Raw genomic sequence first — 70,132 nt, 5'->3', positions numbered from 1 at the left:
TCATTTGTTTCAACGTGCTCATCACCTGAGTAAGCTATAAAAAGCCACTTGAAAGACAGGCCATATAATGGCCTGACTCTTGGATCCCAGAGCAGTTTCATGCCTCGGGGGCAGATGGCGAATCTGGTGCCCTGGACCCAGGAGCGAGGCAGGCAGGCCTGTGGGAAGGAGGGTGGAGGGGCTGAGTGCTGCAGTCCCTATCTTCCCTTGGTCGTTCTTGGATTTTTCCTTCTGACTTGGACATCTCCCAGAGCTGCTTGTATCCAAATCTGAATGGAGGAGGCATGAGCTGTGGGCTGGAAAGAAGCTCTGGAAAACTCATCTTCTTCCAGTGGGAGTTTCGGGTTCAGTGCTGTATTATTCTGGGTTATTGGTGGTCCAGGAATTTCCCAGTGAAGAGACCCTCTGACCTGCCCTCCTGTGCCCAAGAATTCCTCCTTTCCCTTGTGTGGGTCAATCATTATCAGCCTGGGCTGCCAGCTCCTCTCTTCCCTCCTCGACTCCAGGTCTTAGAGACCCCATCAACTCTTTATTTGATCCTTTGGCCTTTTTCAATTCAATCCAACCAGTACCTGTTGAATAGCTAGTCTGTGCAGACACTGGGTGGTGGATTGGGGAGAGACACATGAAGAAAGACGCAGTTCCTGACCGCAACTTATTTATAATTTTTTAAAAGGGATAAAACTAGTCCCCGAGTAGTGCTATTGTAAGGCCCAGTTCCCTGGCACTGTGAACAGCTGGTGGGTGCTACAAGGAACTCTGAGTACTGAAAGGGACAATGCTGGCGCCCGATGGCATCAGTGTATATCAAGAAAGGGCATCTTTCTTTGACTCTCATGAAGACCCATGAAAGTGCTTAACTATAGACTTCCTGAAACCTCAGAGGGCCATTATGATCTGAAGGGATCAGAGGTCTCTGACTTTTCCCAGCATACCAGGCTTTCCCAGCAGGAATCAGACTCCACTTGGGTGAAACATAGTCCTGTGTCCTAAAATGATCAAGTGAATTGAAATTGTATATATATTTGATAAAGCAATGATTCTCTCCACCATAATTTCTTCCTTGATTCTTCTTTTTAAAACTCAAGTTCCAGGATGGATTTAGATTTGTGCTTTGCTGCGTGGCTTGTGAGAAGTCTCTGACCTGGAATTCTGTCTCTACTATGATTCACCCTGTGTCTGTGATTTCCTCCAAACCCAAGGTCAAGCTCAGTCCAGACGGTCTCTCTCATGTTGCTTGTTTCCTTTTTCCACATCCTGCTTAAGTATATTATTTTACAATAATACAAAAGTACTGCTAATAGCTCCTGTGGTAGACAGAATAATTGTCCCCTCCATCTCTCACCAAAATGTTCATGTTCTAATTCCTGGAACCTGGGAATATGTTAGATTACCTATAAAAGGAAATCGAAGTTGCAGGGGGAATTAAAAGTTGCTAATCAACTGACTTTATGATAGGGAGATTATCTCGGATTATCAGGTGGACTCAGGGCTCTTAAAAGTGGAAGAGGGAGGCAGAAGAGAGTGAGAGGGAGAGGAAACTATGGACATAGGTCAGAGTGACGCGATGTGAGAAGAACTTGCCTTGTCCTTGCAATTTGAAGATGGAGGAAGTGCGTCATGAGCCAAAGAACGTAGGTCGTCTCTAGACCCTGGAAAGAGCAAGGATTCTCCTCGGGATCCTTTAGAGAGGAACACAACCCTGCCAGCCCTCTGATTTTTTCTTATTATGGTAAAATATGCACAACATAAAATTTACCATTTTAGCAATTTTTAAGGTACAATTCAGGGGCATTGAGTACATCCACATTGTTGTACCCTATGCACAGATTCCCACTAATTTTTGGCAAGTCTCTTCAGGAACTGCCTTTAGATTCAATTATGTGTCACAATCCTATGAAGGTGGTTTTAAAAATGATCCAACTTGATTGTCTACGTCACTCACAAGGTTTCTCTTTGGACAGCTTTAAAAAAGTCAAACCTATCCTCAAAGACCAAAGGTTTGCTATCAGCAAACTGGATATTAAAAGGATACGGACATTAACAAAACAGAAATTTCTAAACATGCTTTGACTAGAGACGGCATCCTGGAATAAAGGAAAATTCTGGCTGGAGGCAACATTTACAGGATCTGTAAATTCTGCCATGTTTTTTAAACCATAAAAATCTCAATTGTTGTAGCTATACCTCCCCTTAAACATTTCCAGGTGGCTTTCAAATTATTTCCAGGTGCTCTGTCATCATCATCAGACACACGGCAGGACGGTGGTTCTCAGCCTTGGCTGTGTTTGAAGTCACCCAGGGAACTTAAAAAATTTTTGAGGCTTGAGTCTGCCCTCAGGGAGTCTGATTTAATTGGTCTGGCATTCAACCCTGCCACTGGGAGTTTTAGAAGCTCTACAGGTGATGAGCCTCCAAAAGCCAGGTTGAGACTCACTTACCAAAACCCGGATTCTAGTTCTGACATTGACACCCTTAATAGCTCTGTGTCTTCGGATAAGACATGTGGCTTCTCCTAGCTGTAGTTTCCCCAAAGGCAAAGTGGAGGTAACCATGTCTTCTCTACTTACTTTATAAACTTGCCAAAGGAAGCATGGAAAACTGTCTATGGAAACACTTTGTAGACCACATATTTTTATTAGGATTATTGACAATTTTTATTATTGCTGGTATAGCTAAACTTCTTAAGAGTAAAAAAAGTATCATCGTTTTCTTTTTCTTTTTGGCTTTAGGTTCAACAGCAGGATTTGCTTATTGTCCTATTGTCTTTCACACCATAAATTCTTTCTTCTTTAAACCCAGCTCTGCACCAGGAGTGTATGGTCAGCTCAGCATTATTTGATTCCTTTTGGCCCTAGGCCCTTCTTGTGATGAGTGGGAGGGCAGCTCCTTTTTCAGTTGTCTGGGCTATTTGGCATGTCTGATGCTCTTTGGTGACCTGTTTTATTGCCTCCTGAACTATCTTGGTCTAAACTCTTAGCTGGCAGGATATACCACTCTCCGACCTTTGACTTTTCCCTATGCTTATCACCTGGATATTTTTGCTGTTTCTTTTCCTTTCTGTTTGCCTGCAAATTTTATGTTTACTTTGGGATAGAGCTGAGGCACTTTTTTTTTTCATCCTTACATCTGGAGTTAAAGCCAACATATGAGTTTTTTGAGGCCTAAGGCTGCTGTTAGCATCTGCAGGCAGAACAGCAGGCTATCCAGGAGTGCTCAGCATTTTCCTCTATATAAGCACATCCCATTACTTCCAGCAGCCAAGCCATGCCATGATAAGTTTGTGGGATTTATTACTTTTTTTTTTTTTTTTTTTTTTGAGATGGAGTCACACTCTGTCACCAGGTTGGAGTGCAATGGTGCAATCTCGGCTCACTACAACCTCTGCCTCCCAGTTTCAAGCAATTCTCTTGCCTCAGCCTCCTGAATAGCTGGGACTACAGGCGCCTGCCGCTACACCCAGCTAATTTTTTGTATTTTAGTAGAGATGGGGTTTCACCATGTTGGCCAGGATGATCTCCATCTCTTGACCTCGTGATCTGCCTGCCTCGACCTCCCAAAGTGATGGGATTACAGGCGTGAGCCACTGTGTCCAGATGGGATTTGTTACTTTTTAAACTCCCAGTTTGCTGAGGAGTAAAGCGATGAGTAGGAAGCCTGGGTGTGTCTTGTCTGTGTGCTCATAGCTGGTATTGGAATCCATGATCTCTCTTCTGCATTTTCTCCCAGCTGTTATGTTTTGTCACAGCCTGGCCTAGGTCAGTGTCTCATGTCTGTAACTCACAATAAATGTGACGGGTCAGGCCGACTGGAGCCTGCTTACTTGTGTCATTTTGAATGAGTTAAATTTCCTCCCAACATTTCAGATTCTTCATCTCTGCTACATGGTGACAAAAATGGAATCTGAACACTCAGGTTCTGGGGTGAGGATGAAATACTATATGCAAAGGTACCTAGTAGACTATCTGACTAGAAAGTGATAGATTGATATTCATTTCCTTACTACCTTATTGTCTGGGCACTAGTTTTCTCCTCCATAAATTCAGGTCCTTCTAGCTTTAGAATTATTTGATTCTAGGAAACTGAATTTACTTCTGAGATGAACTTTTACAGGGTTAAAAGCTCATGGTTAGAAGGGTAGTCTTTCTTCCAAGTTCTAAATCACTTAGGTCATGTGATTGTGCATTTTCATTTGCTTAGATGTTCAGAAAAGACAATCTAGTTTCCAGATTGGATCAATTATGCAAAAGGATGATTATTTCCCTGTGGAGAAAAGTAAATGAGTAAGACTTGGCCTTAGTTCAGGGAGGTACCATAGAGATTAGCTGGGTGTCCAAAGGCTTGGGCAGAGAGGCCTTTGGAGGAATGATGGAGTATGAAGGAGTGGGGAACAGGGCCCTAGAGGGGACCAGAAAGAAAAACTACAAAGTAAGGGGCGATGGGAAGAAATGAATATTTCCCTCACAAACCAGAGAAACCTCTGTGCCAAATATAAAGGTTTTGTATTATGTTTAGGTGTTCATGATCAGGAGTCATAGACCTGAATTGTTCAAATCTCTGCTCCACCATTTATTGCCTGTATCTAGGGAAAATTTGGAGCCTTTCCCCATTTGTTTCTTTATCTGTAACATGGGAATAATAGGCCAACCTTATACAGTTGTTGGGAGAATCAAATGAGACATGTGCCAAAGTGCTTAGTGCCTTGTTTGGAGTCTAATAAGCCTTGATGAAATGGCAGAATCATCATCAACAACAACGCTGCCATTATTATCCTTATTACAAATGCTTGCACAGAGCTATAAGGCTGGAAGATTCCAAGAGGATAACTAGAGCCCATTTCAATTCCAGTACCAGAAAAGAGGCTTCGGTGATATTACAGTTTCGTGTGGAGAACTTATCCGCCTCAAGAACTACCCCAAATAAGATAACCAATCCCACAAGATCAGGAACTTAGTAGAGAAGATAGAGGTAATGGTTATCTGCCAAATTCCTATTTCAGCCACTAAGTTAAGGTTAACATTTGCATTTTGATGGTTAATTTATGAATAGAGTTCTGTGCCCCTAGTACTTACAAGGTAAGTGGGTGAAGTTTGAGCACCACCGGGTTGTGATGGGCAATGGGCAATTTGTCTGTTTAACAAAGTAGAATTTTCACAAAATTCTTTATCTGAGCCACTTAGGTCAACAATAGGAACAATAAAGTTTATGGAAATAAACATCATCACTCCCTCCCCCAAACATATTCACACACAATACCTTACCTTTTGAAAAACAAAACAAAACAATAACTATGAGGTAGGCAGCATTATTATTATTTCAATTCAAGAGATGAGATAAACAAGACTCAGAAAAGGGAACGAACTTTTCTGAGCTCATATCATATGTAAGGATGTAAATCCCGGTCATTTAATTTCAAATTTGTGTTTTTTGGAGAGTGACATCAGCAAGATGAGGGAATAAGCAGCCCTGGACCCTCCTCACCATCATGGACACACTGATTCAACAATAATACTCAGATAAATTTTATCTGTGAGAAATTTAGTAAGAATTTGAGAGGCTTTTGCATCCTGGATGAGTGTAAAACCAGTCAAATCAAAGTTGGTAGAAAGATGTTAAGATACTCTATCACAAGAATCCCTGCTTTCTTAGCATAGTGTCATATGGTTAGGAAGAAAGCCTCAGCTCCCAACTTCTTTGCAGGGAGAGAAGGAAATAACTGGACCATACATCGAGCATTCAGATTTTTCTGAGGGCTGCCAATGCACTAGCTTCTGTTTTGTCTTAGAATGCAGATGGAATCCAGCACACTCCAGACATCTAGGAGCCATTGAGAACAAAGAGGGCAATTTGAACTAGCACATGAATATTCATCACAGCCCTCTCCCCTGGCCAAGTTCAGAGCGAGCCAGTGAAAAACCCTGGATCCCAGGCTCTCCCTGGAGAGAGAAAGAGTTAGACCTTGTGTCCAATATTCTTACTTTTCTGTGGACAGTATCAGGGATGGGCTTCTGTCTCACCTGTGCTAGAGTGCTGATGGAAACTAGCCATACTCAACATACTTGGAGGCTGCAAAGATGGTGGTTTGGACTAGCACAAAAATTTGAGAGGTCCCCAGAATATCTGGCTGGGCTGATTGGTGAAGGTCTTCTCCAGTACAAGGCCAGCCCATGAAGATTGGGAGCAGTGGCTGTTTTATCTAATGAACAGACACCAGCACAAAGATCCAAGGATAATGAAGAAACAGGGAAACATGTCCTAAACAAAGGTACAAGATAGATCTCCTGAAGTTGACCCCAACGAAAGAGATACACAATTCACCTGAAAGAGAATTTGAAATAAACATATATTCAAAATAGAGAATTCAAAATAACCATATAATCATAGGCTGGGCATAGTGGCTTAAGCTTGTAATCCCAGCACTTTGGGAGGCCAAGGTGGGTAGATCACTTGAGGTCAGGAGTTTAAGACCAGCCTGGCCAACATGGCAAAACCCCATCTCTTCTAAAAATACAAAAGTTAGCTGGGTGCGGTGGTGCGCAACTGTAATCCCGGCTTCTCAGGAGGCTGAGGCGTGAGAAATGCTTGAACCCAGGAGGTGGAGGTTGCAGTGAGCCAAAATCATGCCACTGCACTCCAGCCTGGGAAACACAGCCAGACTCTGTCTCAACAAAACAAAACAAAACAAAAACAAAATAACCATAATAAAGATGCTCTGCAAGGCAGGGGGAACAATACACAAAGTGGGAATTTTCAACAAAAAGGCAGAAAATACAAAAAGCACCAAACAGAAATCATGCTGCTGAAAAATACAATAACTGAATTGAAAAATTCAATAGAGGAATTCAATAACACACTAAATCAAGCAAGAGATAGGAGCAGTGAACTCAAAGACAGGCCATTGGAAATTATCCAGAGGAGCAAAAAGAAAAAAGAATAAAAAAGAATGAAGACGAGATGTATGGGACATCATCAAGCAGACCAACATTCACATTAGGAAGATCCAGAAGGAGAAGAGAGAGAGAAAGTTTAGAAAACTTATTAAAAGAAATGATGGCTCAAAACTCCTGAAACCAGAGAAAGAACATTGTCAGCCAAATCCAGGAAGCCCAGGGTATCCCAAATAAGATGCCCAAAGAAATCCAAGTGATACACATTATAATTGAATTGTCAGAAGTCAAAGACAAAGAGGGAATTTTGAAAACAGCAAGAGAAAAGTGACATCATGTACAAGGGAACCTCTATAAGGCAATTGTAAATTTCTTAGCAGAAACTTTGCAGGCCAGAAGGACATGGGATAATATATTTAAAATGCTGAAAACCAACCAACCAACCAACCAACCAACCAACCAACCAACCAACAAACTGCCAACCAAGAATATCATTCCCAGCGCAATTATCCTTCAAAACTGAAGGAGAGATAAAGACTTTTATAGATAAACAAAAGCTGAGGTCGTTCATCATCAGTGAACCTGCCTTACAAAAAATGTTAAAGGAAGTTGTTTAATTTTTACACAAAAGGATGTTAAACAGTAACATAAATGCATGTAAAAGTATAAAACTTGCTGGTAAACGTAAATATATTGATAAATATAGAATACTATAATACTATAATGGTGGTAGGTAAATCACTCTTTTAATTCTACTATAAAATTTATTTATTTATTTATTTATTTATTTATTGAGACAGAGTTTCACTCTTGTCACCCAGGCTGGTATGCAGTGGTGTGATCTCGGCTCACTGCAACCTCTGCCTCCCAGGTTCAAGCCATTCTCCCGTTTCAGCCTCCTGAGTAGCTGGGATTATAGGCACCTGCCACCACGCCCAGCTAATATTTGTATTTTTAGTACAGACGGGGTTTCTCCATGTTGGCCAGGCTGGTCTCAAACTCCTGATCTCAGGTGATCTGCCCTCCTCGGCCTTCCAAAGTGCTGGGATTACAGGCATGAGCCACCACACTTGGCCCTCTACTATAAAATTTAGAAGATAAAAGTATTAAAAATAACTATAACTATAAAAATAGGTTAATGGATACACAATATAACAAGATGTAAATCATGACACCAATACATAAAATATGTGTGTGGGAGAAGCAAAAGAGTAGTTTTCGTATGCAGTGAAAGTTATCAGCTAAAAATAGACAGTTATAACTGTAAGTTGTTTCATATAAGCCCTATGATGACCACAAAAAAATACCTACAGAAGATACACAAAAGAAAAAAAAGAATAAAAACATATAATACAAAAATCCATGAAACACAAAGGAAGTCAGCAAGAGAGGAAAAGGAGACAAAAGAACTCTGAGAAAGACAAAAGAATTAACAAAACGGCAATGTTAGGTCTTTCCCTATCAATACTTTATTGAAATGTAATGAATAAAGCTCTCCAATCCAAAGACATGGAGTAGCTGAATGGATTTTCAAAAAACCGACAAGCTCTATCTACATGCTATCTAGAAGAGACTGACTTTAGATTTAAAGACAATGTATAGGCAGAAAAGTGAAGGAATGGGAAAAAAAATATTCCGTACAAATGGTGACCAAAAGGCAGCAGGATGGCTGTACCTCTATATCAGACAAAATAGTCCTTAAGGCAAAAACTGTCACAAAAGGCAAAGAAGAACATTACATAATAATGAAAAAATTCACCAGGAAGACATAACAATATATGAACCCAACATCAGAGCACCTAACATATATAAAGCAAACACTGACAGAACCAAAGGGAGAAATAGACAATGCAATAATAGAAGAATTCAATAACTCACTTTTGATAATGAATGGAACATTCAGATAGAAAATCAACAAGGAAACAACAGACTTGAACAATACTATAGAACAAATGGACCTAACAAACAAAATGTTCTATCCAGTGGTAGCAGAATACATATTCTCCAGTGCACACAGAACATTCTCCAGGATAGAGAATGTTCTCACATGTTGGGTCACAAAACAAGTCTTAACGAATTTAAGAGGATTGAAATCATACTAAGTGTCTTTTCCTACAACAATGGAATGAAACTAGAAAACTAGAATGGAAATAAGAAAAAACTGAAAAATACACAAATATGTAGAAATTAAAAAACACATTTAAATAATCAATGAGTCAAAGAAAAAATCAAAAAAGAAATTAGAAAATATCTTGAGACAGTTGAAAATGAGAACACAGCACATCAAAATTTATGGGATGCAGCAAAAGCAGTACTAAGAGGAAAGTTTTTATATAATACATATGTATATAAACTTATATGTAAACATACACACACGCCTACTATGTACCTACAAAACTTAAAATTTAAAAAATTAAAAAAGATAAAGAAAAAACTAAGCTCAAAGTTAGCAGCAGGAAGGATATAATAACACTTTTTGCTCTAAGTGTTATTAAGATACTTATGATAAAACTTAGAGCAGAAATAAATAAAAATAGAGACTAGAAAAACAATAGCAAAAAATCAATGAAACTAAGAGATTTTTTGAAAGATAAAGAAAATTTACAAACCTCTAGATAGACTAAAAGAGGAAACAAATACATAAAATCAAAGATGTACTTTTCTGCTCCTCTCATGCTGCCTTTGAAATTCAGATGCATTCTTCTTTAAATGATTTGTATTGTGTTCCACAAATAATCTTTTGGGACTTCTTTCTGAAACATGACTTTGTTTCCATGCAGAACGAAGGAAAGGTAGAGTGACAGGGAAAAGAAGTGAGGTAGGGAAGGCTATTCTGTTAAGAGTGATTACTGGGCAATAGAGAGGCTCCCTAGGTTATGGAAGAGTCAAAGGGTAACTGGATCCCAGAGGTGATAGAGAGAAGCACACTTATCAGAGACAGTGTCTACTTGTAGGGACAACAGAGTAAAGCTGCATTCTCATGGGCACTGTGGTTTGTCCTGGAAGCATCTTAGGCTGGCAGAGTCATACCTCTAGGAGAGTTAATACTCTAGAAGGAGGAGCAAGTCTAGAAATAAGATGATAGAAATTTCCAGAGAACTTGAGAAAAAGCCACCATGGATACAAATATATCTCTGAGCACCTTGTTACAATTTTCATTTCTTGGTGAGTCTGTGGTATTATGCTTCATATTCATGCTTCAGTGCTGCCATCTGAACTCTCACTGTTCCAGACTGTTTCCAGCATATTTTTTCTTCTAGATATTTCTACTCTTGCTCATCTTTAGAGAGGCTGTTGCTTCAGTACAAGTTGGCAAACTTTTTAATTTTAGGGCTTTGTGGACCCTATAGTCTGTCACAACTACACAACTCTGCCACTGTAGCACAAAAGCAGCCACATACAATAGCTAAACAAATGGGCATGGCTGTGTTCCATTAAAACTGTATTTACTGCTGGGCGGGGTGGCTCACGCCTGTAATCCCAGCACTTTGGGAGGCTGAGGTGGGTGGATCATGAAGTCAGGAGTTCAAGACCAGCCTGGCCAACATGGTGAAATCCCATTTCTACTAAAAATAGAAAAATTAGCCAGGCGTGGTGGTGGGCGCCTGTAATCCCAGCTACTCAGGGAGCTGAGGCAGATAATTGCTTGAACCCAGGAGGTGGAGGTTGCAGTGAGCTGAGATCGTGCCACTGCACTCTAGCCTGGGTGACAGAGTGAGACTCTGTCTCAAAAAAACAGAAAACAAACAAACAAAAACTTTATTTACAAAAGTGCAGCAGGGTAAACTTGACCTGTGGGCTGCCGTTTGCAGATGCCCCCTTTTAGGTATATTCCCATCCATTCAGTTGGTTTCCATTTTACTTTCTCATGTCTCAACCATGAACATGCCGTTGTTTTCAGTCTCTCCATGTGCTGGCAAGTTCCCTAAACCCCAACCAATAGTAAGGCTCAGGATCCTTTCAGCGAACACAGGTTGAGTTTCTGCTATAAAAACAAATTGAATGCTGAAACATGATGAATGTGGGAGGAAAGAGTTACCTGGAAGAGTAACTCTCAAAGCTCTCTCTCAGAGCTCTCTCTCTGGGGAGAAAGAACAGTGGCGGAACCTCCTGGGTGAGGAATCCCTGATTCCCAAACAACTCCACCCCATGTCCCTGGATGTCCTCCCCTCTGAGTAATGCGGACAGCCTTTTGGGGCTGTGATGATTCTATCTCCTATGAAGCCATCTGATGAAACTCTGATTTCACCAACCACTAGCACCCAGGAAGAGCCTGGTGTGACATAAGCTGAATGGAATAATTTTATGGGTTGAGGGGGGACTCTTTAGAAGCATCTAACTAGCATATTTTGGAGAAAAATTAACTGAAGCATTAGGAAAGGAAACTATGCCGTATGCCAAGCCCCCACCCACCGTTAATAGTATAAAAGGACCGCAGATGAAGGAGAGACTCAAACCTGCCCACATCCACCTCCAGCAGCTTACCTGCTTTTCCATTACCTGTCCCAGCACCATGTCTTACAGTTGTTGCCTGCCCAGCCTGGGCTGCCGCACCAGCTGCTCCTCCCGGCCCTGTGTGCCCCCCAGCTGCCACAGCCACACGCTGCCTGGGGCCTGCAACATCCCTGCCAATGTGGGCAACTGCAACTGGTTCTGTGAGGGCTCCTTCAATGGCAGTGAGAAGGAGACCATGCAGTTCCTGAATGACCGCCTGGCCAGCTACCTGGAGAAGGTGCGTCAGCTGGAGCGGGATAATGCGGAGCTGGAGGGCCTCATCCGGGAGCGATCCCAGCAGCAGGAGCCCTTGCTGTGCCCCAGCTACCAGTCCTACTTCAAGACCATCGAGGAGCTTCAGCAGAAGGTGAGGGGGTCGGCCCCATGGGGGGCCAGCAGCAGCTGGCTCTCTTTGAACAGTAAGACATTCTCAAGTTCAAGTGTACCTCATGAGATAAATTTCTTTTCAGATTCTGTGTGCCAAGGCTGAGAATGCCAGGCTGGTGGTGAACATTGACAATGCCAAGCTGGCCTCTGATGACTTCAGAAGCAAGTATGTTGAACTTCAAGGTCCCTATGGTTCTTTCATGGCCCTAGGGACCTACTATTGCCTGAAAGAGAGGAGAAAGCCATTTCTCCTCCTAGGGCTGGTTATGTAAAATCAGTTTCAAACAGAGACCTAGACTCATGTGCTGCCTGCTCTTTGGTCTATACTGGTCTTTTTGGAAGTGTTTCTTAAACCACAAAATTCGGAGATTGAAATGAATTGTTCTTTGGGAATTGATTTGATGGTATATTAGCTAACAAAACTGAAAGCACAGTGAGACACTTCATCTCATGCGTGCCTGGGGGCTCCTCGTGGTGTTAGGGTGAGTCAGGGAACCTCTCCAGCCTCTCCATGGACAGCTTGACTGAAACATATGGAAGAGAAGAGGCAGAAAGCTGTGTAAGTTCAAGAAGATTCAGGCCAATTCTACCCAAACAACACATGAGAGGGGAAGGTGGTTTTCTTTTCTGACTTATCCTCCCACTCTGATGCATGCAGGTACCAGACAGAGCAGTCCCTGAGGCGGCTGGTGGAGTCGGACATCAACAGCATACGCAGGATCCTGGATGAGCTGACCCTCTGCAAGTCCGACCTGGAGTCCCAGGTGGAGTCCCTGAGGGAGGAGCTGATCTGCCTGAAGAAGAACCATGAGGAGGTATGAAACAAATTCACAAAAGCAGGCCTCAGAGCTAAGCTACCAGCACTGGGAATCAGGAGATGATTACTGTCTGGATCCCTGTTCTGGGACCCTTCTCTGAGGAACTCAAGGTATTCTCAGAGAGTGATGGTGCTACATCCATATCAAGGAGTGGAGTGAGCTGCTCATTCTCAAGTGGCTGGGTGAGGGTTAGGCAAGTGTTGGAATTACTGAGGAGGGGCATCATTCATTGAGCCCTGCTCTCTGCTCATCACTGCTAGGTCCTGAATTTGGTGGTGGAGATGGAGGGACAAAAAAGAAATAAGACATGGCCCTTTTCTTCAAAGAGCTCACAGTCTAGTATAGAAAGACAGTCATATAAACACAGTGATGTAAACAAGACAGAGTGAAACAAGTACCATTTGAGATGTACAAGCAGTATCCTCTAGAAATAATCCAGGCTGCCCAAGAGGAGATAGGGAACTCTTCTCAGATGCAAAGAGGAGGATTTCAGTACTTGGGTGTTTCAGTCTGAGGGAAGAGGTTGAACAAAGACACAGAAGTGGCAGGGCAGGGTGTATCTGGGTGTGGCTGGGCATGCAGTACCTCCAAGGGTGTGGTGAAAGTGAAGATGTGATGGGAAGCGAGGAAGGACTTGCATATGCCAAGGAGTTTAGACTTAGTCTTGTAGAAGGTGTAAGGTTTCAGTTTCTATGGGACAACAATTGATGTGATCACTGTTGGTGTTTATTGCTATAAAATGTGTGTGTCACTCTTTGGAAATGATCAGAATATTCCTTTCAGTGCTTTTTGGGCAGTATTGTGCTCAGTTTCCTGGAGCAGGAAAATGGCAGATCCATTGCCGTAGGTTCATTGTTTCCCTTTTCTCCATCAGGAGGTCAACACCCTGCGCTCCCAGCTTGGAGACCGCCTCAACGTGGAGGTGGACGCTGCCCCTGCTGTGGACCTGAACCAGGTCCTGAACGAGACCAGGAGTCAGTATGAGGCCCTGGTGGAAACCAACCGCAGGGAAGTGGAGCAATGGTTCGCCACGCAGGTGGGCATCTAAGCACATGGCCACTCAGGACCCGAGGTGCCCTAAGGCCCTGGAGGCAGGGTCTGATCCTTTCCCCACTTGGGTGTTTCAGACCGAGGAGCTGAGCAAGCAGGTGGTATCCAGCGCAGAGCAGCTGCAGTCCTACCAGGCGGAGATCATCGAGCTGAGACGCACGGTCAATGCCCTGGAGATCGAGCTGCAGGCCCAGCACAACCTGGTGTGTATTGTTCAGCCCTGCTGGTGAGCGATGAGAAGTTGGGAGACAGAGTCCCAGGGATGTGTTTGGGACCACACACTCTCCTTAGCTCTTGGAGCTTGTGACTTCCTTGGAATCCTATGAAGAAACCCTTTGAAGGAGCAGCTCTCTGACATTCCTGATCTTCCCCACCACAGCGAAACTCTCTTGAAAACACGCTGACGGAGAGCGAGGCCCGCTACAGCTCCCAGCTGTCCCAGTTACAGAGCCTGATCACCAACGTGGAGTCGCAGCTGGCGGAGATCCGCTGTGACCTGGAGCGGCAGAACCAGGAGTACCAGGTGCTGCTGGACGTGCGTGCCCGGCTAGAGTGTGAGATCAACACGTACCGGAGCCTCCTGGAGAGCGAGGACTGCAAGTCAGTATGGGGCAAAGAATGTCTGGGAAGAATGTGTACAGTGGGATATGGTAGGCACACAAATGGTGGCCATATTTTCAACTAGTCAGACAACACACATTAACTGTGTAGTGTGTGTCCAGTGATCTGTGATAGCTAAGCAAAGGGAGGCCAAAGGGAAGGGAAGAGCCCCTGCCTCAGGGGGCTAACAATGGAGGAGTGGTGGTAGGAGCTGGCCAGTCTTAGGAATAACATTTGTGGAAGGCACATTAAGTTCCAGGAGACCTCAAGTGTATGAGATAATATATTTGAAAAGGACAGTTTTTCCACCTCTGCACATGGCATTCTGGGAGAGAGAGAAGCATTTGGTAGTAATCAGAACTTGATTCTGGCTGGGTGCAATGGCTCATGCCTATAATCCCAGCACTTTGGGAGGTTGAGGCGGGTGGATCGCTTGAGGTCAGGAGTTCAAGACCATCCTGGCCAACATGGTGAAACCCCATCTCTATCAAAAATACAAAACATTAGCCAGGCATGGTGACGCATGCCTGTGATCCTAACTGCTTGGGAGGCTGAGGCAAGAGAATCACTTGACACTGGGAGGTGAAGTGAGCCTTGGCTCCCACTTGCAGTGAGCCAAGATCGTGCCACTGCACTCCAGCTGTCTCAGAGCAAGACCCTGTCTCAAAAACAAAACAAAACAAAAAGAACTTGATTCCAACTAACTCCAACCACTGAAAATTCATAGGTTGTGTCATTAAGCCCAAGGTAGTATGTACATTAAAACTTCCTCCTAAAGCCATTCTAAACCTCCTTGTCCTTCTAGGCTCCCCTGCAACCCATGCGCCACCACCAATGCTAGTGGCAACTCCTGTGGACCCTGTGGCACCTCTCAAAAGTGTTGCTGTAATTGAAAAGCTTGGATCCTCTTTGAAGGCATCTACAGAGCCATTTAGATCAACCACAGGAAAGATCTTCAAGTCCTGACTTTTCTGGAGCTCAGCTGACATCAAGAAACCTCATCTTGCCTACTATGTTATTTCTAGAATGCTGAAAAGCTTTCCCCACCCAAGCAAAGACACACATCATCAACTTCCAATGTCTGGACAACTCCTTCCTGTTGAGGGTCGAGCCTCTTTGTTTCTAAAGACGTTCAACTCCCTGTAATCTGAGCTCCAGTTACTACTGTAGGGTGTTTCCTGAACGTACTGCATTTCCTGTTTTCCTTTCTTCTTTGGCATTCTCTGGAATGCAAGGAGAAGACTTCATTTACTTCCCAATAAACTTCATTTCTGTGGCATAGTAAATGTTTCTCATTCATATTCATGCATTGTAAATTACTCATCATGGCTGTTTCATAAAAATACCCCTTCATTAGGAGAATAGAATGAATTAAATGACTGAGCCAAGCCTTTATGCTTCACCAGAAACACTGATGTAGACAGGGAAGGACATCCTTTTGGGAGACTCCCACCCAGGGTAGGCCATGCAGGAAACCTGGCCTTCAATACCCATGCTTGCCTTGCCTTGACTACAGGGCCCTTGGCAATTTTGCAAATCCTCCCCAAACTTCACTGCTATCTCTGGCTCTCACCCTCATCAGAACAGAATGTTCTGCTTCTCTTTCTCCTAAATTGCCTGAAGAACCTACAGAAACTGCTTCTACAGAAACTGTTCAAAGAGCAGTGATTCTCTCCTCTCAACCTCTCTGCTACTCCTGCCTTTCTAATATAGATACCTGTTCCTCCCTTGAAATGCACCTTCATTGATTTCCACAACCCTGCACACTCTGGGTCTTCTTGAAATATCGCTAATTACCTGTTCTCTGTTGTCTTGTTAGCTGTCTTCCCCTTTTTGTCCCAAATGAAGGAAACACCTATATTCTCAGCCCTCCATCTTGCTCTTTCTACGTCCCTGTTCATGTAGAACTAGCCCCTCTATGCTGATGACTCCCACATCTCTCTCTCTTCTCAGCTTGGTTTCCAGTTTTTCTGTTGCACATATGACAGTTTCACTTGGTATCAGGTCATTACATCATGTTTAATTGGACTAAAACGTATTTTTCCCAAACTGGTTCATCTTGCCGCCCACTTGTTATACCTGACATATTGTCCTCCAAATAGGCCCTTTAAATGCAGTCCTTACCTTTCCCCTCTTCAAGTTTATTCTTTCCCCTAGATCTTTGCTCTTATCCATAATGTTCTTCCACAGCCTCTTCATCATTTCATTTTCTGTAATTCCAAGAAAGGCCAATGTTCATTAAGCATCTCCCCCAAAACATTAATCTTACTCCACACCCCACTTGCCTCATCTCTGAATTTTTAAAGCTTTCAATTTTATAGGCCACCATCTCAATTATCCATTTAATTTAATGCAACTACAATCAATCATCTACTGTTTGTCCCGGATACTGTGGGCGGTACTGAGAAACACAAATAAGTGAATCCCAGTGAAGCCCACAGCATGTCTTACAGTTTAGAGTGCATGAGTCTATTTGTCATCATAGACAAATATCAGTGTGGCTCAAGAAACGAATAGATAAAGAATTATGAATTTCAGAGGTGTGAGAGAATGTCTCGTTGACTGCAGGCCCTTCAGAAGAGGCAATATCGTCACCTAATTAAAGCCTATGTAAACCATGGAATACTGTAAGTGGAATAAATAAGGAAGAGTAAAACTAATGAAAATTCATGAGGTTATTAAAACTTTATATACTTCCCATAGTTTCAACTTCAATCAACGATTACTGTATGATATTAGCATAATTCTGAAATAAAGTTTGCTGGGAAATGCCTGGTCAGATGGGTGTGTGTAGGCCATAGAAGAGGGAAAGTTTTGGCCAGGCACAGTGGCTCACACCTGTAATCCCAGCACTTTGGGAGGCTGAGGCGGGTGGATCACGAGGTCAGGAGATCAAGACCATCCTGGCTAACACGGTGAAACCCCATCTCTAGTAAAAATACAAAAAAAAGGAAAAAAAATATTAGCCAGGCGTGGTGGCATGCACCTGTAGTCCCAGCTACTCAGGAGGTTGAGGCAGGGGAATTGCTTGAACCCAGGAGGCAGAGGTTGCAGTGAGCCAAGATCGTGCCACTACACTCCAGCCTGGGTGATAGAGTGAGACTCCGTCTTAAGAAACAACAACAACAACAACAAAACGGAGAAGAGGAAACTTCCTGAGCATGAACTTTGCCTGGAGGAGTTATAAAGTCTGTTTAGAAACTGACAACCCAATTCCCAGCCTAGAACAGAGGGTAAGTGTGGTAATAGGAGATGAAACTGCAAGGTAATCAGGTAGGAGCATGTTTGGCAGTGCTCTGAATGATTATGAATGAGATTTTCTTGTAAGGGAGTTTGTCATATGATGTGTCTGGCTGCTGTGTACAGGTTGGGTTGTGAGGAGTCCTAGAAGCTGGATGAAATAGAAGGAAGATCAATTAGTAGGTGGGAGACAATAAAGACTGAGATAAGTGGAGGTGAGTGAGGCAGAAGAGGGGTAGATTTTAGAGGCATGGCTTAAATATGGAAGCTGAGTAGAGGTAGAGGAACAAGGGAAAGAGAAGGAAGGAAACTAGTACTGATCACACACTGTATTAGTCAGGGTTGTCCAGAGAAATAGAAACAGTAGGCTATATATAGATACACAGAAAAAGATTTATTATGAGGAATTAGCTCATGTGATTATGGAGGCTGAGAAGTCCCACAATCTGCTGTCTTCAAGGTGGAGGCCCAGGAAAGCCAGCTGTATAGTTCCAATCCAAACCCAAAGGACTGAGAATCAGGAAGGCTGATGGTGTGAGTCCTGGTTTGAGACTGAAGCCTCAAGAACTGGGAGCATTGATGTTAGAGGGCAGGAGAAGATGGATGTCCCAGCTCAGCTCCATTCTCATTGGGAGTGCAGGACTGAGTGTAAGAGAAACAATGACGGCTCTGGAGAGGGTCTGTGGAACTAGCCCCTGAGTTCCATTTTGAGGTGTCTGTATCTGTTTTTTCTCAGCATAGTTTACTACTGACCTGGCCTATTCTCCAGACCCTCTCCTGCTTCTCCCTTAAGGGTCAGTAAGAGATAAATAATTTGCCTTTCTTTTGCCTTTTAGTTCTATTTGACTACCCACATTAGAGGACACCTGCCCACATTGGTGAGGGTGATCTTTACTCACTCTTCTGATTCAAATGCTGATCTCTTTTAGAAACACCTTCACAGACATAACCAGAAATAATGTTTTACCAGCTATCTGGGCATCCCTTGGCCCAGTCAAGTTGATACATTAAATTAACCATCACAAACACCTACTATGGGTCTGAAGATTTTCAGCCTGAGAAAATGAAACAACAATGAGTCTCCATTGGAGAGACCTGGAGAAGAATGACTAGATATGAGGGAGATGTCAGAGAGCTGGGTAAATAAAGATGATAATTAGAGCTATATCAATTGTTAAGACTGTCCAATGGAGGCTAGCAGGGCATAGAAGAACCTTGAGGACCAGTGATAGAAACCATAGAGTTGACCTGGGGCTCTCCAAAGTCCTTGATGTGAGGTTCAGCCTTGCTTTTGCCAGATCTTGAGGACAGAGATGACATCTGTTTATAAGCAGTTTGAGAGAGAAGTGGAGAAGCACCTTAAATGACACAGAAGTCAAAAGAATTTGGAGCTTTAATGAAAGAGTTATCAGTAGCATCCAGGACAAGGATGGTGAGAATCAGACAAACCTACTGTTAAAGCAGCGGGGAGACTCCTGGTGACTAAAAGGAGAACAGGGTCTATGGGATGCTGAGAGAAGAAGCTATATTTCCATGTTTTTTCATGTCTGTCTCAAATCACCAACGTGGTAGTGAGCGTAATGCAAAAGTTCAACACAACATATTTGTACTCAGCTGACTTTGCTTTATCTTCTGTGTACTGTCAAAAGGTCTTAGCATCTGCCCTCTCCCCTGATCTTCAGAGCAGGATACATATATAGGTTTTCATTCCATCTCTGAGTGGGCCCTGGATCTAACTTTCTCAGGAAGACTAGCACCATTAAATTACATCGTCCTGGATTGTGTCATGCTCTTGTCAATTCTAGACTGAGTTGATAGTCTAGAGTAGTCAAAACCATAGCACAGATCTTGTGGGAGCTGAGTTATGAGAACACATGGACACAGAGAGGGGAACAACACACACTGGGGCCTTTTGAAGGGCAGAAGGTGGGAGGAGGGAGAGGATAAGGAAAAATAACTAATGGATACTAGGCTTAATACCTGGGTGATGAAGTAATCTGTAGAACAAACTCTCATGACACAAGTTTATCTATGTAACAAACCTGCACTTGTATCCCTGAACTTAAAATAAAAGTTAAAAAAACACATAGCATCGATGAACTTTACATTTTTCTGACTTGGCTTGGTCCCTGAAGACTCCAAGATTCCATTCCCATTGGGAGTCCAGGACTGAGTGTAAGAGAAACAACAGTGGCTCTGGAGAGGGTTTGTAGAACTAGCTCCTGAGTTCCATTTTGAGGTGTTTGTATCTGTTTTTGATCAGCCTAAGTTACTGCTGACCTGGCTCATTCTTCAGCCCCTCTCCTGCTTGTCCCTTATTAGAAGCCCCGTTGAACAGGGCCAAACCTGTTGGCTTAGCTCCTGAATTACCCCTTCAATTTCTCCTCTCAATGTCCTGAGGCTGGAGGATTGATAAATTGGCAACAGTTGCCTTTATGGAACAGGTTGTGGAAGCCCTATCTTCTGCTCTTCTAGGAAACTCTAACGGACTGGCCCAAAACTATGGGCTGGGGTTGGTATTGAATAGTTTCTGTTTTTCTAATTCCCCTCTGGGATCCCTCTTTGGCAAGAAGTCCGTCTTCTTGCTCTGTGTGCATGCAGTGATACAGCTCCTGGCCTCTCCTTCTCATTTGTACACATTAAAACATAATTAATTTTCAAGTAGCCCAGCGTTACTTTGTATTTCTAAAATAATGCATTTTACATTTCTCATGGTGAGAATTTCAAGCACCAGAGCCTGGACATTGGAGAAGATAGCTTTGGGAAGAAGGAGTGAGGCCTCCTAATGCCTTTGAAGTTCCACAACAAGGAAGGTGGCCTCAGCAGAAGACCTGTCCTATGTCCACTCCATGGTTAAGCATCGCTGGTAGGTTTACATGTACTCTCTTCTATGGAAATAGCCTGGGCTTCCATAATAAATAGCATCCTTAAACCTCAACTGCAATTTGCTCACATCTTAAGACCAGAAGCCTCAACCACATCATCTGCCGCAATTACATGGGCATAAAACCTTTCGGTTTGTTAGGATTTGATTTGCTCATCATGTTTAATGAAGGGCCATTGAACAGAGACAATAGCATCACCCACGTAAAGGTAAGAATTCGCAGTACACAGCAAGTGGAGTAAGTAAAAAGCAATTGCCTTCCAGACTTTGTGAGAAGCTAATTGAAACTTGGCTGTTTTCTCAAAAGACCCAAGTTCTTCCAACTATTAGTATACAATGGCCAAGTAGCTGTGCAGAAATCATAGTTACTTTTACTTAAGATGTGGGAATAGTTGTGTTTTCCAAACTCTAACCTCCACTTTTAAAGACACAAGGATACTTATCTCTGGATTATTCCACTGTGACTGAGGTAGAAGCTATAGCAATGGTTATAGGGACCCCCATGGACACATTTACTAGTCTGTGACACACTATTCCTTTCCTTTTCTTTAAAAAGTGCCGTTGTCAGATTTTTCTCTTTTGAAGCTTGGGGCATAGAAGAAGGAGAGAAGAACACAAGGTAATTAGAGAAAAGCTAATGAATTCAGCTGTTTGCTTTATGTTATTTGATCTCATCCAATAGGACTTTAATCGGCTTGGTACTGATTTTAAACGAATATGCCCATGCCACATCTCACTGATGGTGGAATCATTTTAAAGGTAGAGATTCAGACAAGGCACGGTGGCTCAATCCTGTAATCCCAACACTTTGGGAGGCCGAGGCGGATGGATCACCTGAGATCAGGAGATTGAGACCAGCCTGGGCAACATTGGGAAACCTGTCTCTACTAAAAATACAAAAATTAGCCAGGCACATTACAGGTGGTGCGCGCCTGTAATCCCAGCTACTAGGGAGGGTGAGACAGGAGAATCGCTTGAACCTGGGAGGTGGAGATTGCAGTGAGCCGAGATTGCACAACTGCACTGTAGCCTGGGCAATAGAGCAGCAGAGTGAGACTCTGTCTCAAAAAAAAAAAAAAGAAATAAAATAAAAATAAAAATAAAAATAAAAAAGTAGAGATTCGGACAGGAGGGGCAGAAAGTTGTGGATTGTGATTGTAGAGGAAGATATCAGTACCTTCAATGCATTCACCCTGGAAGACCACATGTTTGCCCCAAAGCTGCTGTCCTTTATAAAAGCATATTTGAAGCTTCTCCTTGGAAATGACTTCCAGAGTCACCCAAGAAAATGCACATTATTATTTTGCAGTCACAACGTGTTTCTGACCCATTAAAGATGCTGTGCAGCTTGGTTATTCACCCTACGCACTAGGTGTGGTTTCAAATGACATCTGGCTGGTTCCAAAAATAAACACACCCTTAGAAGATGAAGACTGGCCTTCAATGAGGATAACCAAAAGAATGTGTCCCAGGCTGTGAGGGCAAGTTTGAAGGAAGGGTGATCTGAGAAATGGCAGATCTCCTGTAGGAAAAGAATTCTTGTATGGCAAGACTTAATATGTAGCTTCCAAAAGGAACAACTTGGAGTAGTATCTTCCAGAATTTGAGCACTGATAGATTAAACATAAAATCCTCATATTTCCTACCTCCATCTGGAACGCATGAGAGCAGAGCATCTGCTTGCCAAAATGTGCCAATGGTCATAAAATGCCACTTCACACACATGACATAGTGGTGGCTTTGCAGGGCCATATACTTTGGAGAACTAGGCTTGGATATTGCTCCATCAGATCAACCAAGGGTTTCCTTTTTTTTTTTTCCAAGCTTCTAGTGGGTACAATGCATTTTCACTTAGTAAACTTCCTTCTATCAGCATAGAAGTGACTTTTGGTTCTTTAATAAGTAAAAAACAGGCTTGTCATTTTGTGGCCCATTCTAATTTAGGATATTGTCAGCACTGATTGAATTCAGTGGAGCTCAATCTGTATTTCTGCATTATTGCATCTCAGTACTGAAAAGATTGGAAGAGAGAGACACGTAATATGAAAGAGTGTGGACATTAGAATTACAGAGATCTGTTTTGAATCCGGGCTCCATCACGTAGGAGCTCTGTGACCTTGGGAGACCTCTCAGAGGCTTGATGTCCTTATCTACAAACCCTTGCAGCATTTTGAGAGGACTGAAGGAGCTGGTGCATATGAGGTGTCTGGCACAGTGCCTGGTGCACAGTGGAGACTCAGCAAGCAGGACCAATCACCAGTGACAGAGTCACACTGTGCACGGGCATGCAGCACAGTGCTTCATGCAGAGTAGGTGCTCCCAAAATTTTAGTTTTCTTAATGTTCTTGTGAACACTGAATACTAGTAGAAACAGAGGTGGGTGGCTTCCTGCAGCCCCATAGGAAGAGGGTAGAGTTGCCTCCATCTGCCTGGATGGAACTGCAAAGGGATCCTGAGCCAATGGCCTTATAAGTCCTTTCTGAGGTCGGCTTCCAGGATTCCCTATCACATAGTCTAGTTTCTAGATGGGTTTCCTCACATGGCGTTTCTCACAGAGTCTTAATTGAGTACGAACTGGATGAGACACAAGCCTTTCCTCATTTAGGAGAAAGAGGCACTGACGTGCCCCCTACTCTGGGGACAGGGCCCAGCTGTCACTCTAGCTCAATGTCCCCATGGATGAGTGCTGCTGTGGGCAAGGTTGGTCACTTTGAAGCCAAACCATGAAGCTCTTACTTAACCAATCAGCATGTTTTGTGAGGAGTCCTGACTTAGCAAGAAGCCAGAGTAAAACATTTTATGAGGTATAGGACTCAGGTGAATTGGCTAAATAACAAATGGAAAAATCAGCAAAGGAGGTAAAAAGGGGGAATGCTTGACACGGTTGCCACACCCACTGCTGACAGAATATAAAGCCCTGGAGAGGACCAGGGCTTATCCCAGGGAAAAGGAATCAGGTTTTGAAACTGACTTTCAGAGCTCCACTGCCTCCCTGCACCATGCCCTACAACTTCTGCCTGCCCAGCCTGAGCTGCCGCACCAGCTGCTCCTCCCGGCCCTGCGTGCCCCCCAGCTGCCACGGACGCACCCTACCCGGGGCCTGCAACATCCCTGCCAATGTGAGCAACTGCAACTGGTTCTGCGAGGGCTCCTTCAATGGCAGCGAGAAGGAGACCATGCAGTTCCTGAACGACCGTCTGGCCAGCTACCTGGAGAAGGTGCGTCAGCTGGAGCGGGACAACGCGGAGCTGGAGAACCTCATCCGGGAGCGGTCCCAGCAGCAGGAGCCCTTGCTGTGCCCCAGCTACCAGTCCTACTTCAAGACCATTGAGGAGCTTCAGCAGAAGGTGAGGAGGTGGGCCCCACACTACCAGCTTAATGAACTACTTATCTATATTTAACATAATAACCTGTGAATGGATGTAAGTCTGTTCACAGTAATGCTGAGAATGGTAAAGACATGGATTCACTGGCTTAGGTATGACATCAAGTAGTCTTAGAAAATCTGTTGTAGAACCACAAGGGAAGGATGCAGGCTGGTGTTAGAGTGAAGCATTACACCAAAATCAGTCATAACAATCTTATATGACTTCTTACTCCAAACTGGAATATCTGATTTTTTGGTTTGATTATGATATCCTGGTTTTGTTTTCAGAGCATTATAGCATTTTAAAAAAGTATGCACCTGATTTATTTTCTATGCTAAGAATTTCCTAAGTAAATCTCCAAATATTTAAAGCCTTTCAAAGCTGCAGCAAAAGGTAGCATTTATGGCAACACAAGAGAGTCGTTGACTGCAGCAATATCTACAGACATATGGACCATCCTCTAGAGCAGCCATGTATACAGATGACAATATGGGGCCATCCATTCTGGAGGAGAAGTGGATTTAAGTAAAGAGTCCACAGAGAATTGGGACTGAATACCTGGTGTAGGTTAGGGAGGGATCCCAGAAGAGGCAATATCTGAGTAGGGTTTGAAGGATGAGTGGGAGTTTATATCCAATTGTACAAGCCCTTGATTCTTGGAGGGAATTGACTGTCCACTGTTCTGTAGATCTGGAAAAGCAGATGCCAGGAAAGGGTTGTGCTATTTGAATATCATTCATTTATTTACCCAGAGTTGGAGAGTATTAGGCACAGTGCTGGGATGGGGGATAATATACTGAGTAAGATGGTCTCTTTCCTTCAGGAGCTCACAGTCTAACAGGGCAGATAGATGTGGAAACAAAATGATCACACAAAGGTCATAAGAAGTGTTATCGATTAAGTATGTGGGTTACACAAGGGGTCCTGCTAGTGGGTGAGGGCATTCTGGGTAGAGCAAGAAGCTTTTTGCAAAGGCATGAACAAGGGCAATATGAGGGGAGAGTGGAGAGAAGTCAGCAGGTGGAACAAAGTTGGTATGTGTGTGGGATAACCAACTTGTTCTGGCTTGCCTGGGACTTTTCCCATTTTAGCATCCCAGGAACCCCTCAGTCCTGAGTAAACTGGGATGATTGGTCACCCAACCCTTGGGTGACCCTTGGATGCCCAGTAACCTCAATTATTGCAGGAAGTCAGAAGCAGATAAGAATAGAATTCATGATGAATTCACATTGGTTGTCCTGGTTTTGAAATGGTCAGTTTTATGATCAAATCCTCCTTTTATCCCAGAGCTGAAAATCTGGAAGGACTCAAAGCTATTTGGGAGGAATGTGGCTGAAAGAAAATAGCATTTCACTTTAAGGCACAAGGCATTTCTTGGTATAACCCATTTCATGATTAATCCTATCCCCAGATCCTGTGTAGCAAGTCTGAGAATGCCAGGCTGGTGGTGCAGATCGACAATGCCAAGCTGGCTGCAGATGACTTCAGAACCAAGTAAGATTTTCCTAACCATCACAGCAGTCTCATAATGGACAGGCTGAATTGCAAAGTGATGAGCTCCCTATCCTGGAAGGGTGGAAGCAGAAATTTCTGGATGATATTGGGAGGATTCTTGTATTGGGTTAGGATTAGGTTAAATGTCAAAGCCTCTTCAATAGGTGCTCAGATTCTGTGTTTTAAGGTTTTTTTTTTTTTTTTTTTTTTGAGATGGAGTCTTCCTCTCTCATCCAGGCTGGAGTGCAGTGATGTGATCTTGGCTCACTGCAACCTCTGCATCCCGGGTTCAAGCGATTCTCCTGCCTCAGCCTTCCTAGTAGCTGGGATTACAGGCATGTGCCACCAGGCCCAGCCAATTTTTGTATTTTTAGTGGAGATGGGGTTTTACCATGTTAGCCAGGCTGGTCTTGAACTCCTGACCTCAAGTGATCCACCCACCTCAGCATCCCAAAGTGCTGGGATTACAGGCATGAGCCACTGTGCGCAGCCCTGTGCTTTAAGTTTGATTGTAAGACAACATCCGTTCTTACTCCTTTTCAACCCAATGTCTGGACTAAGTTTAAAAGTGATTTTCACATTGATCTCTTTGTGTACGTTAGTCACTGTCAACCCACCAAAAAGAAGTTATTAAACCACAAAAACAGGAGGCAAAATCCATTTCCTTTCAGAGAATCAATCAATACTTTTAGGTATGACCATTATTACAATCATGAGAATCCTTTGCATTTTCCTGGAATCTTACAGTTTACAATATAATTTTACCTATATCATCTTCAGTTCAACCCTGTGAGGTGTTAGTTTTGTCTTCATTTTACAGTTGAGGAAATCAAGGCTCAGAGAGATTAAAGTATCTATCTACAGTCATTCAATGACAAGACTGGCTCTAACTGACTCTGAATTCAGTGTTTCTTCCACAACACTAAATTGCTTCTTGGCAAGGCTGGAAAGGATGGCAGGACAACCTGGAGTAGGCTTACGAAGGGCGCTGATTCACTTGAGATGGCAAAAACAGCAGGGCTTAGTTGACAGCAACTTGTAAATGAGATTTTTAGAACAAATGCAGTTCATGTTAGACTAAACTATCCACAGGCATCCCACCAATACCTTTTATGTGTGTCTCAGTGACAAAATAGGCCTTCTCACTCAGTACAGGAGTATTTTCTCTCTTAATATTTTTAAAATTCAAAATATTTCAAAATATAATAAAATTGACTAAGTCAGCCAAGTAAAGCCTAGGAAACAAAGACTTTTTTTTTTTTTTTTTTTGACCTCTTTTGACCTCTGGCTGTGTGTGCAGGTACCAGACGGAGCTGTCCCTGAGGCAGCTGGTGGAGTCTGACATCAACAGTCTGCGCAGGATTCTGGATGAGCTGACCCTGTGCAGGTCTGACCTGGAGGCCCAGGTGGAGTCCCTGAAGGAGGAACTGCTGTCCCTCAAGCAGAACCATGAGCAGGTAAGAGTCCTAGCCCCCAATATCCCAATACTGAGAGCTCTGTGATCCCTCTGAATAGGATAAGGTAGGTCTTGATTTGCTAAGCACCCTAGACCTAACAACATTTTGCTGGTTGCTCAAAACGTACTTTGGGACTTGTTGGGGAATGAGTGACAGCTTCCCTTTTTTATATAAAGGAGTGTGGTAAGCTGACCTATTTCCCCTTGGGACCCAGACATGTATGGCTGAAAGATCACACAAATATCTTTAAACTACTGTCTACTGTTTGATGCTATCTATTAGCTTCTGAAGAAGTGCTGTGTTAAAGACCGAGACTGGAAGGATATAGAAAATATTCTTATACTCTGTTTCATCTAGATAACTAGAACTCAAGCTGAATGAATGGATGGATGGATGAACTGAGCAATGGGAAAAACAGAAGAAATGAAATAACTCAAATAATGATTGATTCAGATCTCATGGCTGAATGCAATACAGGAAATCAGATGCATGTCTCAAACATTAGATGTTTTCATGATGAAAACATGTGTCATACTCTAGTAGTATCCCATGAAATAAATAGGAGGAACGAAACCTGGTTTTTCTATATTTAAGTAGCAACAATTGTAAGCCAATTGTCATGCCAGGCTTATCACTGAGCAAAGGGGAAATAAGAAAGAAATGATAGAATCTTGGATTGGGTAGAAATATTAGCAATCATTTAATGAAGCAGCCTCATCATACAGATGAGGGAAGGGATTCAGAGAAGAGGCCAGAATCTCCAGAGGTGGCAGCTGGGCTTCAACTCATGTTTCCTAAGTTGCAATGCAATCCTCTTCCCGTTATATTGAACTGCCTCAAAGAGGTTATTGATAGACTTCTTTCTGTGGGTTTATTTCTTCCCTTTTCTCCATTAGGAGGTCAACACCTTGCGCTGCCAGCTTGGAGACCGCCTCAACGTGGAGGTGGACGCTGCCCCTGCTGTGGACCTGAACCAGGTCCTGAACGAGACCAGGAGTCAGTATGAGGCCCTGGTGGAAACCAACCGCAGGGAGGTGGAGCAATGGTTCGCCACGCAGGTGGGCATCTAAGCACATGGCCACTCAGGACCCGAGGTGCCCCAAGGCCCTGGAGGCAGGGTCTGATCCTTTCCCCACTTGGGTGTTTCAGACCGAAGAGCTGAGCAAGCAGGTGGTATCCAGCGCAGAGCAGCTGCAGTCCTACCAGGCGGAGATCATCGAGCTGAGACGCACGGTCAACGCCCTGGAGATCGAGCTGCAGGCCCAGCACAACCTGGTATTTTGTATTGTTCTGACCTGCTGGTGAACGAGGGGAAGTTGGGAGGCAGAGTCCTGGGGATGCCCTTGGGGCCACACACTCTCCTTAGCTCCTTGGAACTTGTGAGTTTTTTGGAACTCCATGGAGGAACCCTACAAGGAGCAGCTCTCTGACATTCCTGATCTTCCCCACCACAGCGAAACTCTCTGGAAAACACGCTGACAGAGAGCGAGGCCCGCTACAGCTCCCAGCTGTCCCAGGTGCAGAGCCTGATCACCAACGTGGAGTCCCAGCTGGCGGAGATCCGCTGTGACCTGGAGCGGCAGAACCAGGAGTACCAGGTGCTGCTGGACGTGCGTGCCCGGCTAGAGTGTGAGATCAACACGTACCGGAGCCTCCTGGAGAGCGAGGACTGCAAGTGAGTACCTGGTGGGCGGCACCCCTGCAAGGCACAGTCACTATTCTACTGTAGGATAAAACAGGGACTTTGAAGATCAAGTTTCAGATGCCAACCTGTCTGTAGAGGCCAGAGTTTTATATTACAGCTGTGGGAAGTATTGGATATTTATTGCTAACATTACCCGGGCTAAATATATTTTCTTTTACAAAAGATAGACATGGGACTTGACTGCTTCCTCCAGCAGAGATTTTTTGGATGCTGATGGGCAAATAAATCTTTCTATCTTCAAGACTGTCTTGTCACCACAAAAAGGAAAACAAAACTGTAACAATGATCACTTTTTCTGATTTAAATGGAACTTTCAAATCCTCCATTTCATTAATTCTTGTTAGAATCATCTGAGGCAGGCAGAGTGGGACTCATTATCACCATCTTATAGATGAGCATTTGAGTGTCAATAGGGATGATGATCAATCACTAACAATACGGCAATTGCCAGCGAACATAATATTTTTACGAACACAATCTTGTGGAATTTTCATAATCCTGTGTGGTTGGTACTACCAGTCCTACCTTACAGGTGGGAAAGCTGAGGCTCAGAAGGAGGAAGTGACTTTCTTGTGTGTCCAGGGTCATAGAGGGAAGGCTGGCATTCCACCCTACATGTTCTTTGCTCATTTCTGCCATTGTATCAGAACTCTGTAGACGAAGTGATCCAAACAAGGCATGACTTCCTAGGACATCAGAGAACGATTTCTGCTTGTTTCTATGTCTCTTTGGGTTGAGCCTCCCTTGTTTGAATCACCCTTCTCATGCTGACAGTATAATGCTTCTGCATCCCAGGCTGCCCTCCAACCCCTGCGCCACCACCAATGCATATGAAAAGTCCATTGGATCCTGCGTCACCAATGCTTGTGGTCCTCGTTCCCGCTGTGGGCCCTGCAACACCTTCGGGTGCTAGATACTCTGGGGCCAGCAGGAGTATAGCATGAAGACAGAACTACCATCGATGGGCCAGTTCCACATCTCTGACAACCATCAGCCAGCAGACCCCACCCCAAGGCATCACCACAAATTATGGTCTGGAAGGAGAACAAATGCTCAGCGTTTGGGTCTGATTCTGAACCTAGGCCCACTTGATCCTCCTCACCCCAAGCCCTTCTCCTGTACTCAGTTTGGGTTCTGATGGTCAGAGGTTGGAGCTGTGACAGTGGCATACGAGGTGTTTTGTTCTCTCTGCTGCTTCTACCTTTATTGCAGTTCCCCAAATCGCCTAATAAACTTTCCTCTTGCAAAGCAGACATGATTCTCATTTGTATTCATTATTTTCAAAGTGTTGACTCTCTGTGTGCTTCTTATAAAGCCACTTGAAAGCAGAAGGTGGACTTTATAGGTTAATCATCTCCTAAAAGGTCTTCATCACCTTCATTAACATTCATTAAGCACAGTGAGTCCCAGCATCCACTTAGGCCAGCATAAAACAAGTGGGATCACTAGGACAAGAGGCCTCATCTGAATATGATAAACATATTTCTCATGGGACCTTACTCAGTAAAATGCAACGGATAGCATCTCTAGACAGTTCCACTCTTTCTTTTAAGTCCCTACCAGAGGATGACAGAAGTTAATATTTATTGAACACCTACCAAATACCAGGAATTGTGCTACTAATTTTTTCTCTTCCTCACAGTGAGGAAGGATCAATGGCAGGACTGAACCCAGAGTTCACTCTCTGCTTGTCAGTTACACATAAGGTGTGACTATGAGAGGATAAAACTGATTTCAAACAAGCACCCAGAGCTTATACATCCTCCTGGGGAGACACAATGCTGTTAGTGCTCAAAGCATCTTTGAAACTCTCCTTTGTGAAATACTGAATAACTCAATACTGAAAAGCACCACCTTGCCATCTTCCATATTTGAGCAATACCCAACCTATTTTGAAAGTGTTTCTTTTCTCACTTGAATTGTTTAACCATGGGAACTACATATGAATTTTGGGACCCTCCCCCTCAAAGTTATTTAGAGTCAAATTAGTATATTACAAGTCAGGTGTCTGCAAATGCTAACAGTGACCACTTTACTGATGCCTGGCTCCTACTGGTGCCTAACTGATGTCTAACCAAGGTTAATGGTTCCCATCACTGTGCATGCTGTGGTTTGTGCCAAGGCCACTCCCCCAGTCTGCAGATTGTCCCCAGATTAACCAATCTGCTAGTTACATCTTCTTTCCTTGAGATGAAGCTTATACTATCTCCCCTGCTGTGATGATGTCGGTTCCATCGTCACATGTCAGTCTTAAATTCTTAAAATTTTTTTTTTTTTTTGAGACAGAGTCTCACTCTGTCACCCCAGCTGGAGTGCAGTGGCATGATCACGGCTCACTGCAGCCTTGAACTCCCCAGGCTCAGGCTATCCTCCCACCTCAGCCTCTTGAGTACATGGGACTACAGGCATGCGCCACCATGCATGGCCAATTTTTGTATTATTTGTAGAGACCAGCTGGGTTATCCACGCTGGTCTTGAACTCCTGGGCTGAAGCGATCTGCCTACCTCGGCCTCCCAAATTGCTGGGATTACAAGTGTGAGCCATTGCGCCTGGCCAGTCTTAAATTCTTGCGCTCTCATATTCTAGTTCATTTAATATCTGCTCCTTTGCTGTTGATGTTGCTGCGGCTTAGGCAGGAGACCTTGGAAGATCATCTGAGTGATACTCCATGCTCTGCTCAGAATGTCTTAGACCCAGTTTGTGGACTCTAGCCTCTCTTTCCTCAGGGAGAGTTCATTCCCTGGAGCCGCCTCCATGCCTCATGCAAATCGCCCTTGTTCACTTTATCCTGGCAGTTCTCCACACATTCTGGGATTACTGTCCACTGATAGTTACCGCTCAGCTGCCTTCACCGGGAATAGTGCCTCCCAAACACCCTGCTGCATGCTTTGTGAGTGAGAGGTCAAAGTTCTCAACACAGTAAATACACCTTGTTCTTAGTGTTCAATGTATAAAATATTAAGCAAAACTTGTCTCTATGTTTGATGGAGTTGTGTCAGTGGGAAACGTGGGTCTAGGGAAAATAGTCCTTAGTTCTTATCTCTGCCATCGTGCTTTCCTTGGAGGATAAGAGAAAGGAGTGTCAGGGAGATCACTTTTTCTCAGGACAAAGCCAAACTGCTCTTCTGAAGTATCTGGGAACGGTCAGTGTTACTACTGAGAAATAAAACTAAAATCCTAAGTCCCCCAACTGACTGAACAGACTCTGTCTTGGCCGAGGGTACCAAAGAGAAACCTTAAAAACAGAGTCACATGTATGTTTATTGCAGCACTGTTCACAATAGCAAAGACTTGGAATCAACCCAAATGCCCAAAAATGATAGACTGGATAAAGGAAATGTGGCACAGAGACGCCATGGAATACCATGCAGCCATAAAGGATGCATTCGTGTCTTTGCAGGGACATGGATGAAGCTGGAAGCCATCATTCTCAGCCAACTAACACAGGAAGAGAAAACCAACGCTGCATGTTCTCACTCGTAAGTGGGAGTTGAACAATGAGAACACATGGACACAGGGAGGGGAACATCACACACTGGGGCCTGTTGCGGGGTGGGGGGTTAGGGGAGGGATAGCATTAGGAGAAATAATGTAGATGATGGGCTGATGGGTGGAGCAAATCACCATGGCACATGTATACCTATGTAACAAACTTGCACGTTCTGCACATATATTCCAGAACTTAAAGTATAATAAGGAAAAAAAAAAAAAAAAGGAAAAAGAAGGAAAGAAAGAAAAAAACAGAGTCCCTGACCATGACAGGATGGGAGATCAGACATGCCTCAGTATGCCCCTTCCTTATTAACCTTTAACCTGAATTCTTTCCTAAGGAGTAAGCAGAAACCAGCTCTGGAAAATAAGAAACAGATGAATCATTCCTTTATCACCTTTAGCCCATCATCTGAAGCTGTGACTGGATTCCTTCCTCCTCCCTTTTGCGGTTTCAACACAGCAACCGACCAGCATTCCTTCCTGATAAGAGACCACCAACCATGGAGTGGTCTGGCCAGTCTACAGAGGATGTGCAGTGGGGGTTTTCACATCCTCTGCCTCACCTTTCAACATCAGAGGGTCAAAAACTCCATCCTTGGATCATGCTAATGCCACCATTTGTGAACATGCGACCCATGAAGAGGCATGAAGCTAAATCGCACATGCCTACATTTGTCTTTTCATAAATATTCATGACTCCTCCTGTAGCTTATTAAATAGTATATTTGGCCGCCTCACTCAGCATACATTCCTTTCTCACATTTCCCTCCCTCAAAATGCTTACTCTTGGCTTCTGCCAGAGGCTATGCTTCCCGACTTGCAGGATGGCCAGCCTGGGGGCTGCAGCCTTTTATGAGAAATAAAGGTCTCCTTTCCAACTTTATGAATCTTGTGATTTTTCAGTTGGCACTACTCAGTTTACTGACTTGGCAAGATACACTGGCTGAAAAATTCACCATGACATGATAATGACCTGCGATTGGCCATCTAGTGTGACAAGGCAATGCTGCCGATGAAATGTGGGTACAATGCTAGCTTGTCTCACTTTGTAATTTTAAAATTTCTAGTGAAATTAAACATTTAAAAATATTTTTGTTGGTCATTCATGTGTCTTCTCTATAAATTTAATTCAATTCAACATATAATCCATCATTGAGTGCTTATGATGGTGCCTATTGGGCACAGCAGTGAACAAAGCAAAGACCTGCTCTAAGAAGCTTACTTTCAAGTGGAAGAAGACAGACAATAAAAAGAGGCAAACAAGCATGACCATGTCAAGCAATAAGTGCTGAGAGGAAAAATAGGAAAGGGACTAGGAGGTGGAAATTTTGGATAAGGTGGTCAGGGCACTCTATGTCTGATGTGGAGAAATAGGATTTACTCTATTTACATGTAATTTTATTACTGACTTCTTGGACTTATTTTTAAAATCTTACTTTGTCTTTTCCATTAAGCATGATTTTTTTTCTTTGCTTATTGTTTCCTCACTTCCTGACACCTGTGGATTGATCTCGTTTTCTTTGTTCCCCCTTTTAATAAGTGTTCTTAATTTTTAAATGTGCACACTTGATTTAACACTATCTAATTTAATCTCTTCCTTCTTGCATAAAAACAAGGTCCATAGAAGTTTTTTTTTTTTTTTTTTTTAAGAGACAGGATCTGACTCTGTTACCCAGGCCGGAGTGCAGTGGCATAATCATAGCTGATACAGTTTGGATGTTGTCCTTGCCCAAGTCTCAGGTTGAATTGTAATTCCGAATGTTGGAGGTGGGGCCTGGTGGGAGGTGATTGAATCATGGGGGCAGTTTCTCATAAATGATTTAATACCATCCCCCTTGGTACTGTCGTCACAATGGTGAGTGAGTTCTCGAAAGATCTGGTTGTTTAAAGGTGTGTAGCGCCTACCCCGCTCCCTTGCTTCTTTTCCCACCATGTGAGACACCTTGTTGCACCTTTGCCTTCCACCATGATTGGAAGCTTCCTGAGGCCTCCCTAGAAGCCGAAGCCTCTATGTTTCCTATACAGCCTGCAGAACTGTGAGGTAATTAAACTTCTTTTCTTTGTAAATTACCTAGTCTCAAGTATTTCTTTATAGCAGTGTGAGAATGGACTAATACAATGACCCACTACAGCCTTAACCTCCCAGGCTTAAGTGATCCTCCTGCCTCAGCCTCCAAAGTAGCTGGGACCACATGTGCATGCCACCATGTCTGGCTAATTTTTTACTTTTTATTTTTGTAGAGACAAAGTCTCCCTATGTTGCTTAGGCTGATCTTGAACTCCTGGGTTCAAGGGATTCTCTGTGTTGGCCTCCCAAAGTGTAGGGATTACAGGTGTGAGCCACTGTGCCCTGTCAGAAATTTTTATTTATGTTCTTTATTTTACTTTTTATACCTCGGTTTATTTTATTTTTTATTTTTATTTTATTTTTTATTTTGACAGGATCTTGATCTGTTGCCCAGGCTGGAGTGCAGTGGCATGACCATAGCTCACTGCAGCTTTAACTTCCTGGGCTCAACCTATCTGCCTGTCACAGTCTTCCAAGGAATGGAATTATAGGCACATGCCACCATGCATAGCTAAATAATTTTTTTTTTTTTTTTTTTTTTTTTTTTTTTTTTTTTTAGAGATGAGGGTCTTTCTATGATGCTCAGACTGGTCTTGAACTCCTAGGCTCAAGCGATTCTCTCATCTTGGCCTCTGAAAGTGCTAGGATTATAGATGTGAGTCACCACATTCAATCTTACCTTATTTTTATGCTCCAAAATTTGGTCATTATTATTATTATTTAGAATTATCTACATGGTTACCCGTTTATTTGTTTGCAGTGTTTCTTGGACTTTATTCCTCCTTTCTGGTTTTAACTTTCTATTTTCTGAAATACATTCTTTGATAGTTTTTATAGCATTTGCTATGGTTTGAATGACCCCTCCAAAACTTGTGTTCAAATTTAATTGCCATTGTGTTGGTATTAAGAGGTGAGACCATTAAGTGGTGATTAGGCCATGAGAACCCTGCCTTCATCAATGGATTAATGTCATTTTATCATGGGAGGGGGGTCGTTATCATGAGAGTGGGCTTGTTATAAAAGGAGTTTGGCCTCCTTTTGCTCTCTGGCTGTCGTGCTGTCTTGCATTTACACCTTCTGCCATGGGACAATGCAGCATGAAGGCCCCCATCAGATGCCAGCATCTTGATATTGGTCTTCCCAGTCTCTAGAACTGCGAGAAATCAATTTATTTTCTTTGTAAATTACCCAGTGTGTGGAATTCTGTTGTAGCAACACACAGCAGACTAAGAATCTGTAAGTGACAACCTCTCTGTTATTCTCTGAAAATATCTTTTCTCAGTGGTCACTCTTACATGATGGTTTAGTTTGTATAAAATTCTAGGTAGGCAGCTATTTTCCTTCAGCATGTTGGAAATATTATACCATTATCTTCTGGATTATGTTGTTGATGCTGAAAAGCCTATTGCTAATCTGTATTTCCACTGTTGGTAAATCTTCTATTTTTTTTCTCTCTTTGACTGTTTCTAAGATCATCTCTTTGCCTTTAGTGTTGTGTAGTTTCACTACGTTATTTCTGGGGATGGCTTTGGTTTAGTTTTCCTGCGTAGGACTTACGTGCTTCTTGATTGATTCGTGTATTTCAATACCTGTGGAAAATTCTCAGCCATTACATTTTTTGAACATTACTTATATTTTATACTCCATTTTCTCCTTCCGAATTCCTTTTTTTAAAAAAAAGCTTTACTGAAATATAATTAATATATCATATATATAATTCATATACTATAAAATTTATAGATCTAAAGTATAAAACCAAATGGTTTTTAGTATAATGAGAGTTATAACTACTACTGCCATTTTAAAACATTTTATTACCTCTAATAGAAACCTTGTACCCATTAGTAGTCACTCTCTGTTCCCTGCAACCGTTCAGGCCCAGGAAATCACTGCTGTCTCTATAGATTTGCCTATTCTGGACATTTTATATGAATGAAGTCATACAATATGTGTTTTTTTGCCTGACTTCATTTACATAGCATGTTTCAAGTTTCATCCATGTTGTAACATATAACATGTATTATGGAGGAATAAGTGCATGATCCTAACCTAGGATCATGAAGATTTATTTCTACATTTTTTCCCTAAGTTTTCTAGTTTTAGTTGTTACATTTAGGCTGTGATCCATTTTCAGTCATTTTTTTTTGTCTGTGGTATAAGAAAGGGGCCAAACATTTTATTCTTTTGCGTGTGGATGTCTAGTTGTCCCAGCATTATTTACTGAAAAGACTATTTTTCCTCATTAATTATATTGGGACCTATGTTGAGAATTAATGGACCATAAATGTAAGGGTTTATTTCTGGACTCTCAATTTTATTCTGTTGGTCTATATGTCTATCTTTATGCCAATAGAATACTGTCTGGGTTATTGTAGCTTTGTAGTAAGTTTTGAAATCATGAAATATTAATCCCCCTACTTTGTTCTTCTTTTTCAAGATTGTTTTGGCTATTCTGGGTCTTTTGTATTTCTACATGAAGAAAAGGAACAACACGTCAAGTTCTATGAAACAGCTTGCTGGGATTTTGGTAGGTGTTGTTAAAAGTTTAGATCAGCTTGGGTGATATTGCCATCTTAACTGTGGAGCCCAATGGAACATCTCTCTTGTAACCAGAGGGGTGTAGGAAAGAAGGACTGTATTCTTCAAGCTGCCCTGCCTGGATTAGAAATGGGTAAGTTATGAAAAATGGGATCTGCTGATGTGTATTGGCTGCTGGGAGGATTGGGAACTGCCACTCAACTGCCCAGCCCATGGTGCTTCTGGAAGGCAGAGCCATGAGAAATAATGGAGTCCCTCATTTAAACATCATAGCCCCCAGTGTTCTTACCAAGTTTCCATTTTTTTTGTGGTTGTTGAGTAAATGCTTCTCAATTTGTTGTAAGGCCTTTAATCAATGTCTAGAGCCTTTGACTGATGTCTTTGCTAATTTTGAGTGGCTTAATTGATGTCTTTCTAGGAGAGAGACTTCCCCAAGCTCTTCATATCGCCATTTCTGTATTTCTTCAAACAGATTTTGGACCTTCACATTCTAGCTTGTCTGTCATCTCTTTCATATTTTCAATCTCTAAATATTTCTGTGTTATATTCTGGTAAATTTCCTTATCTATCTTTTCCAGTTGACTTATTCTGTTTTCATCTTTGTCTAATTTAATGTTTAACCTATCAATCGAGTTTGAAAGTTTATTGTATTTTACTTTTGTAGAAAAGAAAGGCTCTTTTACTATTAATTTTTTAAGACTTGGCTTTAATAAATGCAATTCTGGCCGGGCGCGGTGGCTCAAGCCTGTAATCCCAGCACTTTGGGAGGCCGAGACGGGCGGATCACGAGGTCAGGAGATCGAGACCATCCTGGTGAACACGGTGAAACCCCGTCTCTACTAAAAAATACAAAAAAACTAGCCGGGCGAGGTGGCGGGCGCCTGTAGTCCCAGCTACTCCGGAGGCTGAGGCAGGAGAATGGCGGGAACCCGGGAGGCGGAGCTTGCAGTGAGCTGAGATCCGGCCACAGCACTCCAGCCTGGGTGACAGAGCAAGACTCCGTCTCAAAAAAAATAAATAAATAAATAAATAAATAAATGCAATTCTAACAGAGATGACAATACTTTATTTGGCTTTGTAAGAAAGCGATATTTGAGTTATTAAAGCTAAGAACAATTTAATACATAAAAAGTGATTGAACACATAAAAGTAAAGGGAATAATGAGGCAGAAATGCATATTTTACATCTTAACATAAATGAATAAATGTGACATCCCATTTAAAAACTAACAAAATTACATCAATCCCCAGACAAAAAACTATTAGGAGTCAACTTAATTTTATAAAAATGGATTTGTCATTTAGTCAAAAAAGTAAAAGAAAAACAATTAAATGTGTTGACTCCTAGAACTCTGTTAAAATATTTCTGTGAAGCTCTGTGGGACAATTATTAATAAAAGTAAGCTGACAAAACAAATGCAACAATTAAACAATTGCTGTGACTTCATAGGAGAAGTATAAAATATCTAAAAGTGTCCAATAGAATTATGAGAGCTAAAACTTTGTTTTTAATTAAAATTTCATTAGTTCAGTAGGAGATGAGTGAAAACTTAGCACCCTGAATAATATGATTGATATCAAAAGAAAATTTTGACTTTTTGAAGCCACTAAAGACCTACTGACGAAATTTTACATTTAAAATTTGCACTTTAAATTATACTCTTCACTTTTAGAAGTTGTTTGACTTTTTTTAAACATGCCTATTTTTTTGCGTAGTAACTACCATTTTGTTTAGGGATTTGATTCCTTATTTTGTCCTATAAGCTCTTTAAACATATTTAATATTCTTGGCTTTAACCTTTTGTATCTTGTATCTTCTCCTTCTTGCTAATTGTGAGTTATTTCCCTGGGTGTTTTGTTAATTTATCAGCATGAAGGTTCTTGAATCATATGAGTAGCATGGATTCACCCCCAAACCTTAATGATAAATAGGTCACTGGTTTAACAATCCCAAAGGAGATTTTTACTATTTACTGTTTTTTTTTTTTCTATTTTACTATTTACTATTATAATTTTAAAATTAGAGCTAAGAGATAGTTCAGCTTTTCAAAGTTTTCCTTTAACAATAAGCATACTTTATTTTTCTAGTTCACATTTTTACTAAGGGTTTAGTGTTTAGAGAGACTTACCTCATTCAGTGGTCTCAGCCTGAACTCTCTCATAAAGACTAAAAGCCTTATCCTAGTTCTCTAGTCTACTTTATCCTTTTTCAATTTAGACTGTTTCACAAGCTCTCTGCAAGTTTGGGCAAGTCACTTCCTCTTTTGGGTCAAAATTGTCCCATTTTTAAAATGAAAGAGTTGAGTGAAATGACCAGTTAGGTCCTTGGTAGCTCCAGCATGCTAAGCTTGTAGTCTTTATCTGATTTAGATAGTATTTCCAGAAAAGAAATTTAATTATTCTCTATATGTATGTGGGAGGTATAGTCTATGGATGCGGGTCAAATGACGTGGTTCTAGCAGCTGATCGTGGACTATTCTAGTAGTCAGTGGCAGAATGTTTCTCCAAGGGTTGCTCCTCCTTGTCTTTTCCTTCACCCAAAGCTCAGACCTCATGCCAGTCAATTCATGAGCTATAGGTAGCTTGATTTCCCTTCATCTCTTCTTAGTAGCTCACCTTTGGAATGAGCAAAGTCAGCAGTTGTCACAAGGGCATGAGTGCCGATCACAACAAAGGCTTTATTTCTAGGGCAACAGGCTCAAGTGTAACTTAGTAACTATATTGGAACAGGAGCCTTGTAGGTTTTTTTTTTTTTTTTTTTTAACAACTCATTGTTCCTCTAGAAGATTTGTAAGAATTTCCTTCTGAAATTTTAAATGTGAATTTTATTTTGTTTATTGTACAGAAGTAACACATGTGTTTTCAAAGAATTTGGAGAGATGAAAAAAGCATTCATAATCCTGTTGTTTAACAGCATCCAGTGTCATTATGGTGTGTTTTCTTTAATCTCTTAATTCTCCTCATTTTAATAACAACTTAATTTTGTTGTGACTATCTTTCGTGTACCTTATTCTGGATAAGCAGATTGCTGTCGAGTAGAGTCACCATTGTTTGACCTATTGTTCTAAGTTGCTCCAAACAGATGGTATATAATCTATATCTGATGGGATATAATTATGTTTCAATTACTCCAAATTGTTCATATATAATTGTATCATCAATTTAGAAATAACAATTGAAATCAGAGAGTAACAAGAAACTGTACTATTGCTGAATTCTATCTTTATTTACACATTGACTCATAATTCTTCTTCAACACAGCATATCTATGGATAACAAGATGTCTTTCTCACTGCCCTTGATTTCTGTCCTTACGTAATAGCAGATCAGTTCTTCAACTGATTCTTCAACATTTCTTCAACATTTCAGTAGGATGGTGGTGGGGATGATAATGCAGTGGGAATCAGAAGAGCTGGGTCCTAGCTAGATGATAGTTTCTCCATTCTCCATTCTGAGCCTCAGTTTCCCCTTTGTAAAATGAAGGGGTTGGATGAGTTGACCATTAGGATCCCCAATATCTCTCTTGTTTCAAGGTTTTCCATCTGTCTTTTAACCATTTTCATCGTTAGGATCTATGTTAGGAGGTGAGAGGGAGGAAGAGAAGAGCCGAATGCGAAGCCATCTGGTTTTTGGTCTGTAGCTGTAGCTGGGAGGCTTGGAAGCTGCTTGGATTGGTAGCTGTAGCTGAGAGGCTTGGAATCTCTGTCATCTGCTTCATCCTCTGCTAGCAAGGACATAGGGAGCCCCTCCTCTTTCTGGCCAATGTATTCCTCCTCAGGCACATACTTGAATTTTTTCCTCATTGCCTCTTTAGGATATCAAATAAGGCTTGTCTAACGTCTTGTGACAAAACAGAAGTGGTGTCATATGTATGGGCAGTTCAGATTACTCATGCTTCTTGGATAATTGTTCCTAAATAATAAACTATTGTGAATCATCAAGTTCAGACAAGTCTGGCATCTGCTTAAAGCACACTCCAATTATTGTATGAAAGTCTGTATTGGTAAGATCAAAGCTCCAAGCTTTATAATCAGATATATAAATGTATTGCAGCAGAACTTCTCTTAGTAATGAACATCTCAATTCTGTGTGTTTGAAGTCTTGGTTTACCAAAGTTCACTGTGGACATTACTTTAAGAATGTGCACAGGCACTGCATACAGCAGACACAACTGTGTGACCCTGGAAGGGTCCTGGTAACTTTCTGGTCAAGGTAGCCAATACCCTTTCCATGGTCCTGATCATGTGCGGCCCCTTTGCTGCACTTGGCACTTCTGACGTCACCTCCTCTTGGAAGCACCCTCCTTCCTGTCCTTCTGGGATGCCATGAACTTGTTCTTATCATTTTTTTTTCTCACCATTTCTCCATTTATCACGGATTCTTTTTCCTTCTCCTGATCTCTGATTGGGAAATTCTTCAAAGTTTGGTCCTCAGCTCCTTGTTGCTCTTCTTTTTGTACTCTCCCTTGGCCCAGTGCTCTAACTCTTTCACTTGTACTAAACCTTATCTGTATCATCATCCCTGCCATAAATTCTAGTCTTATATGGACTGTTACAATAGCCTCTTTGCTGAACTCTTTGCCTCCAATCTTTCCTTCATTTTTCTAAAACAGATAAATATTTGCTAAAACATTTCCTAAAACGACTTTTATCACACCACACTTAGGTTCAAAAGCTTATATTGGCTCTACAGCTTCTGGGGAAGTCCAAGCTGCTCCACTTCACCATTGAGACCCCTACCACAGGGTCCCCATACAATCCCCCATAAAGTTTTAATGTCTACCATTTCCCTTCACAACTCTCCCCTTCCTGCTGCCTAGGCTTACCCTGGTCCTTCAACCATGCCCTGGGCTTTCCCACCCCATTCCTGTGTGCACATTATTCTCCTCACCTGCACTTCCTACTTTTCTCCCCTCTGCTTCTTAGGAGCCTCCCCATCCCAGCACAAATCCATTCTTGAGAGCCTCCAATCCTGGAGGCGCTCGCCCTCCCCAGTGTGTAAACTACTCACTTGCCACTTGTCAACTCCTTCCTCAGATTATTATTTCCTGTTCATCCCTTCATCCCTCTACACACATCCATTCAACAGTGCCTACCAGGTGCCTAGAGCTGGGAATTCAAAGACAAACTAGACCCTGCCCTTGCCTTCAGGGAACTCAAATAGAGAGAGAGACAAGCACATAAGTCATGACAGTGTCATGGTCAAGGTAAAAAGAGAGCTTGGAGAGGAGAAAGGGGCGACCTGTCTGAAGAAGGGAAGGAAGTAAGCCGTTTATACTTAAGCCGCATATTGTGATGAAGAGAAAAGAGATCTGCTTTGGAATCCTAGCTCCACAATTTATTATCCCTTACCCTCTATGCCTTGGTGTGCTCATCTATAAAATGGGAATTATACAATTTATCTTGAAGAGTTGTGGTGAGGAGTAATGGACATCTCAGTTCTGCATGTTTGAAGATCATGTTTGTAAAAAGGATCTAGTTTGTGAAAAGTGTCCACACTACCTTGGGCTTGTGCAGGTTCTTAACAAGTAAGAACTTCTGACTATAGCATTGGTCCTATCTCCCACCCCTCCCAGTGTCTATTACATCGCCCTGGATGAAATTGTCCTCGTGGATATCTATTATTTGGTTGATTGACGTCATCATGGATATGAAAAAGGCCCATCATATCAGGAAACGTGGCCATCAGGAACTGCCCCAGAAAGGATCTATTCCTCTTTCTGAGAACCATGAATTTGGAATTCAGTACTTGGAAATGTGACCTAGCAAAAGACACATGGGCAAGAGCTATGCTTTTCCATTTCACCATGGAGAGCCGGAGGCGTGCCAAGGAGTTGGGGGCCTCAAGTCAGGAAGCAGAACAGCAATACTGTCTCTTGACCTGCTGCATCCCACTGATGAAGGCCAGGGCTTTCATGAGTCCAGGTCTTTGAAGTCACACCACGAAGCTCTTGCATCATGACACACAGCATGGAAGAGGAGTCCTGACTTAGCGAGAAGCCCAAGTAAAGTCTTTTATGAGGGAAGAGACTCTTCTGAAGAAACACAACAAATGTAGGGAAGGGCTTTTGACAATCACCAAATGAGCAAAAAAAAAAAAAAAAGGTGGGGGTTGCCTTACGTGGCCACACCCTCCACGGACGAGGTATAAATGCTCCCTGGAGGAAGGAGACCCACTGCTCTACAACTTGGAGATTTTGGACTCTGTCTTCAGCCGGGCACTCCCTCCCTGCACCATGTCTTACAGTTGTGGCCTGCCCAGCCTGAGCTGCCGCACCAGCTGCTCCTCCCGGCCCTGCGTGCCCCCCAGCTGCCACGGCTGCACCCTACCTGGGGCCTGCAACATCCCCGCCAATGTGGGCAACTGCAACTGGTTCTGCGAGGGCTCCTTCAATGGCAGTGAGAAGGAGACCATGCAGTTCCTGAACGACCGTCTGGCCAGCTACCTGGAGAAGGTGCGTCAGCTGGAGCGGGACAACGCGGAGCTGGAGAACCTCATCCGGGAGCGGTCCCAGCAGCAGGAGCCCTTGGTGTGCGCCAGCTACCAGTCCTACTTCAAGACCATCGAGGAGCTCCAGCAGAAGGTGAGGAGTGGGCGACACAGTGCCTCCAGTAGGAAGTTGTCGGGAGAGAATCCGAGCTGTGATTGAGAAGCCATGTGAGCTCTTGATATGAATGGAAAGCTGAAAACTGGCCTTTCCATTTTGTTTTCTTGAGGGCCCATCTCATCTTAGACTTGGGACTGTTAGGTCTAAATATTTGCATAGTGTTAGTCTATGTGGAGGTAGCAGTACTTTGCATAAATGAGCTGTAATTAAAAACTACTTCTGAATGCTTCCATGTGCTTGCCAAGCTCCAGAATTATTACCCTGAGGTGACAGAAAAGGACTGAGTCCAAAGGAAGCTGGGGAAATGGAATCTTTTGTAAAGATTGGGCTGTTTCCTTTCTCCCTCATCTGAGCGTTTTGCCCCTTGGACTGCTGGCTGCCTCTCTCTTCTGGGTTCCTACTTACCCTGACTTCATTGTCCTCATCTTCATAACTCTGGGCTTCTCCTGGTGCACAGTGTCCAGTGAGAGCCTAAAACGTTTGTCCAAAACTGGGAAGATTGGAAATTACCTAGGACAAAGTAGTCCCAGTTGTCTGGGACATCTGGGAGCATGTGGCTTCTTCCCTGATCCAGTCCTCTGCAACTGCTAGTTTACCTGCTTGTCTTTTCCGTTTGATTGAAAGTTTCTTGAGGGCAGGATCAAGCGCTTACCAATTTTTGTATCCTCAGCTCCTAGTATCATGCCAGAAACATAGTAGGTGTTTTTCATAAATGTCAACTATTATTATTGTCAGCTTCTCAGTATTGCTCATTAGGATAGAAAAAAAGATTATCTACTTATACTTTTTGCATATTTTGGTGTTCTGTTTTTTGAATATAATTTTGGAAATATTCATTGAGTACCTACTGTATATAGAAAGCATTTAATAAGATAGGCAATGATTTCTCATCCTGATCCTTCCAAGGACGTGAATTAGGAAGGACTGCTATTGGCGAAAAATTACCAAGTCCTTGCTCATTCTTGAATGTTTTGGGCCTTCCAGATCCTGTGCAGCAAGTCTGAGAATGCCAGGCTTGTGGTGCAGATCGACAACGCCAAGCTGGCCTCAGACGACTTCAGGACCAAGTGAGTGGGCAAGCGGGGTGTTGCTGTTTATTTTTCTTCTCTGGCTGCTCTCCTTCCCTTTAGCCTATTGTCAACACAAGTTAAACAAACACTGACTGAGCTATGTTCTAGATGCTTTGCCCAAGATTCACAGAGCCACTGCACACCGTAGTTCAGAGATCCTTTCTCCAGGCCTTAGACTTCCTTTCTTCCTGCTTCTCCTCTGTGAAGTGACATCCCTAGTCGTACTGTGGGTCAGTGTAGACATGTTGGCCCCTGATGTTCTCCTATGCACAGAATCCATTCATGAGAATGAAGAATGTGGAAGTATATTATTTTGGAAATCTTACAATTTATTGGCTTTTATCCTCAATCCACTGGCTTTCTTTTTTCTTTTTTCTTTTTAGAGATAGGCCCTTGCTCTGTTACCCAGGCTGGAGGACAGTGGTGCAATCATAGCTCAGTGTAACCTCAGATCCTCAGATTCCTGGGCTCAAGCAATCTTCCCACCTTAGCCTCCTGAGTAGCTAGGAATGTAGAAGTCTATCCACTGGATCTTTAAACACAAAATTACCAGTGCGTTTTCTTCCAGCTTGATGCTGAAAACCTAAACAAAAGAGATGGCTATAAAAACTATAAACCCTAATTCCTAGTTACCTGACAAACCAAACCAAAGCAGAGTCAAGGCCAAGGCTATTCCTGCCCAGCCTGTCCCTGACCCTCCTATGATCACAGATATGAGACTGAGATGTCCCTGAGGCAGCTGGTGGAGTCGGACATCAATGGCCTGCGCAGGATCCTGGATGAGTTGACCCTGTGCAGGTCTGACCTGGAGGCCCAGGTGGAGTCCCTGAAGGAGGAGCTGCTGTGCCTCAAGCAGAACCATGAGCAGGTGAGTTCCCTGAAGAGTGATGGGCTCAGACTCGCCAGGGCCTGTTTGATAACTGCCACAGGGTCCAGGACAGGCTGTCAGTAGAGGCTCAATTAGCCGAGGAAGTAATTCTGCATACAAAAATGGATATGTAGAGAATGAGTAGTCTAACAACCTGTGATATGAGATTAGGATTTTTCTGCCAGAGGCAGGAATGAGAGTGAGGAAGTTGGCAAGCCCAGTAATGAGGAAAGTTGAGTAACAAGGCAGCAGCCACAGCCTCTCCTGCACCCTGGTTAGAGTGCACACAGCAGCAATCTTCTATTCCAATTCTCCATTTGAAGCTGGAGAAGCCAGGATGGCCTAGGCCCACCAGGCAGAGAGGGCTGAGCTGGAACAAAATGCAACTCTCATTCCTGTCCAGAGCTCTTTCTGCTGTTCAGTGTTGCTTGGAAACAGCCTTGAGCAAAATGCTCACTGTTACGGCTAAGTCAGTTGGACAAAAAAAGAAGACATGTATTTTATGCAACCTGAAATCCAAGAACAATGTAAATGGTGACAGTTAATATTAATCAGGTGCTTAGTATGTGCCGAACATTGTGCTAAGTGCTTTAACTCTGGAGGCAGTTCTCATTTTAAGATGAAGAAATTGAGGCTTCAAGAAGCTTCTAGAAGCAATGTATTAAGTGGTAGAGATTAGGTTGAATACAAATTTGTCTGAAATCCACCTAAGCCCAAGGACCAAGCTATGCTCAGCAGGGAAGTAAACAGATATTTATTGCTTTCAGCAAAATCTATGCTGGTGGAATCAACAAATCACGCTTTAAGTCTCTTCTATGCCAGGATGGCAGAGTTTGAAGTAAGCATTCTGTATTTCCTCTTTAGCTAGACTCTGTTCTTTTCATTATCCATGCTTCAGAGTCAAACATATGAGGCTATATGGTATACTAGCAAAAACACTGAACTGGGCATTTGGGGACCAGAGTTTAAATAATGGCCTGCCATGTATCAGCTCTGAGCCCAAATCACTAAATCTCTCTAAATGAGGAGTGGTGCATTTAATACAAAGGGCAGAGAGAGGTCATGAGCTTGAAAGTACTTTGTAAAAAGTGGAGTATACAGATTAGTCATTGAATATAGATCCTGGTTAATGAGAGGATCAGAGGGAACAAAGTTTCCTGAAAACTTAAGAATGATCAGAAGTTGAATTGCATTCTCTTAAGGAGAGCACCAAGATCCTTTGTGAAATTTAAACTTTTGCCCTTTCTCAATCAGGAGGTCAACACCCTGCGCTGCCAGCTTGGAGACCGCCTCAACGTGGAGGTGGATGCTGCCCCTGCTGTGGACCTGAACCAGGTCCTGAACGAGACCAGGAGTCAGTATGAGGCCCTGGTGGAAACCAACCGCAGGGAAGTGGAGCAATGGTTCGCCACGCAGGTGGGCATCTAAGCACATGGCCGCTCAGGACCCGAGGTGCCCCAAGGCCCTGGAGGCAGGGTCTGATCCTTTCCCCACTTGGGTGTTTCAGACCGAGGAGCTGAACAAGCAGGTGGTATCCAGCGCAGAGCAGCTGCAGTCCTACCAGGCGGAGATCATCGAGCTGAGACGCACGGTCAATGCCCTGGAGATCGAGCTGCAGGCCCAGCACAACCTGGTATTTTGTATTGTTCTGACCTGCTGGTGAGCGATGGGAAGTTGGGAGGCAGAGTCTCGGGGATGCCCTTGGGGCCACACACTCTCCTTAGCTCTTGGAGCTTGTGAGTTCTTTGGAACCCCATGGAAGAACCTTATTAGGAGCAGCTCTCTAACATTCCTGATCTTCCCCACCACAGCGAGACTCTCTGGAAAACACGCTGACAGAGAGCGAGGCCCGCTACAGCTCCCAGCTGTCCCAGGTGCAGAGCCTGATCACCAACGTGGAGTCCCAGCTGGCGGAGATCCGCTGTGACCTGGAGCGGCAGAACCAGGAGTACCAGGTGCTGCTGGACGTGCGTGCCCGGCTGGAGTGTGAGATCAACACGTACCGGAGCCTCCTGGAGAGCGAGGACTGCAAGTCAGTATGGGGGTAGTAATCTTTTCCCTGGGGCATGTGAGGTTGCTGTGGAGATGAATAGTCTTCTTGATGGAAATGAATTTATAATTTCGAGCTTTTGTTTGGAGGCAGTCCAAAGGAGAACAATATTCTTATACAAAGCCCTTTTATTATTTTCCAATCTCTTCAGCTCATTATACTCTAACTTGCTCCAATGATTTTCTGCCCACAGGCTCCCCTCCAACCCCTGCGCCACAACAAATGCATGTGACAAGTCCATTGGGCCCTGTATCTCTAATCCCTGTGGCCCACGTGCTCGGTGCGGGCCTTGCAACACTTTTGGGTGCTAGAGGCCCCATGACCAGGAGGAGAAGAAAGGCATCAGTCACACCTCAACTCTACTTCATCCCAACATCTCCAACAGTGAACACACTTTGGAAAGAGGCAGAAACCTTTCTATCAGCCCTGGCTTCCAGGGGTCAGCTCTAGCCTCCCACTGTATTCCCTGGCTTGATTCTTCAGCATAAGGCTGCAAAATCTGTCTTCTGAGTCACATAGAGAGACCTACAGCAGGATCAAGATCAAGTAATATCTATCATCATAAAGACGCATTTGCATAACATGTTATACTTGAACAAAACTTATCTAAATGCAATTTAGGGAAAATTCAATTAATTGTGACAAAACTGATGGGCATGCTATGAAACAGAACATAATTGGAATAAATCTTCCTTGTCACTCTTGGTCTTTGGAGACGCAATAGAAATCCTTTGTTAACCTCCTAATAAACTCTTTTTCAAAAGTTACAATTGTCTGTTTCACTCATTAATTCCAAAATTGGTTGTCTTGTATACATTTAAAAAATAACCAGTGTTTTTCCATCAGATGAAGGGGTTATTCGCCCCATATATGGTCTGTGATTTCCTTCAATGGAAAGTCTCCCTGAAAGACCACTAACCTGCATTTAGTGTTTGGGAAGAAGGTGGTGGGAAAGAGAACAGCAAATTCATATGAAGGTGTCTTTACAGATACAGGAACTATTTATTTTGAAACATTAAGTGGAGGGATCTGAAAACATTTGGAGTAAAAAAACCAAAAACTGTACTAAGGTAATATATATCACCTTAACATATGGTATGTAATCTCATATATACATATACATAACCACATATTATATAAGCATATGTACACCACACACACAGGCGTATGCATGTTTACACACACACATGCACACACACAACCACGCTGTGCTGAAATGTTTAGGTAGAAAGTAGGAAGGAGCAGCAAAGGGTAGAGGAATACAGTGGCCAGGAGGAGTGTGGGGTCTGCTAGGCTGGATGGTAGGGAGATGCCTTTGGTTCACCTTCCTCTCTTCATCCCTGCCTTGGCACTCAAGGACTCCTTGCGACTTTCTGTATTTCTATGATGTGGGCCTGGAACTCTACGCTGGAGTTCTCTGCTAAGTTTCTCTGCTCAGTTGCCTGGGGTCCGCGTCAGATGATGGAGAACTGTGAGTGGGTTATTTGATGGAAAAGCCTCTTTTGTCCTAGTGAGCCTTGAGCTTTGGTCCCACCTGTTTTTATTTAAATGCAGTTGGGACCATCGTTTTGTCACATTACTGCCTTCAGTGGCAACCAGATTTATCAATGTTTAAAAAAACAAAAACAGCAATCAAGTAAGGAAACCCAAGGCCCAGCCCACAAATGAGATTGAGTCTCGTTTTTCACTTCTCTACTCCTACTTTTCTAAATCAATGATTGAAATGAAGAGATTGAGAATGGGAACTTTTAATAGAGATGAGAATATCCTCAACCTATGAGAACAGGTACAGAGGGGCAGGGGGTAGAGTGGGGGTTGGAAATTCTCTCCAAAACTTGCAGACCATATCCTTAGGTGTGGTAGAGATGTCCAGGGAAAAATACCCCAAACCCTCCATTCAGGGCTGCGGATACCAGAGGACAGCTAAGGAGACCAGCCCTCAACACTTTCTTGTGGCCACCTTCTTGCCTTAAGTGTGGACCAGTCCTCTCTCTTGCGTTAGGGTTAACATGGAGGGAATGCTGAGTCTCAAAGATTGATCACTCACTACTCCATCTTTCTTCAGCAGCACAATCCTATAGAATAGAGAATAGAGGATCTGAGAGTCTGGGCTCCTTTTTAGTGGAAGATCATGTATACAAAACATTTCTTTATTTGAGTTTGGAAGAGAAGAATCAGTAGAAAAGGTCTTTATCAACTTTAAAAATAAATAACCTGGATAGGATATAGATTTCAATTAAATCAATGTAGAAAGTCACCTCATCATTAATCATGAATGTCTGCTGCCTGCTTGGAAGGGGGAGATAAATAATGGGTTCAGAACGCTCTCTTTCTCTCTTGTATATTTCAGCAACAAAGCAGAGGCAGGAAAAAAAAAAGCAAGAATTCTTGAAGGCGAGGTTCTGTTATTCAACCCTGGACTTTCCCAGGTGCAAGTTTAGTTTCTCTTTTCCACAGGTTCCCAGGTCTGCAGTCTCTGAGGTCATTAGCTAGAGCCAGGCCTTCTCAGAAAACACTGCTCTGAGGGGAGAGGCCCATAACAAGGAAGCAAGGAAACCGGAACCCAGGAAATGTCTCCTAATCCCTGCCCTGCCCCTTCCTGTGAAATAAACCATGATGGTGCCGGGCTATGAGTCTTACCCACTAGGAGATGGTGTAGGATGCTGTGATGAGAAGAATTATGGCTTGTTTTGGAGGCAGCATTTTTGGGTCCTGGTTTTGAGTATATATTGTTGGCTGCCCTGACCATCAGAGTCCTCTTTTCGAGAGACCTGGCAGCCTCGTGGAGTTGTGAAGATCCCCTGTGTAGGCAAGTACTTTATAAATGGTGCAGCACGGTACCTATGTAAGGCTCAGTATTCTTGTCATTGACACTTTGACCTTGAATACGAGTTCCTGGGCTCTTGGGGTCTAAGTTTGATATTGTCTAGTCCCAGTAAAACATTCTACTCAGTCTCCTACAAAGTCTGTTTGCTCCTATTTTTGATAGACATGAACTGAGCTCCTATTGTCTCAGTTTGGAGAGCTTGCCTGAGAGGTGACATTTGCATTGAGACCTGAAAACAGAGAAGAAACAGAGCAGAGGGACAGAGCTTTCCAGAGAGGGGGATAGCAAGTCAAGGAAAGGAGTGAGGCAGATGCCTCTGAAGGAGGGAGCAAGGCCAGGGCATCTAGAGTGATGAGTAGGGGAGGAGCAATCGGCCTGTACATGTGGGCAGTGGCCAGGGTACATGGGGGCTCGCCAGCTCTGCGGGGGATCCGATTTCATTTCAAGGGAAGAGGAAAGCCTTGGGAGAGTTAAAAGGATTAATTTGATTGACACTTTTGTTAAAAGGAGCGTGTTGGCAGCTGAATGGAAAATAGGTTTACTGAACACTAACGTTTAAAGTTTCGTGATAGTGGATGACAGTTACAATTCAGGCATGTCTTTTTTTTATGTTTCAAAGAAGAATCACTGACATCTAACGACTGCTCACCTTTCTCATCAAAAACAGGGGAGTCTGGAAGCAGGCACCAAAAGTCACAAGAATGGCTCCAACTCTAAAAGGATATGAGGATGACACGGGCTGTCCCTTGTTATTGCAAAATGCACACCAACAACTTGATGAAGTTACGCGCCAGGCAGGTGGGCCCCGGCCCCGCCGGGCTCCTGGCTGAGCCTGCTGCAGGTGTGCAGAGGTAGCGTTCCCTCACCTTCACTTTTTTTTTTTTTTTTTTTTTAAAACATGTAGGGACAAGCACAGGACTGAAATGTAAAGCCTAGGGAAGATGTACAGCCTCCCCAGTCAAAGACATATTTACAAAAAAAATCAAACACGTGCTCAGCTGTGGCCTGGATGTGATGGTATCTACACAAGATGACTTCCTGCAGCGTCATGACCCCCGCCAGCTAAGGCTTGGGTGTGGCACATGGGAGTGAGTGTGTTTAAAGTTTTAAAAGCGGTTAAAAGGCGCCAAAAGAAAGGCTAGAAACCAAACCCCAGAAAAATCATGCATTTGAAAGTGACTGTTTTAGTTTTCAATCTGGTTTCAGTCTTATAACTTCTATCTGTATCTCAGCCTGAAGTGTGTTACTAGGCTTTTTAAGCCAAGGATTCTTAAACTGAAAATGGGAGACTAATAACTACCTCATTTTCTTTTAAATAAGGGTAGAATGAGATTATGTTGCAAAGATGCTCAACCCAACTAGATACATTGTAGGTGTCCAGTAAACGGAGTTCCTATTCACTTCCTTAGCAGCCCTGCATTCTGACCCCTTTCCTATTGCTCAGGACACAGACTCCACAGCCTTGAGAATCAAAGGTTTCGCTCATTGGAGCCCTTCAGTACCCAGGTGAGAATCTAGTTTCAGGTCCTCTCAAACTGAGGGTTGTAGAAGACAGGCCAGACAGGGCAAGAAACTGAAGAATCTGAGCTCGAGGGCTGAGAATCAGAGAGAAAGGAATTCGGATGTGCCTGCATGCATCTGCGTGGGTCTGTACACCTATGCTTGTGTGTGTCAGTGCAGGTGTGTGTGTGTGCTGTGTTAGGAGGAAGATGGCTAATTATGATTATGAAACTGGTGGCATTTTCGCTGATTATAACAATCAGAATTTTCAAATGGAAAGATTAAAGCACAGAGCTGGTGGTGTCAAAGTCATAGGAATTTCAGTCACTTTATGAGAACTGATTTCCACTTATGCCTATTTTCTTTTTTCTTTCTGTCTTTTTTTTTTTTTTTTGAGACAGAGTCTCGCTTTGTAACCCAGGCTGGCGATATCGGCTTATGGTAAGCTCTGCCTCCAGGTTCACGCCGTTCTCCTGCCTCGGCCTCCCGAGTAGCTGGAACTACAGGCGCCTGCCACCATGCCCGGCTAAGTTTTTGTATTTTTAGTAGAGACGGGGTTTCACCGTGTCAGCCAGGATGGTCTCGATCTCCTGACCTTGTGATCCACCCACCTCGGCCTCCCAAAGTGCTGGGATTACAGGCGTGAGCCACCGTACCCAGCCACTTATGCCTATTTTCTACACAGGAAAGCAACAATTAAGTGTATCATTAAAAGCCTGGGTAAAATTTAACCTATTCGTATTTCATTTTAATAATTACTTCAGACCTGCACTGCTGACTTTGTCTTGGTTGGTCGTGGAGACTGGCTGACTGCTGGCCACTGTGAAACATGAGGGTTGCCAAGACCCTGAGAGCAGAGACCGTGTGGTCCATTGTCAAAGAGCCAGGGGGACATGGGGGAGGGTCACCATGGGAAGTGACCACAGGCCATGCATGGTAGTGCACAGGTATGACCGTCACAGAGGGACGTGCCTCTAAGAACGGTGCATTCTGGGGGCAGGGAAAGGACACAGATGAGAGAGTTTCAACCCGTTCTTGATAAATGCTTAATTAGATTGGTTCCCCAAGGTAGCATTTCATGAATGGAAGTGCATAGACATTTCAGCGGGCTATGAGAGGGAAAATATTCCATGGGTGAGAGATGGAGAGAGGAGCATCCGGAATTGCGCAGCTGAGCTTCGGTGAGCTCTGTTTCACATGTGGATGTCAAGGATTTTAGAAAAGCCGGTGTCTGCCTCACTGCTGTCCGTTTAACTGAAGGTTGACACTTGTGCTCTAAGATTGTTACTAAAACAGAGAGAGAAAGGAGACAAAGAGGAGCACGAGGAGGAAGGAGGGAGAATGAGTGAGGAAGGAAGAAAGGCAGGGAGGAAGAAAGGAGGAGGAGAAAAAAACAAACTGTTCTATTGCAGTTGTCTTAGGCGTTTAGTAAATTGTCAGTTTTTTTACTTGGTCGTTGTTTGCCGCCCTGTTTCTGTCACTACCTTGCCTTTGTCTCCATTTCTAGCCCCATGTTCACCCCTTGGATTTAATGGTAGATGCAGCTTTTCTGGTTCTGGCCTTGGGTGCCTCCAGGGCATTATTGGCCCCTATTCTCTCTAACTTTTCCTGGTTCTGGCCTTTGGTGCCTCCTGATATCTGCCCCCCATTCTCTCTAGCTTTTTCTGCTCTTGACCTCTTAACCAGGTCTGCAGTAACCGCTGTGCACCATTAATGGTTTAGAGAAAGGCTCTCTCTCTGGGTGGATGCAGCCTGCAGGTGCCTGGTTTGGCAAGCAGCACATAAGCTGGTTTCCATCCCACCCTGCAGCTGGGTGCTCTTGTGCCTGGCACAGCTCATACCTGCATATTGCTGCCTTGGAACAATCCATACAGCTGGCTCAAAACCTCGTCCCTGGACTCCATCCGGCCATTGTCCCTGCTAGATTAGCACTTGAGTCAGACAGTTTAAATAATTTTGAAGAATTTTCACATTTTTAAACTGATCCTTGTGGTACTTCCATAGCAGACACAAAGAAGGCACACAATAGGTGCTCAACAAATAATTAATAATCTGCCTGCCTGAAATGCGTAACCTATTTAGGGCAGAGAAGGAGATGAGGCATAGAGGTGTTGCTTGAGCAATGTCATGCAGCAAAACAAGTTTTTGTTTATCAACAGAAGATGCACTTAGGCAACTGAGAAGAGCAGTAAACATGTGTGTACAGGATTGTCTTTTTTCTAATGAGAAGGGAGTAATTCTTCCTTCTCTCAACCTTGACGCTGTTTTTTGAAGGCAGTATGTTATTCTTAGATTAACAATCATGACACTCACAGGATTAGATGTGAAACTTCATGGTGAAATAACTTTAGTGGCAAGAACAGGGGTACAGAATGTAACATTTGAACCAAGCCCAACAGTAAACAGAAACTAGGAACTAAACTGGTTTGCCCACACAAAGATTGAATTTGTGCCAAGGGTTTTTCCAGTTTTCAGAGGTGCTTAAGCATAAACCCAGAAAGTTGCCTGACATGCTCACATCCCTGTGGCTCTGTGATATGCTGAGACTGCAAAGTTTTGGTCTGGTCTGCTGCCCTCTTTTCCATAGAGCTCTGGGCATCTCTTGCTAGACATAAAGCTCAGGGGCTGTTGAATCAAAGGTGGTCAAATGTAACCATGTGAGGCATCCATTCTAGAAAGTTTTGGATTATAATTGAGAGAGTCAGGATGTGCCTAAATTTTTTCTTTTTTTCCCCTTTAGTGATCATTAGGTTAAGCTATGACTGATCACAAGTAAAGACCTGGTGAAAAAGTGAACTTCTTGTATGGACCAACAAGTTCTCTCAAATTCACACTAATTGTATATCCAATTAGAGGAGTTGATTGAAAAATACCAGTTCATTGTTTATGTTAATATTTTTAAAGAACCTAGACTTGTGTATACATTTACAAAACCATAAAACGCTAGAAGGGCATACATATCAAATGTATAATTGCGTTTGTCTCTGGGAAGAAGAGATTGGAATGAGAATGGATGTGAAAGTCAAGGAAGTTCTCAATGCTGTATTTCTTGATTTTAAACCCACTTAGAGCAAATATGAAAAAATATTAATAGCCACAGATTCTGGGTAGGAAAGCACAAGTTTTAAAATATATTTTCTCTGTTCTTTATTTTTTTGACTAGCTGTTTGTTTTAAAGTATTTTATTGCTATTAAAAGAAAACAAAATGCAAAAGAATTGGATGGAAGAGCAAAGGCTAATCTCTTTATTTCAGCCATTAATAATTGTGGTAATCCTCGGTGTTAAACCTTGAAGTCTTCAGGGCATTGCTGTTTATCTGGTGGAAACTTATGATGCTTAGAATAGGCTGAGTAACCTGTAACGTCTTGTGTTTGGCCCAGGACACCACAGTCCCAGGCACAAAGCGGTTATTTTTTTCTTTTTTCCCTTTAGTGAACATTAGGTTAAGCTGTGACTGATTACAAGCGAAGACCTGCTAAAACAGTGAACTTCTTTGGTTGGACCAACGAGTTCTATCAAACTCACACAAATTGCATATCCAATTAAAGAAGTTGATTGAAAAATGCCAGTTCACGTTTATGTTTGTATTTTTAAAAAAAGTAGACTTGCATATACATTTACAAAACCATAAAATGCTAGAAGGACATACATATGAAATTTATGCATTAATGTATATTAAATGTATGTCCTTTTAGCATTTTATGGTTTTGTAAATGTATATACAACTCTAAGTGATGGCAAATGATATTTGTCCAGATCCCTCCAATAAGGTATTTGTGTGAAGGTATTGTGATTTTCATACTTACTATGATAAGGATAAGGTCAGGTGAGTCAAAGGTCACTTTATAAAAAACCTAACTGCTTTGTTACAATAATTTAAGGCTCTCCTGGAAGCACTATACAAGGTTTAAACAATGAGTATTTCCCCCTCTCTGATGGACTGGGATGCACTATGTCTCAAGGGGAGCATGGCGATGCTATTAACCATAGAAGCATCAGTAAAATACGTGCATGTTACCAATGGGGACCACATTTGGGTCGGTTCGTTTCTCTAAGATATCTGTCTAGCTGATTCATTGTTTTAGGATATTTTGCTGCCCAGGATGGAGTTTCCTTTTTCAAATACACATCCTTGATTTTTATTGAGAATATCTTCCAATGATATTTTCTTTGTCAGAAATTTTGCAAATAAAAGTAGAAAGAGAAAAGGGATTTGTGGAGAGAGAGTTCCAAGATGGCAGGTGATGGAGTTTATGGTGGCATGTGTACCCCAAACAAAACGCAGGCCTGGGAAGGGCCTGGACAGCTTTTCCTGGAAATAGGAGACTGGGAACGGGAGGGAGTGTGGATTCAACATGGATCATCTTTTCCAGTCCTTACACCACTCCGATGTTAGTAACTCTAAAGTATTCATACGTTTGCCTTCAGGGCTAGCCGAGAGGGCTTCTTTCCTCTCTCCTTCAAGTAAGGAGACAGGGAAGAGGGCCTCTTGCTTCTCTCCTCCTAGCTTCTTGCTGATGGGAAACTTGAGAGTGTCACTGTCTCCCATCACCCCCAGATGGGATCATGTAGATGCAGGAAAACAAGCTCAAGGCTCCCACTGATCCTACATTATGGTGAGTTGTATAATTTTTTCATTGTATATTACAATGTATTATAGTAGAAATAAAGTGCACCATAAATGTAATGGGCTTGAATCAGCCCCAAATCATCCCTTCCCCTCTCCTTGGCCCGTGGGAAAGTTGTTTTCCACGAAACTGGTCTCTGGTGCCAAAAAGGTTGGGGACCGCTGGTGTAAATGCTTCTAAGAATAGATAAGTAACTTAAGGTTTACATGGTACTAAAAATATGGGTTTAAATGCTAATAAATCTGGATGCACATGAAAACATCTCTTGCTGTGGTCCAGTGAATCTTGACCATTCTATCACAGAGACTTGCAGCTTTGAGTTGGAGCTGTCCCCTGGACCTGCTGTCCACAGCACACCCCTGCAACACACACACACATATGAACACACACACATGCACATACATACATGTTCAGACACCTGCACACATATACACACATGCTGTGCTTCATGCCCTCACTAAGATGGCATGGGAGGGAATGAGTGTTTTTAAGAGAAATGAAGACAACTCAGGCTTCTTGTTCTCCTGGTGTTTGCACAAGTACCTTCTCTGCAGACCATGCTTCAATCTCTTTTTTAACTTTCCCTCTTAACGAAAGAGAGAAGCAGAGCCCCAGCATGTATCCGACTGCTTAGGGTCCAACCCAAGTTCATAAGCTTCCTGGGGAGCCTAGTGAGATGAAGGCACTGCAGAGCCTCCCGAAAAGAGGCATCAGCTTTTGGTGGAACCTTGAGCCCAGGAAGGTGGGACATCACGGTTCATCAAAGACACAACCAAAATCCAGTGAGGAATGGCAGTCATCAAAAGTTTTATTCTTCAAGAGAAGGAGTTCTCAGGGGCTGTGGGCAGCAGGCACAGAGCTCTTCAGTGCACGTGTGGGCAGGTGACGGTGACCTGCAGTTTGCACTGGGAACTAAGATCAAGAGTGACCTGACCTCTGCTCATGCCCATCTCTCCCTGTCTCTGTACCTTTTATGTCTCTCTTCTTATCTCTCTCCCCATACTACCTCTCAGCCTCCTCTGTCTCTCTCCCCATCTCTTTTCCTCTCTCTAACTCCTTTCTCCCCATGTCTCTTTCTGTCTCCTTCTTTTGCACGTCTCTCTCCCTTCTCCTCTCCCTCTCTGCCACTGTTCAGGCTCCTGTCCCACCCCCCGGCGCAGAGAGGTGCACGCAGGACTCCTAGGCTACCTTCCAGGGCACACGCACAGGGCTGCAAGGCCTTGGTCCCAGCACAGCGCCCCCACCTCCCAGTGCCCTCAAGGTCAGGGGTGTGGAGTGTGCTTGTGCTCTCCTGGGTGGGCACCGCACGCTCCAGGAAGCAGAAGCTGTAGGTCACTGCTGGCTTGAGTGGCACGCCTATTGGACTGCTGGCTTCCAACCTGTGATCTGCTGAGGCCAAAGCAGAGGGCACCTGCCAAGGCCCTACCCTGCACCAGGGTTGGGGTAGAGGTAGGGGTAGTGGTGGGGATGGGAGCAGTCACTGCAATCTGGTCCTTGCCCGGCATCCCGCCCTGAACTCTGCCATGCAAGGCCTCCTCTGCCACCCTTTCCCTGCCCCTCACCATCTCCACCCCTAGAAAGCCCCAGGCACAAGCTCCAGAAATCTCCTTGGATCCAGGAACTAAGAGCAACCACTGGGCCCCACAGCCCCTAGGCCAGGTGTCAGCCACACCCACTGCATGCTGACAGATCTTGGCTCTCACTTATGCCCCACCCCAAGCCAGCCACACTCTGCCCCCACACCCCCCAGCATAACCACCTCTTCCTGACTTTAGCCCTGACTGACAGTGCTGCCTCCTGGTAACCTTTCTCCCTCGCCACAAGGTCCAGGCAAGCCCAAATGCCAGCACCCGCCACCCCCCTTCCTGGGAGCCACTCTATTGTCTGCTTGTCTAGATGTCTCAACCTCATTTTACCAAGATAGAACAAACAACAGGATGAGCCCCCGGCCTCTCCTAGGAAGATCTGGCAAAACGCTCTCCATTTAGAAGCAGGAGCAGTGACAGGACCTAGGGATGACCTGAGGCTTGTCACTCAAGCAGCAAGAAGGGCAGGGAGCCCAGTTTTATGCCCTCACCTTGGGAGGACGTGGCCAGGGCTCCACAAGGCCCTTTGGGGGGCTGGCAGGAGAACAGACCCACCCTTCTTTTGAGGAAGCAGGCCCCACCCCCAGGAAGCAGCAGAAGGGGGTGCACAGGCAGAGTTCCCGCAAGCTGTAGAGCAGGGTCAGCAGTTCTGCACTCAGCTTCAGCCCCTGGGGAGCTGCAAGACAGAGTGAGACCCTGATAGGGTTGGCTCTGTGTCACCACCCAAATCTCATCTTGAGCTGTAATCCCCATGTGCCAAGGGAGGAACCTCGTGGGAGGTGATTGGATTATAGGGGGCCGGGTTCCCCCATGTTGTTCCCCTGATAGTGAGTGAGTTCTCAGAAGAGCAGATGGTCTCAAAGCATGGCACTTCCTCGTTTTCTCTCTCACTCCCTCCTGCTGCCTTGTGAAGAAGGTGCCTGCTTCCCCTTTGCCTTCCACCATGATTGTAAGTTTCCTGAACTGTGAGTCAATTCAACCTCTTTCTTTGATAAATTACCCAGTCTCCGGTATTTCTTTATAGCAGCGTGAAAACAAACTAAGACAGACCCCTTCTCTGAGGTGCCTTCTCCTTAGGCCACCAGCTGCCCCCATGCTCCTCCTCTGCCCCGTGGTCTTTCCTTTCCCCTCATGAGGCCCAAGTGATCTGCATGGCCAGCCCCAGCCCCATCCTACTGCAGGCCTGTCTAGCTGGTGGAGAGGCCGAGCTCCTTTCCTGACTCCGAGGCTGGCTGATATGCTCTCTGGATCCTGGAGGAAACTGATTCTCTCTCCTCATACTGGTAGCAACTGCTTCCAAGATCACAAAGCTGGAAAACTGGTCTTTTTGTTGTCTCCACTTGCTAGGGCTGTAGTTGGGACAGTACTAGAGATGGGCCAATGGATGAATGGATGGATGAATGGAGAGTAGTCCAGGGAGGATGTCCCCGTCTGTTCAGTTTGCACTGGTTCCTGTGCAGTCACATAGCTCCCTGCTAGCTGAGTTGAAATTAAAACCCATTCAGTCTGACTCATGGGGCCTGTGGACTGGACTCTCCTTTTCCCTCCACACCCATCCCCATTCAGTCCGTGAGTAAATCATACAGGTGACACCTTCACAATGATCTTGAGGTGACACTACTCATCGCCTGCCTTCTCCCACCTAGTTTGAGCACCCTTCATTACTTACCTGGACCAGCCAGCTGGCCCCCATCTCCTCCCCGCTGGTGTGGTGTGGCCTGTTAACACCAGAGCCACAGCTGAGCCTGCTTCTGGCCAGGCTCCTCTGCTGGCTCCCCTGCTGGTCTGAGTAACAGCTAGAGCCTTGCAACAGCCTCAGCCATTGAACCTGGGACGTCTCTCCCTGAGCTGTCTGCTGCTCGCCTCTGCTCACACCAGGTCAGATGCAGACCTCCCCTCTGGGCCTCAGGCATGCCGGTCATGCTCCTGCCTCAGGGCCTTTGCATGAGCCATTCCCACTGCCTGGAATGCTCTCTGCCAAGATATCTGCTTGGATGACCCGTCACCTCCTGCAAACCTTATTTGAACCTTTCCTCATCAATGAGACCTACAACCCTGGCCATGCATCTGAAGGCATCCAGCACATGCATCTCAATACACAGACGAAGCAGGACAATACATAAGACAGCTGTCCCTCTCCCAGGACCCTGGGAAATGCTGGGGATGGGGAAGATGATCAGATGTCAAGAGGAATAGGGCCCAGCATCTGGGTTCTCATTCCAGTACTCTTCCTGTTCACAGGAGTGGCAGGGCTGCACATTTGGAGCAAAACTGAGATGAGTTTCAAGGGCCACTGAGCATCCTCCCTACCCACAGCCTTTCCTAGTGTTCTGGGAGATGCACGGCTGTCTCCTGTATTGTCCTGGATCCCTGGAGGATGGGCCAGGTTTGGAAGTAGAGGAAGAGCTCAGTGGGGAGGGGGCTGAGAAGGGGCTGCCCAGAGGTGACACATCTGGAGTCTCCAAATCTGCACCAGAGCAGATGAGTAGAGCTGCACTCTCCCACCCTGCTCATGTTGGCCTTTTGTGATCTTTGGCTTTGCCCCCGTCTGCGTTGCCCTTAGGTATTCATTGCTACCTGTTACACTGGAATAAAAATGACCATCAGCATTCTGCCCTTCCTCCACCGCCCTCTTGTCCATCCCTTCCTTCTTCACCTGTGTATTGAGCACATACCCTGTGCTGGACGCCTTCTAGATGCATGGCCAGGCTTGTCCTCATTGACGAAGCAAGGTTTGAGCAAGGTTTGTAGGAGGTGATGGGTGACCCAAGCAATTTTCTAGGCAGAGAGCATTCTCTGTGCAAAGGCCCTGAGGCAGGAGCCTGAGGCCCAGAGGGGAAGCCTGCATCTGGCCTGGTGAGAGCTAGGGGAGATCAGGAGACAGCTCAGGGAGAGAAGGCCCAGGTTCAATGACCTGAGGCCATTGCAAGGCTTTAGCTCTCACTCAAAGCAGCTGGGGAGCCATTGAGCAGTGCCAGAGCCAAACTGAATGGGTTCCAATTTCAGCTCAGCTAGCAGGGAGCTATGTGACTGCACCAGGGCCAGGCAAACCCACCTGTGCATGAGTGACAGCACCCTATGGGTTCCATGCTTACATGTCCATGGGTCCAGCTCAGTGCCTGGCCTACCGAGAATACTTGGGAAATGCCAGCTAAGGACTCTCACCTCAGGAGGGTCTCTTCTCATTTCCAAAGCTGTCTTCTGCTTTGGAATGCATGCAGACACTGGGTGAGACCTACAGAGTTTCTAATCTCTCCCTGACACCAGAGACACATTCATAGACTGACCGAGTTCCTTGCCCTTGTGCTGCACTCTCCTTGAGGAGACAGACAATGGCGACATGTAAGGAGCTAAGATGTCCTGAGCTGTGAAGGAGGCAAGCAGGGGCTGACGGATGGAGGTGGCAGGGTGGGGCAGGTGGTGGGGGTGGCCGGGATGTCTGGAGCCCAGGGCCAAGGCAGGTTCCTGCACTGCTTTGCTTAGGGACCTAGCTGGGCTCTGAGTCATGAGGGCAGACAGTGGCCAGGGTGAAGGTGACACAGTACAGCCCCTTCCCCACTGCTGAAGATGCCGCCTTCGTAGGGTGGGCGCACAGGCTTTGGGGAGTTGAGAGCCACCCTGATCCTAGAGGTGGTTATTTCTGGAAGCAAAAATCCAGGGTTTATGCTCCTGGGACAGGGGATCCCTGGGGCCTCGCATCCTCCCCATAACCTTCGCATTGGGTAGTGAAGGCCTCTACCTTCACTGAGGTAGGGAGAAGTGGTGTCACTTGGGGTGTCAGCTTTCATCTCACTTAGTCCTCACAGGGGCCCTGCGAGGTAAGGGCCACCATCGGCCCAATTTACAGATGAGGACGCTGAGGTTCAGAGAAGTTACATGATTTACCCAAAGTGAGACAGCTACTAAGTGGCTGAATGGGATGGAACCCAGGTCTTTCTGAGACAGCCCAAGCTGTTGATGGAGCCCTCTGGCTCATGGATGAGCAGGTAAAGTGCTCGTAAAGTGAAACCAACACTTTAGAAAGCTTACCTGGGAGTGAGGGGGCAGGCAACTGAGCCTTCTGTGGGGTCTGAAATGTTTACAGTTGTCCCTCGGCCTATGTGGGGAGTCAGTTTCACCACTTCCCACAAATACCAAAATCTACGGATGCTCCAGTCCTGATATAAAATGGTACAGTATTTGCATATAATCTAAGCACATCTTCCCATATGCTTTAAATCATCTCTAGATTACTTACCTATGCAATCATGTGTCAGACAGTGACATTTCAGTCCCTGCCAGAATGCATATAGAATGGTGGTCCCATAAGGTTATATGCCCTATAACCTTGGAGCTGCCATATACAGGTGTACCATCTCTAAAATATGATATCTAAAAAGAGATGGGGTCTTTTTATGCTGCCCAGACTAGTGTAGAACTTCTGGGCTCCGGTGATCCTCCCAGCACGGTCTCCCAAAGTGCTGGGATTATAGGCATGAACCACCACACCTGGCCAGATGTACCATTAAAAAAATCATTTATACTGTATTTTTATGATCCTTTTCTGTGTTTAGATACACAGATAGCCACCATTGTGTTACCATTGCCTGTGGTACTCTGTACGGTAACATGCTGCAGAGGTTTGGAGCCCAGGAGCAATGAGCTGTACCATTCAGCCAAGGTGTGTGTTTGGTTGTAGCCTCTGGAGGAAGCTAAGGAGGAATGACCTAAAGGCAGAAGGTGAGTCCGAGGTGGGATCCTGGGACAGGTACTAGAAGTTAAGCAAAAACAGGTGAAATCTGAATGAATTTCACCATATTAATATAATGACGGCATTAATAACCTTAAATAATAGTTAACATTATTATTCAGTTAACAGGATTGCACCCATGTTAAATTCCTTAATTTTTTTTAAGAGATGAAGTCTCACTCTGTCACCCAGGCTGGAATGCAGTGGTGCGATCATAGCTCACTGCTTCCTGGATCTTTTGGGCTCAAGCGATCCTCCTGCCTCAGCCTCCTGACTTGGTGGGACTATAGGCACACACTACCTTGCCTGGCTACTTATTTTTTTTTAAACTTTGATCCAGAGATAGGATCTACCTATGTTGCCCAGGCTGGTCTCAAACTCCTGGACTCAAATGAACCTGAACCTCCTGCCTCGGCCTCTCAAATTGCTGGGATTACAGGTGTGAGCCACCACACCTGGCCTAAATTTCTTAATTTGGACAAATGTGCCATGGTAATGCAAAATGTCATTATTAGGTGCAGCTGGATGGAAGTTGTCGGAGTACACTATAGTGCCTTTTCAGTTTTTCTGTATATCTAAAATCATTTCAAAAGTAAACATTTATTTTCAAAGATGAAGGTGGTTATCCTTCCATGAGTGTAAAGTTCAAAAGGTAGGCTCATGGTGTCGTCAGAAGTCAGAAGGCTGGGTGCAGGGCTGGGGGCGCTGGGACAGGCTGGGCTGGCTTTGTGATCTGGGGGCTGATGTGTTCCATCTGTTAATGTCTTCAGAGCTGTGCACTTTCTTCATAAATGTTCAAAAGTTTAACCAGAAAGGAAAACGAGGATGGGAAGCTCGTTTGGGATGTGGGCCTCAAGTGCTTATCCAGCCATGAGCCCTGGCCCAGATGCTTCTAGAAGCCTGGAGGGAACTGAGAACATTCCAAGTAGAGATGGCAGAGCCAAGTCCCTGAGGTGGGAGCACACTGCTGCTTGTCCTTAGCTGTGAATGGGATACCCTGGTCGGAAGCAGTGCTGTGTGCACTGCAGGGCCCACAAGTCCATGTCCACATGGCGGCTCAGTGCAGTGAAAGCCAATCTCAGCCCCTTCTGCAGTGTGGTCAGCCTGCCAGTAGGTGGCCAGCTGGTCCTCCTGGGAAATGGTGCCATCCATTTGGTGATGCAAGGCTTCGGGATCTCTTCCCGGTTCTGTGAGGTGAATTGTGACAGTGCAGAGCTCTGCAGTGCCAGGGTCGCCTGCATGGTCATGCTGACTGCAACTGGGAGCCCACCACAGCCCTGCTACCCCTCTCTTCCCAGGGCTGGGGTCTAGGCCAGACCCCTCTTGGCCTGGGAATTGTGCCCCAGGTCTATGCTGCTGGCTGTCCGGGGCTGCAGGGATGCCATGCTCACCTCTTTCTCTCTCGTGGCCTTGATGGGACCAGCTTTCCCATTGAATGGGATCTTCCAAGGTGTCAGGCTGTGGGGAAGCTGGCAGGTGCCACCCTGGCTCCTTCCAGATACAGGTGTCCATGTTGCAGTGGGGGTATCTCCTGACCTCCCTCTTAGTCCTGAAGGGCCTGGGCAGGGTCCGGTGTTGGGGTCCCCGTGGGCTTCCTGGGTTAGGCCTGTCCCATGGTCCTGGGCTGTCCAGGACACATTCGGAGGGGACATGGGCCCAGCAGCCCTGTTGGAAATCATAATAGGGGAACCAAGGGCTCCCCACATCCGAGTCTGTCAGGAGCTGAGGCAGGGAGTTCCACTGCAGGTACCTCCAGGAAACCCGAGGTCCTCCCTGAGCTGGGGCCAGGCTGGGCACACCCTGGGATAGCCCCACCAGGACAGGACAGGGTGTGAAAGGAGGATGCACTCATGGCGGGGAAGCTGACCAGATGTGCTGCTGGAACCGTGCTAGTGGGCCTGGAGGGGCCTGCCCACCCCACTTGCAGAGGGTCTTCCTGCCACACGGTGAAGCTGGCTCAGGCCTGGGTGCTGAGGACCCTCGCTTAGGTTTGGCTGACAGGAAAACAGGCGTGGTCAGCATCTCCAGTGAGCCCATGCAGTTCTTTCTGATCAGGCCCCACCTTTCTGGGTCTCTAGAGTCCTCGAGGTCTCTGTGTGGCCCCCGTGGCCTGACAGGACACGCCTGTAGGCTGCTGATCCCAGAGGGAGGGAGTGTGTGCCGCCCGGGGTGGGGAAGCTGTCGGGGCATGGCAGGTGGCTCCTGGGACTACCTCCCAGGGTTCAGGCTGGCTGGGGGCTTCCTGCCTTACCACCCTCATCCCAGGGCTGTTGGGCCTGGGATACAGTCCCTAGTCAGAACTCAGGTGGGAGGGGCCTGGGCTGTCACCTAGCCCCCTTGCCACCTCACATGGGGACCTGTCTCCACAGTGGGTGAGAGGACCTGGACACGGGGCCCTTTCTGCCCTCCTGAGCTGCCCAGTCCCTGCCAGGACTGACTGTTCCCACATCTGGCTAAACTCTTGGCACTGGCTCTGGGCCAGGGGTCCCACCCGTGCCCTCTCCCTGAATGCTCTGGAGGTCAAGGACACCAATTCCCTTGTCTCCCTGGCTCAAGGCTTGTTTTCCTGGCACCCTTGGAAGGGTGTGCAGGAGTGAGGGGCCTCTGCTGCTCTCTGAGGCTGTCACTGCTTGCAGGGAGGGGCGGGGGCTCCCCCAAATAGGTCTGGCTCCTCCAGTGCCCTTGAGGGCCATTTGAGGGGCAGGGTGGGACAATGTGAAAAGTGGGAGGGGGCTTGTTGGAGGGTCTTGCCCACATCCCCCTCCTGCGTGCACAGCACTGAGTACCAGTACACATGCACTGAGCGCCTGCCCTGAGGACCGGTGGGCCTCCTGCACTTACTTAGAGTCCAGGAGGAAGAGGAGGAAGAAAAGATGTAAGAGGAAGGCCCAGGTTTGGGGTCCTGGGCACTCCCCCACTATTGACTGCCCCAGAAGGTGACTTGGTGAGAGGACTGGGTACTGGAGCCTACCCTGGGGTGGCAGGTCCCCATGCTTTCTGGTAGTTTCCTCACAGAGGCCCAAAGGTGCATAAGAACTGCGTCACCATCCAGGGCCCAGGTTTGGGGAAACTGGTCCTGAAAACGTGCCCCCAGGCCAGACCTGGAAAACTTCATGAGGTGCTCTAGGGACAGGGTGGGAATCAGGCCGGGAAAGTTCCCTGGGAGGGGTCAGAGCCCATACCCCATTGCCACCTCTGTCATCTCCCACTGGGTGGTGCTGGACCCTTTTGTGGCCACCCCAGGGGTCCAGATGTGCACAGGAGGCTGTGGTTTGGGGGAGGCCTGGGTGGGGAACTGCTTGCCACACTCCCGACTTTCATCTGGGTCACGTGTGGGATGGGCTCGGTGTCACTGTGCCCTGACCTGCCCACCAGGCCAGACCTCCTTCTGGGCTGGAGCAGAGGAACATGGGGACAGTGTGAGTAAGCTGCCCTTGGGCCAGTCGGAGTCTGATCCCAGAGCTTCCCAGGCCCCACTGGGCACACGTGGACTTACTCCTCTGAACCTTCAAGTCAGTGCATGTCATCGGCATCAACACCTGTTCCCCTCTACCAAATACATGCCCCACAGGCTTAGGGTGAGCCCGAGAGAGATCTGTGGGGACAACAGGCATGGGAGGCCCTGGCGCTTCCAGGCTGAAGGCTGGAGACTGGATCTGGTCCCCTAGAGTCAGTGACCCTCCCCATGAGGGTCATCTGATCCCTCCAGGAGGCTGGGTCTAGCTTCCCGGAGCCCTCCCAAGTCAGGTCCTGGGCCAGTCTGTCCACGAGGCTGGGCCTGAGCCCTGGCCTCTGCTGGGGGATGACCCCTCCTGGGCAGAGGGCTTTGCTTGTGTGTCCTACAGGGACCTTCCTGCGCCTTCTGTGGGCTGGGGGTGAGCCAGACCCCTGGGCTGGGGGAGCAGGACACTGCAGGGCAAGGAGGGTCCCTGAGCCCGGTCTCCCTGTGCCTCCTTACCCCATCAATCACCCTCTGGAGAAGCCAAGCTAGTGAGGAACCTTGAGTGCAGAGCCCTTCCGTGTCCCAACGGGAGGAACAGAGGTGCTCAGGGCCCCCTGGGTTGCCCTAAAAACCTCCCTTTTCTAGGGCCCTCTGAAGACCCTTCCCCAAGTGCAGAACACTGGGCAGTGTCCAGGGCTCCCCACAGCACCTTCCCCTTCCCGCACTCCCGGTGGACACAACGCCCTTAGCCCTGCTCTGCGGGAGCTGGGCTCCAGTCCCTGTGCCTCTGTCTCCTCCAGGGCAGGAAAGGAAACTCAACTGCCAGCCCATGGAGAACCCCACGTCCCAGGTCAGGCCCTGGCTGGGACTCAGCCTCTCACCAGCCCCATGAGGGGCTCCAGCACCCCCGACTCCTCTGGCCCCACGGGACGCAGGGCCTCTAGGGAAGAGTGGAGGGGACCATAAACCCTCATGGTCTTGGGGTGTGACGCGGGTACCACATGCTCCTGGTGGTCTTGGAGTCCCTGGACCCTTGTACCATTTGGGCTGTGGAATCCTGAGAAGCCCCTAGCCCATCAAGAAATCAGAGCCTGTTCCCAAGATGTGGAGCTGTCAGCTGGAATGGCTGAGTAGCTGCAGAGGCCCATGAACACCGGGCCTCCCACCCTCCCATCTGGGGACCCCACCATACGTCCTTGGCCCTGGGGAGGAAGGGTGGGAACATCCCCTGGAGCCTGGCTGGAGGTACTCCTGGAGGTCTCCTGGGCCAGGGTGCTGGGAGGGCAAGGCTGACTTTGAGGCCATGACAGAGGACGGGGGGAACTGGGTGGGTGCTGGGTTTTGTGGTCATCTCCTGGAAGTAGGGTCGGTCCAGGTGACATGCGAAGGGGAGATGCTGACATCTGGGCTTCATCCACCCATCTGTGGGCACCAAGGGCAGCTGGAGCCTGGCCAGCAGGAGGGCAGGAGGACTCTTAGGGAGGGGACAGTCAGCTGCACAGAATCAGAGCCAGAGGATGTGGCTCCAAGACACAGAGGGTGGCCGTGGAGGGACGAGATGCCCTCTGTTGATGGGGATAAAAGGTGTCTCACTCAGGGCCTGGGGGTACCCGTTTAGCCCTGGGGGTACCCGTTCAGACCTGGGCTTCTGTGGGACCCTCAGCAGAGACACTCTAAAGGCTCCAGACAAGCTGGCGACACAGGAAGGTGCTTTCGCTGAAAGTGGAGATCACCTGGCCAGGGTGGCTGAGAAAAGTCAGCCCAAGACAGGATGGGTGCTGCCCAGGGTGGGTGGCCAGGCTCTGACAGGAGTCCCTCAGGGAGTGACTACATCACCCTACTGGGGTTTAGGGAGCCTGGCCTGAGACCTGTCTGGTGTTCCCAGGGTGCACCCAGGGCCCATCCCACCCGACGTTCCCAAGTCCTCCCAGGGTCTGACCTCCCGGCGTCCACCTGCCTCTCCCTGCACCCCAGTCACCCACTCTGCCATCCTGTCCAACCCAGAGACTGTGAATGTTTCTCCAGCCACCCTGGCCCTTCTTTGACCCTGGTCCTGTCAGAATGCCCGAGTGAGACTCCCCAGATCTGTTCGCATGCTGCCTTGTCTGCTTTCTCACTGGGCTGCTGACCGCTGCTGGGGAGATGCCAAGGCTGACGTGGGTGACCAAGGCCCACAGATGGCCAGGATGGCTTCCCAGCCCCACCTCCAGACTCACCTGGCTCTTTGGAGCCCTTGGCTGTCAGCCCTCAGCCTCCTCCCAGACACTGCAGCAGCTGGGATTGGGGCGTCTGGCTGTCCTCCTCCACTGTCCTGCCTGCCCCAAGACGTCTCCCCCATCACTTTCTGCCCACTGTGCTGTCCAAGCCAACTGGAAGCAGAGTCTCTGGAAAGCCATGCAGAGCCCTGGGGACTGGCCGGCTCCCTCTGCTGAGGAGTCCCAGGTGAGTTGGTGTGTTTGACCCCACCCCACCTGTTATCCTCACCAGACCATTGGCTACTTTGGGGTGCACTTCAGAAGTGGCACAGCGCATAAGCTCACTCCCACCCCACCTCCCCTGGGATCCTCTGTTTCTCCATCCTATGATCCCCGAGGGATCAGCTCCAGGCTGGGCCCTACCTGGCCGCAGATCCCTTCCCAGCACCATACTTAGGGTCTTTAACCACAAGCTCTGCTGCCTCCCTGGCCTCACCATGAGATGCCCAGAACATGGCCCTCCCCATCTTTTCCCTCATTCCCCCAGGGCCACAGCCCTCACTCTCCCCATGCCTTTCCCCATGGGGAATGGGAAAGAAGATGGGTAAGTGGGCCCTCAGAGACCTGCAGGACAACTGCACCCAGGCTGGGCCAGTCATCCCCTCACCCTGTGGCCACAACTCCTGGATGTTAGAAAGTGGACAGGGCCAGACCCTCAGGCTGCCCCCTTCTCTTGTGCTAACTTGGAGACAGAACTGCTGAGAGCCCAGGGGCCTGACCTAGCTCTCTCTCCATTCCCACCCGCTCCCTAGATGAGCCACGCTCCCTAGACGGGCCACACACCTCTGGCCTACAATGACCATGGGCTGGACCTGCAGGGGAGCCAGGGAGGAGTTCTGGCCCTGAATAGGAGGTTGGCAGGAGCCAGGGAAACACATCCTGCCTCAGAAAGGCCTTTCTAAAGGCAAAACCCATCCCTGAGCTGAGATTGGTGCTTTAGGGGGTGAGGACTCACTGCAGAATCCCAAGGCGATCAGTGCCTTTGTAGATATCAGCATGCTCAGGCCCCATGTCCGCTGGCAGCCCAGCTCGGCATCCCTGCAACCCAGAGGGAGCCAGGGTGAGGAGTCCAAGGTAAAGGGTGCATGTGTTGCTTCTCTGGCCAGGTCTGGCTGCCCCACTCATGTGTGCACCCAGTTCCTCATCACTCTCACCCCTGGGGCCCAGGGCCAGCATCAGAGCATCTACGGGTGCTCCCTAACTTCAACCCTCCCCACCCAGCATGGTCCTGGGATACACATAGGAGTGAGGCACAAAAAGTTGAGGATTGAAGGCAAGAGGACAGACGGCAGTGGGTGGTTAACACCTGAGCCACAGCTGAGCCTTCTTCTACCCAGGACCCTCTGCTGGCTCTCCATCTCCTCTGAGTGACAGCTAGAGCCTTGCAACGGCCTCAGGTCGTTGAACCTGGGCCTTCTTCTTCCCCTGAGTGGTCTGCCGCTCTCCCCTGCTCACACCAGGCCAGATGCAGACTTCCCCTCTGGGCCTCAAGCATGCCAATCATGCTCCTGCCTCAGGGCCTTTGCAATGTTCTGTGGTTCTCTCAGAAAGCTAGACATAGAGGAAGGAAGATGGGCTTCAGAAACAGACAGATCTGTGTTCAAATCCAAGCTCTGCATCGTCTGGGTAAAGTAATTGACCACCATGAGCTCCAGTTTCTTCATGTACAAAATAAGGATAATAATACTTGTGTTGAGCTATCTTGAGCATTAACCAAGAAAACACCTATAAAGTGCTCACAGCAGGGCCCGGCATGTGAGAGGGACTGGTTAAGGTGCCCCCTTTGCCAAAAGATGGTTAATTGGATGCATGGTTTAAATTAGTTCCATGTAAATATAATAAGCTTCTCTCATCAAACCAAATTTTTGTTCAGTTGCTTCTGGTGAATCTAGTGTCAGAGCCTGTCTTGTGAGTGCTTCTAAAGGAAACACTAGAAGCTGCTTGTGTAATATCACGAGAGGAACACTAGAGGCCACCAGAACAGATGGCATGATTGGGTTTTTGATCTCTGCATTCTGTTCTTTCTTGTACAGAAACTATTTTTTTTTTTTTTTAAATTTATTAGAGACAGGGTCTCGCTCCATTG

General features: G+C 45.5%; 3 protein-coding genes across 3 annotated transcripts; all 3 read left to right on the top strand.

The window, feature by feature from the left end:
* Positions 1-11,249: 11,249 nt before the first annotated feature.
* KRT34 (keratin 34) lies at positions 11,250-15,517 on the top strand. The gene is made up of 7 exons (XM_025361838.1): positions 11,250-11,748; positions 11,852-11,934; positions 12,427-12,583; positions 13,461-13,622; positions 13,714-13,839; positions 14,016-14,236; positions 15,042-15,517. Exons 1-7 carry the CDS (start codon positions 11,275-11,277, stop codon positions 15,127-15,129), a joined length of 1,311 nt encoding a protein of 436 aa, XP_025217623.1. The 5' UTR covers positions 11,250-11,274; the 3' UTR covers positions 15,130-15,517.
* Positions 15,518-23,315: 7,798 nt separating this feature from the next.
* LOC112609289 (keratin, type I cuticular Ha3-II) lies at positions 23,316-29,639 on the top strand. The gene is made up of 7 exons (XM_025361844.1): positions 23,316-23,707; positions 25,140-25,222; positions 26,523-26,679; positions 27,576-27,737; positions 27,829-27,954; positions 28,134-28,354; positions 29,180-29,639. The coding sequence occupies exons 1-7, from the start codon at positions 23,360-23,362 to the stop codon at positions 29,295-29,297; spliced, it is 1,215 nt and encodes a 404-aa protein (XP_025217629.1). The 5' UTR covers positions 23,316-23,359; the 3' UTR covers positions 29,298-29,639.
* Positions 29,640-42,172: 12,533 nt separating this feature from the next.
* Positions 42,173-47,416, top strand: KRT33A (keratin 33A). The gene is made up of 7 exons (XM_025361845.1): positions 42,173-43,066; positions 44,075-44,157; positions 44,872-45,028; positions 46,283-46,444; positions 46,536-46,661; positions 46,840-47,060; positions 47,272-47,416. Exons 1-7 carry the CDS (start codon positions 42,719-42,721, stop codon positions 47,387-47,389), a joined length of 1,215 nt encoding a protein of 404 aa, XP_025217630.1. The 5' UTR covers positions 42,173-42,718; the 3' UTR covers positions 47,390-47,416.
* Positions 47,417-70,132: the final 22,716 nt, after the last annotated feature.

Source organism: Theropithecus gelada, chromosome 16 (assembly GCF_003255815.1).
Source record: "Theropithecus gelada isolate Dixy chromosome 16, Tgel_1.0, whole genome shotgun sequence".
Lineage (NCBI taxonomy): Eukaryota > Metazoa > Chordata > Mammalia > Primates > Cercopithecidae > Theropithecus > Theropithecus gelada.
Note: the sequence above shows the minus strand (reverse complement) of the source record. Positions and strands in the feature narration are given on the sequence as shown.

What these genes read in the sequence shown, in the direction of transcription:
- KRT34 (XM_025361838.1), top strand. Translation starts at nt 11,275, where the DNA reads ATGCCGTATGCCAAGCCCCCACCCACCGTTAATAGTATAAAAGGACCG. An exon ending in TGAAGAAGAACCATGAGGAG is followed by an intron (nt 12,584 to 13,460) that starts GTATGAAACAAA and finishes TTTCTCCATCAG; the next exon opens with GAGGTCAACACCCTGCGCTC. An exon ending in TGCAGGCCCAGCACAACCTG is followed by an intron (nt 13,840 to 14,015) that starts GTGTGTATTGTT and finishes TCCCCACCACAG; the next exon opens with CGAAACTCTCTTGAAAACAC.
- LOC112609289 (XM_025361844.1), top strand. Translation starts at nt 23,360, where the DNA reads ATGCCCTACAACTTCTGCCTGCCCAGCCTGAGCTGCCGCACCAGCTGC. An exon ending in TCAAGCAGAACCATGAGCAG is followed by an intron (nt 26,680 to 27,575) that starts GTAAGAGTCCTA and finishes TTTCTCCATTAG; the next exon opens with GAGGTCAACACCTTGCGCTG. An exon ending in TGCAGGCCCAGCACAACCTG is followed by an intron (nt 27,955 to 28,133) that starts GTATTTTGTATT and finishes TCCCCACCACAG; the next exon opens with CGAAACTCTCTGGAAAACAC.
- KRT33A (XM_025361845.1), top strand. Translation starts at nt 42,719, where the DNA reads ATGTCTTACAGTTGTGGCCTGCCCAGCCTGAGCTGCCGCACCAGCTGC. An exon ending in TCAAGCAGAACCATGAGCAG is followed by an intron (nt 45,029 to 46,282) that starts GTGAGTTCCCTG and finishes TTTCTCAATCAG; the next exon opens with GAGGTCAACACCCTGCGCTG. An exon ending in CTGGAGAGCGAGGACTGCAA is followed by an intron (nt 47,061 to 47,271) that starts GTCAGTATGGGG and finishes TTCTGCCCACAG; the next exon opens with GCTCCCCTCCAACCCCTGCG.